Genomic DNA, 57378 nt, shown 5'->3' on the forward strand with positions numbered 1-57378 from the left:
TTTGTTGTACGCTCGATCGAACTTTATATGCGATGTTACTTTTTATTACTTCAGATTTTTTCACTTTCCAGTATGCAAATTAGATCATTGAAAGTAATGGGATAAAACTTTGCCCGAATAGTGCCTTTAAGATTTGCCACCCGATGACGAAATTTTGTGAAAATGGACTACAACTATTCAGGCTTCCTGATACTGAATATGTGGACCCCAGTTTTTATTGCGAGAAAAAATGTAGATTGAAAGAATTATGTATTAGTTCATACTAATAAATGTGCATAAAAACGAAGTCTTAATAAATATTCTAGTTAAAAAATGCCTTCTCCCTTTTGGGCAAATGAGCTTCATAGTCAGTATTATAAGGTGATCTAGATGAGGTCTATATAAACTAGTGTGGGATAATATATTTTCGATCTGCATAATATGACTGCAATACGGAGAAGATTCACTTTTAATGGGGGTCCGCCTTATACCTAGACTTAGAATACAACGAAAAGACATACGTGTAGTTCAGTTTTATCAAATTCCGGAGAGCGACACTTACACTTCTAGAACATGACATCTTCTGTTATACCAGAACGTAAAACGGTGGTCGATTTAGTGTCTAAAATCAAAAATGAAAATTATAGAATTTCGATAATGCTCCGACTGTCAACCCGCCTACAGAGCAAACTTACAAACTTATACTTATTTCATGCTAGCCCAACATTCATACTCCCATACGGAGGCAGCACTTAATGATATTGATCGATGATGTAAGGTTTATACGAGATGGCGTCAAGTATTACATAACTGACAGCGTTTTTATCTCACTCTCTGGGAAAGATCATAATTCTACTAGCTGACAATGCGACTTATGACACTTGGTAATGAGTAATAACGCCATCATCCCATCATATGGTTTTCCTTCGCTTACGACTGACCGATTACCCACATACCTATACTTCATTGTATGTACATTGTACAATATGTGATAAGATTATTTCTTGATTTGCTTTTCACTTTCTACTGTGCGAAAATATGTAGTAACAGGTAATCAATAAAATCAACTTGGAAGCCATAGACATTTCCCGTACATGTGTAAGTGACCCAAAATATGCGCGGCTTAGCGCAAGTTCTCATGGCAATGCAGCATAATATAATTTAGAATTTAGTTGGCGACCACTAAGCGTCGAGGTTGGAACTTTTTCGCAGCAATTTGTGGCCTGCACAGGCTGCGAAATTGTTGAGCGAATTAAATTTTTTCCTGAATCGAGACTACAGTCAACTGTCAGTGATCCGTGGTCAGTGACAAGTGAAGCAAGTACTTTTGGAATGAAGCCTAAGAAAGGCGCATTTGCCAACTCCCCGTCGGGTTATGCCAAATCGCGCAACAGTTTTCGCAATAATGCGGGAAATCAGGAGGAAGCCGACGCCAAGGTGGAGGAGAAGCTCAAGGCAGACAAGGCCAAGGAGTTGCACTCGGAGAATGATCTGAACTCAGGTTTTGGCGATTACCTGCGTTCGCCGGAAGGTATGCTACATATAATACTTTTCATTAAAGATTTAGTGTGACAGAGGTCTAAAATTAAAATAAAAAATACTTTATCTGAAATCGATATAGCATATGATATATAACAGTTCGGACACTTATGACACTTGGACTTGGAAAAAACTTAATTAATTTCGTTGAGATATATCAGTTGTTTGGTCGTATATAAAGCATTATACTTGTTTGACTTTAATTCATATGCTCACTATGAAAATGATCCTTAAAGCTACCTAGACATTTATAAAATAATCTATTATGATTATCTATAATATTCTAAAACTCAATTAAGGTTGGTTTAAATAATCTTATAAAGGGCAGAAAAAATTTGTAAATACTCTTCTCAAGTTGTTTACCAATAAATTTACTTAATAGTTGGAGCAGTAACATACAACTTTTTCCAAATTATTTCAGGAAACATCCTGTCGAATATACTATATAAATACTATACCCTTTCGGTTACGTAGATCATATTTTCTTGAGAATGATATTAATTTTTGAATTCTTAATCTCTCTAAACTGAGCCAACTCTTCAATTTTATAGATTTTATTTCGAATCCATATTATAGAAAAATTCAAAGGAAGCCGTCAATTTTTTGAACCAAAAATTTAAAATGAGCAAAAATTAAAAAAAAAAATAAAAATTATATATCATTGTATAAAGCCATATATCTATAAATACAGATAGCCAGGCGGCTTTGAGATCACTCAAGTCTCTTAGGGTTTCGTCTAAGTTAGTGAAAGAAAGGCCTGATCTCTTAGTGGAAGTCCTATTTAGCGATAAACCTGCAGTGGGTGCCAGGACATAGTGATATTTCTGGGAACTGTGAAGCAGATGAACTAGCCAGAACAGGCACCAGCCTACAATTCGACTGGAAAAGAGAGAATTTGTATGCTTCTGACTACTTCTAGATATCTCATCGACAAATATGTTATAAATTTAGGTGAGTATCGGTGGAATCAATCCCTGACTTGCTCAACAAGCAGGCAACATGGCATGAATTGAATATGATCCACACATGCCGATTATTAAAATGTAAAAGGAATTATATAAGAACTCTGTATGAGTACTACAAGCCACTGTCTAATAGGTAGTCATGCCAAGCAACATTTGGTAGTAATGCCAGTAGATTAGGAATGCCTAATAACGACTAATGTAGATGCTGTCAGGAGGAGGAAATTATCAAACATCTTCTATGCGATTGTAAATCTCTACATAAGTCGAGGGTTTCCTGACAACGTCTCGGAAGTTGCTCAGATAAAACTTTTCAAACTGATGAACTTCATCAGAAGCAGGAGATGGTTCAGAGAGGAAACAATAGAGAGAGGGAATATTAGTCCCGATGGCATCACAATGGGCCTTCTAAATGCCTAAGCCATAAAGTTGGACTATAAGCTTTCCTATGTTCAGTAATCTTTGGAGAAAACCGAATCGAATAAACAACTGGTAGAAGACAAATAGACTAAATCACTTAATGAGAGCTTGATTGAGGTATTAACATACCCTTTTGCGTACAGTTGAGCTGGATAACTATATACTTGTATGTACTTACTTTTATGTATACATTTTTTGGCAAGAGAGCAGAGCACGAATATTGCAAATACAGAATAAGCTAATCGAACATGATTATTACTATTCTTTTTAGATGATCCCTACAGTCTACAGAAAGTAGAAATTATTTTAAACTGATTTTATAGCTAGCATTAATTACTAACTATAATCATTGGAGGAATTACATACATTTGAAAATAATTGCTTTTATTATTTCATTTGCTTTATAGCCGTGGAGATAATGAAGCTCTTTGTTTTCGCCAACACCATCATGCTGATTGTTACAATGGCCTGGCCGAATTTCAAAGAGCAGTACTACATGTTGCGAGAATGGTTGGAGTCCTTCCAAGTGGCGCAGTAATTTGTGTAAGACCACAAAAAATATTCAAGACAATTAAAATACCCAAATTAACTTAAATACTAGAAAACGAGGCGTATTTATATATTATAACCAGAAATGATATAAGAAATCCAAAGTGGATGAAAAAAGAATACTGTAACTGTTTATCAACGTACTATATATTATATAACTATTACATATTGACATAAAATAAGTTTGAAAATGGTCGGACCCTTCATGCAGGGTGTGCTCCTCATGGGCATTATCTATTGGTACACCAAGGGTATGCTCTCGCTGATCAACGACTATTATCGCAACGAAATTCTACGTAAGATACAAACCAACGAACCGTTGAATGAATCGGGCGATTTTATTAATGTCGATCAAATAGTAGAACATCATTTGGCGCAGATCAACGGTGGGGAGCAACAACAAGGTTTTGAGCAAATAACAAAAGAGTTGAGAATTAATAATACTAGTGATGTAGAAATGCAAAAGCAAGAAACAAAATACAAATACGTGGACATTAAAGGCGTCTGCTTACGTGAGCAACGTCTGCAAGAGTTCTTTAGATTAGTGAAAGCAAAAAAAAACATTTGTTGGTTAAATGAGACGATTTGGGCGACGGCAATATGAGCTACCACAATATAAACATGGAAATATATTATATATACTATACACATACATATACTTAAAGACGCCTAAATGTTGGCTTATATAAATGTCTATTAAAGAATGTGTTTAAAAATATTGCAGGAAAATAATCAAACTTAAAAATGCTTATATACAAGCAATTACATATATATATTCAACTATATTATATATTTACTCAAACAAATTTATTCACTCTATCTAACTATGTATAACGGTATTTCGAATGCCATATGTACAATGCGCGTAATGCGAAAAGATCGCAATTAAATGCTTAGGCATCTTCTCCAATACATATGTACGCTTTATACCCTACTCAATATAATCGATAATCTATTCTTATTGCTTATTACACAATATTTGATTTTATTGACATTAAAGCTTACAATTTATCATGAATAATACATGGATATGAATCAACTTTGCTAAGAACTCAAATGATGTTTACGAATATACGTATAAATAAATATATAAAAATACAAAAAATATAAAGAAAATATTAAATAAAAAATGAATTACAGTTACTCATATATGTTATAGTAGTTTAGATCTGTGAGCTTGGTATGCATAACTAAATCACGAGAGCAGCTTGAATAAAATCTCAGTATCCTGTGCATCGTTCTACGCAAAAATTGTGTGTTCACTAATTTGAAGAAGAAGATTTGTACAATTGTAGATTATTTGGAGACTTTATAGTGATGAGTTTACTCCTCTCCTACGCAAAAAGAACTGGTGAGTATGAAGATTAAGCTGAGTACATATGTATATTATTATTTTAGGCAATTATTCTTAAATGGATACATATTAGTGACAATATTTAGAAAAAAGGCTTAAGTCATTTTAAGTTATTGAATGTTTTCTGGTTGTTTCATATTCCCCATCTCTGCTTATCTCGAATATGGGGTTTATCCGGAAAGTAATGGGACAGAGTCGATTTATAAAAATTTATTTAACCAATCCTTACAATTCTTTAAAACCTTTCGAAATAGGCTCCTTTCGATACAGCGCTGCCAGCTCGATTTCCATGCGCCATGGAAGGCATTCTCCGGGTTAACCTTGAGAGCCGAGGTGCATGCTGCTTGGATCCCCTATGCCGTCTCAAAATGCTTGCCTTTCATGGGCCTTTTCAGGCAAGGGAACCAAAAAAGTTCGGGGGGTGGGGCATCACATCTGGGCTGTAGGGCGGCTGCGGAAGCGTTGGGATGCCGGCCTTGGTTGGGTAGCTGTTCACAAGAATGGCAGTATGAGCCGGGGTGTTGTCGTGGTGCAACTTCCAATCGGCTGCGATGTCTTGTCGGACCAGATTGACCCTTCGTTTGAGTCTCTTGAGGACTTCCACGTAAAACTTGGCGTTGACGATTTGTGCAGGAGGAAAAAATTCATGGTGGATGATGCCTTTGATGTTAAAAAAAGACAATGAGCATCGTTTTTACTTTGGATCTGCGACCTCTTCCCGGCCCTCCAAAAAGGCCTGGAGTCTCCGAAACACATCACCTCTTGCTAAAGCAACATCTGGGTAAGCCTGCTTGATCATATCAAACATTTCTGTTCAAGATTTACCGAGAATGTAATTGCGTACCTCTGCTCTAACGTACGCTGCATTTTCGGTTTACACTGCTCACAGAAACACGTCGAGCAAAAATGTTTGTCTTGACTCTCCAGGTGCTCGGAGATAACTGACCAACCGCTCGTTATTAGTTAAAAATCCGCTATACCGAATTCAGTCGATGCGCGCACGCTCTGCAGTATAGTCGCGGTGAAGAAATTACTTCTCGCACAAAACCTGTAAGTTGTTGATAACTTAAGTTAACTTAAGCTGTTTGCTACCTGAGCTAGGAAAATATTTTGGCGAGGAGCTCTTTACAGAACTGATGATAGTGATTCAATTCAACAGTGCTTCGTTAGTTCTACTTTGTCTAGTCTCAATAAATAAGGGAAATGTAAGAATTTAGTGAAGAACTGATGACTTTAGTGATGAACGATAATATATTCGAGTTGTGGTAGAAAGTTATAATTTAGAAGTTCTCGTTTTCTCAATGTCTGGTTAGTAGCCATCTGTCAGGTAAGTTCTAATTAACTTAACCAAGACTGCTTCTTTCAGTAACGAACCATTTTTAACCAGAAATTAGCTGACAGATGAATTCTAACTAGACATTGGGAAAATGGCCCGAAAGCAGTTTTGTTTACCTTGGAATCATACAAGTATTTAAGATAGACTGATTAAGAAAATTAAAAGTAACAACCTTTCTAAGCGGATAGAAGTATCGAAAGGTGATATAGAGAAAGCTATAAACCATTTCAATGTGCCCAACCCTCTGGTGATGGTATTTGATGAAGAGACACTAGAGTATCATACCAAAGAGGGAGACCGAGGAAACGGCTATGTTTTTTTTTAATGAAAAACCCACATATGTGCATAGTCTTATCGTATATGGCGTATTTTCGGCTATGAATTCTTGAAAATAATATTTTATAGAAGTATAAGATATAGTTACTCGGGAAACCCAGCTCAAAAAAATCAAAGTTTTGGAACCTTTCTCATAGTTTCATCTATCGGCAGACAATTTCGGACAGCTGTGATTTAATGATGCTTCTTAAAAGAAAGTTTCAACGAACCTAAGGCGACTTAGAACCTGTGAAACTCTCAAAAAGTATATTAGATGCCACAATCTTGGCGACGAAGGAATAAAGCACTTGTGCAATCACTGTCGAAAAACCAATCTCTGGGTAAACAAATGAAATTACCTGGCAACAATAACGTTTCTTAAATTTCTTTACTCAGTTATTATTCGTTTCCATATCAACACTGTATTGTTTCAAGACGATTTCAAGTCAATTAGTTTATTCAGTAACTCAACGCGAGCAGCACGATTTTCCATATTTCAATCAAGAAAAAAATTTGTGTTCTTAAATACAAAATAATTTTCAATAAAACACAATCCAATGTCCAGTTCGGAAGCGTGGGAATCTTGGTAATTTAACTAACAACTGATAGATTCTATTTTTAGTCAACTAAATCCTTATAACATTTTCTTCCAGCTTATGGGCAACCTATTCTTCGCCATATTCGCTTATCAGCATCGGCATGGAGGCTTTGGCGGCGCTTCACGATCACACAATACATTTCACCGACTTGAAGACACGAAACAAATTGTACTACACCATTGATAATCCAGGTGTGGGATTGGGTGCACGTAATCTCGCTGGACACTTCTCGCTGCCGATGTTCGCCTATTCAGAGACTGTTTTGCGACCAACCATACACATTGTGCGCTATCCGGATATGCACAAGCTGTTGCAATTACGTTGTATGTGTGAAGTATTTAAGGATAATACTACTCTCTCACGATTTCGGGTAGAAAACCGTCTAACCTCGCTAAAACGAAGAGTTTGATTTGAGTTTCCCTGCCGACAATTTCTAAGCTTTATCCGATATGCGTGTTTTGTACTCTAAAACCCATCTGCGACGAGAGTTTGAACGCCTCGTCTTGTTTGCGTTTTTTATCAGGCTCATTCACCTTTCTGGTGCATGAATGTGCCAAAATATTCTTTACGATATTCCGAAAGTAAATGTCGTTTTGCATCTTTTTTTGTAAAGCTGATTCTCGAGTGAAGGAGGGAGATGATATAGGAAACGGTCCAAATATTAATATTTCACAATTAGAGTATAAATAATGGTCGGAAAAGACCATTGTACCCATTTTTCGCTGTACATAAATGCCAGTAATTTTTGATTAAATGGAAGATAGTTGTCAAATAAATTAAAAAAAAAATGTTTAGAAACGTAAGAAGCCTAAGCATCTTTATAATATTCAATGAATCCTCCAGTCATGAATCTATATACCTAGCTCTGACGGATTAAGAAAAGAGAATATCCGCAGCTGAAAACAGTAGGAACTCTGGTATTATATGTGTCTTGCTGAGCTCCGTGGATAGTTTAATTTTTCTTATACACTCTCTTCTGAAATACCTACAAAGATCTCTAAAATATATATATTTTTTAAATATAATATTAGGTAACAACGTCGTCAGCTATGTGGACATGCTTTTCTCCAACTACGATATGCTTATCACTCTAAGTGGTTTCCCGGATTACTCATTCCGTATTTGGAATTGTCGTACCGGTAATTTATTGGTCGAGGTCGCTACTGGTATTAAATGCTCAGTGCACTCATTGCACTGCTCCAGCCGTACTTGGCCCATGATCATGCAATTCTCGAAGTTCGAAAAAGCGATAGTCTTCTGGGAAATGCATTATACTGCCGAGGCGATGGTACTGCATGAGATATCGCGTGTCCAGTTGCCGAAATCGCATTTGTTGAGTACACAATTCGCTATGTGCTCGCAAAACGATGTGATGTATGTGGTGAATGATTTCGGTGTTGTGTTCAGTGTAAGTCGTAAATGCAATTATTTACTAGTTACATACAAGATGTCTCACACGATTATTATTTTTATTTACAGATTGAAGTAGCACAATTCTTCTTGTCACGTCAGTGGGGCACCACATTCTCACACCATGACCAACCACAACCACACTGTTTATTTCCGCACAAGCAGGGTCTTATAGTGTCCAACGCCAACAGTGCGACATTGATAACTCATAAACGTAACAACTGGACTGTAGAATGGGTGTTGAAAGACATTCGTGTGCCGATTGTGAAGATGGTTTCGAACTTCGCCGGCGAAGCTTACGTTACTGACGATGTGGGTTCACTGTATCAACTGCAGGCGAGCGAGTACTATAGCACACTTATCGACTTTTCCGTCTCGAACTATACGGTGGAAGACTTTACCATATTGCGTGGCCTGAAGGAAGAGAACCTACTCATACTCACACGTGGCAATATGCTGTGCGCATTCGAAATAAGCCACAACACTAAATATTCATCATTGCCTATACCGAACGGTTCATGCGTTGCCACGCACAATTCCTCGCCATTTGCTGCCGTCGGCACCTCAGATGGTAAGGTGTACTTCTTGTCGTTCGAGAAAATACGTGCACCCACCATTCTACACATCATGGAGATCGATAAATGTGGCATATCAGAGACATATTTAGCAAACCAAACAGGTCTAATCAAGACCATGAAGAACGAGTATAAAGAAATGGTTGTGGATTTTAAGTCCGAACGTTTTCTCATCGTAGTGCCGTTACTCAGTCGCTCACACAAACGCATGCTACACTTCTTCTTGATCGATCAGGATCATGCCCTGTCATTTTTATCGCAAGACGAAATCAAAGACACTGATATTCCGTATGCGGATGAATTGTGGATCTCTGCTTGGCTCGCGGACAAGCGTGTTGTCAATCGTCGTATGTATAACTTACAGAAGAAATATCGAAGCATCACGTTGTTGGACGTCTCTCATAAGGACCATGTGGAACTAATCGCGTTGCCGGTAGACAGTTTCTCGCTGGATATTTATTTTATACAGCATATGGAAAAAGTGATCTTAATGCGCTCTTTAAATACGTTGCATATGGCATATGTCTCTGGTGTGGCGGGCTCAAATCACATCATAACTTATGATGTTAGTACCCTAATGATACACTTCCGTCACCATAAGCGTAGCTCGAAGCCGTATGTGGTGTGTCGGAAACTGTATTCAAGCTATTCACAGCGTCTCATAAGGCACATAAAAGAAATCTACAATAGCAAGTGAGTATGATTTCTATATTAAAGATGTGAGGTTTAACTTGAAAATTGCTAGTTGATCTCCGAACAAAGTCGCACAGTTTCATAAGCTCCTAATCTTTAATGTTGTGTTAGCACCAACTGTCAGGGGACATATTCCTTCAAAATTATCTACCTTCTTTGATATTGCCTGAGTAACTATTCATGTGTGTATGTTTTGGATTTCCATGAAGTTCAAAGTCACCTAAAGACCTCAATTTCAACTTTTTTAATTTGAGCCATATATTTATATAACTTTTTCAGATATCTGGCAGTTTTACTAGAATCTGGTTGTTTGAAGATTTCTCGCCTACCACCGCTTGCCGATAACCTGCGAGAGAACACTGAGGTACTCGAGGCACCAGTGGAGCTCGAGTTAGAACGTGAGGTTGAAACACCTTCAACGGCATCATTTACTAAGCATGTGATTTCGAAAGAAAATTTTGACCGCCGCACTAATATTGATCAACGGCTGGCTCAATTGGAGGAGGAGGTGCGTGCCCTCATTGACTACGACATCGCAGTAACGGGTAAAACACAAGGTATTTATCGCAAGTTTTGCCTTAACTACGCCTGGTTGAATCAGCTGAATGCGGAGGCGCGTAAAGTCTGCGAAATCGAACACAATTCACTAATGGACAGCATTTTGGATAAGAGTCGCATACGTGATTGGATTATGAATTTGATTGCGCAAAATTCGTTGAAGATCAGCACGAAAGTTCGTGCAATCTTTGCGAACAACGCATTCGAGAACTACTCTTTAAGTAAAGTGCAAAAAGACATGATGGATTTTTTCGACTTGTATCGTTTTCAAGACTTCGAACCGCTCGAAGAGGACGAAGAAACCGAAGAAATTGTGCCGCAAAAAGAAATTGTCGGCACTACTAGTGTTGTGTTTGCTATACCTGCTGATGAAGCTGAGGCGGAAGTTGAAGTGCCTGCTGCTGTCGTGAAGAAGAAACGCAAACTGTATAAAATTGTGGGTAATGTCTTTGAGCATCTAATGTCGGAAGATTTCCAAATGCAGGATATAACTTGGGTTACGGCGAATCAGATGTGCAATCATGACATTAAATTCAAGGTGAGTTGGCTTTCTGTATACGGTCTCTTCTCAACAAATATTATCCTATCTTACTCTTTCCTCAGGTTCTTTTGGATGTGCCGTTACGCGAAGAGTACAATAAATTGTTCGAACAAGAAAAACTATACAAAGAAGAGATCATGAAAAGTATTATAAAAACAAATGCCTCGCTGACCCATATTTATAACGATATGAACATTATGCTCTCACTATTGGGTATGAAAACATTCACGCCGCAGCAGTTATCGGTGCCAGTACTAATGAACGATGAGGTTTTGGAACGTATAATGACGGTAAGAAAAGGAGGATCAACTCTTGATACTACTTTCGGTACTAATTTCTAAGAATATAAGAAAATTTCGTTGTATTTTAAAAAGAGATTTTGTTATTTTTTGCAATCTGCTGCTGGTTTTCAGAGACAGCTAGACTGTTTAATTAGTTATGGGGGACCAAATAGTTAGTGGCTTTCGAGGTGTCAAAACTCAGGTGAATAATTAAATCAGTATTGATAGAGCTGTGCGGCATCTTTACAGAAGTGTCTTTAGAAATCTAATCTCTCGTTCGATGTTTTCTTAACTTTTGAGATATGCGGTTTGATGTCATGCAATAAATGGTGGGACCAATATGCTTTGGGTTTCATTCGAGCAGTTAAAGAGTCTTTTTATATAATATAAACTTAGATATATAATATCTACAAAATTGCTTTTAAACTTTATATATTTACCACATAAGTCTTCAATATCCGATTCTGCCTGGTTAAGGTTTATGTATTAACGACATAAGTTTTCAATATCCGATTCTCCCTGTAGGTTGATGACTCTGAGATTAAAGCGATCAATAGACGCGCCAAAAAAGCGGTGGTTAGCGATCAGAAACGTGGACGCATGCTGCTGTGGTCTATTGATTTTTGGATGCGTGCTCTGAATACCATGATGGATGGCGTGTTGGAGAAATTGTGGGAAGAGGAGATCAAGAAGACGCCCCCGGAGCCAGAGTTCATGTCGAAACGACAACCGCACGAATACACCTTGGAGGACCAGAAACTACTGCGTATATATGAGGAAACATTACGCATATTAACCGAAGATCGCAATAAATATTTACGCATATTGAATGTGAACGAGCGCAAGACGAACGAGTTGAAAATCAACTATATTCATAAATTTAATGAACGCTGCGCTCAAATGGCGATACTTAAGCTGAAATATGATTTTGCTTTGAAACATTTCCGTGTGCGTTTATTGGGTTTGAAGGTGTCTTTCTATCAGCGTGTGACCTTACGTAATTCCATTGCAGATTTGAGGTTAGTAGCTCATTATGTTCAACTCTACAAAAAATGCACCACTTCCAACTAACATTGTAGAGTTGAAACCGAAAAGGCCAATGAATATACCAACCGTTATGTGAAACTGATTGAATTCTCCGAGAAATCCATCGCAGATATCAAACAAGATATGGAGATCTTAAACGCCCGTGACAAAACTATTGAACGACAATTTAAGGGCAACTTTCTCGCGAATGTACCGAGTTTTTCGCATGAATTGAGTAAACTTTTTAGGCGACGCCCGAAAATGCAGCAACGTTCATTTCAAGCGGCTTTGGTGTGTCACGAGGTCGCTGCTCGTTTGGTTCATAAGAGCCGTTTCACGTTCCCCTTACCCGTCGAAGTGCAGGAGTACTTTACTAGTTTGCACCATTTAGACGATATACAAAATGCGCCACATCAACTAGAACCAAGGTATTGGGATCAATTTGTACGCTTGCGACGACAGAAAATCGAGAATGAACTTAAGATTAAGGGTCAAGGCTTCCATTTGACCGATTCACAGGACAAATTAAATAATTCCATAACGGACTTGAATAACTTGAGAAGCCTGAAACAGCAGATGATGTCGGAAACGGATCGCCTATCGGGACAGTATGTGAGTATGAATAATAAGAGAAGTGTGAAAACCGAATCAAGGCAGTGACTATAACTTGATATTCGCTTGGTTGGTTCGAGCATCTAAATTTTCCTCCTCATTCGTTCTCGAATACGAATCGTATCTCTAGTCCTCTGATAATATGTATATTTATTTGCATTATAGTTCAACATCGTACAAAATCAACGCCTGGAATTGGTGTTGCCTTTGGGTCAGGTGGAAACATCCATCGGTGGATCCATGAAAAATTTACAAAACTGCATTCTTATGAGCATTGACGATATAAATGATGTGAATAGTTTAATTAAGGTAAGTATACTACTAGGGTGTTATGTTGAGAATTTTAGTTAAAGTTACAGTTTTATTTTATTTAATGTTTCTATAGAAAGCTGGTGCTAAGAAACTGCGCACAATGCAACGTTTAGCCGTCTTTCGTCGTCAGGTGCTCTACAAAGAGTGGGAGCATAAAATGTATCGTGCAAATATTGATTATCTAAAGTATATGTTGGAAGTCGTCGAGAAGTGTAAGGTAAGTGTTACGATAATAGTAAAGAGACTGGTGGTGCGCATTAGTGTTTTGATATCATTTTCATTAATTGCTTAAGGTCACCGCCGAATTTCTACAATTGTTGCGAAAATGGAAGAAAATCAAGGAAGAGCGTATCAAATTATCCCGGATAGGCAGTATCGATCAGTTAATTGAACAGCGCGTGACGGCATACCGCAAAAATTTAGACCGCATGTAAGTACGACTAACGAAAGTTCAAAGTACGGCTAATAAGATATCTAAAAGTTCTTTAATGAAGTAAGGTGGAGTCGGTCTATGAATTTGAGTTATTAGCTTTAATCCAAGAAATAAAATGTTCTCTTTTGTGTTGAAGGAACGAATTGTTGGAACCTAATTGCGAGTTAATATTCTTGGTCTTGAATTTTAAAAAGGTTTACACTATAAATTGTTTATCTCAGCTACACACTCTTAAAAATAAAAACAGTGAGAAAAAGTTAATTTTCAATAAGTCAATCAAGTAGACCAGACGGGTGTGGATCCGAATTTTTATACTTCGAAAGACCATTTCCTCAACAGTTTAGTGATTTGTTATAAATTCAGTTTATTGCTTCCAATAATTGGTTGAATACATTTTAAAGCCTAAATGTGCTATAGGTTAGGTAGGGTTAGATGGGTGATCCCACATCAGCCGATCATAAACTCATAATCCGAAAGTAATGCAATGCTGTCTATACTCAACTTCTGAGAACATTTCTAACATTAAATAATATGCCAATTAGTTTTCAGAAAATTTTCGTAATGTTTTGAACTGTAGAAATAATTTTCGATACTCCCAAACTTTCAAGCAGAAGATACTGTATACTATATCTTCTTTTTTCTTCCAACCCAGCAATGAGAAGATAGTGGTATGTAAAGATCAAATAGTTGAGGTAAAACGCAAAAATCAGGCATTAAATCGATCTATCGATGAGGTTAAAGTGGATGTAGCCCTATTTACCGCAAATCGGGATACTCTCTTGGAAGAGAAACTGCAAAGAGAGCGCAATGAAAGGTAAGACCCTACTCTCTGCCAACGAATCGTGTTTTCCAATTTATCTGTTTCTCCTGTCTGCAGCATGGAAAAGGTGAAACGGCACAGCTACTTGATTAACGAAGTGCGACAGGACTATGCGCATATATTGGAGCTGAAGACGATTTTAGAATTGCAACGTTTGCGCACATTCCCTACCTTGGGACCACCACCCGATGATTGTGGACAGCCAATGAATTAATACAAGTTCCTCATTTTAACCGAAAATTTATGTTTATTTTATAATAATTGTTATTTGCTTATGCCGGGGAATACAAGATGGTGGCATTTTGTGTGACGTCAGTTTAGCGACGCTCTGAGCGAGTACGAACATTGATGTCGGAAAAATAGCTGATATAGAGCAATTATTGCATTCTCTCATTACTGTTTATGTATCTTTTAAAATTTTGATTTACAATATATTCGTCATAACAAAAAAAAAAACTTTCTATTACTTAGCAGCTTATTCTAAAATAAACAGTAAACCACTAATAGAGTTATAAATATGTGCATAAACGCCCAGGTCCAGTATAAGCTGTGGAAAAAATAGAAAACATCTTCAATAAAGTCTTTCGTTTCTTTCGCCTTAAACTGCTGCTCACCGTGTGACCTTCCATTTACTGGCGTTCTCCTGAAAGCGCTCACGATGCAGATACTTCTGTATGCCGATTACAAACTCTCTTATATAGTTATCATAGTCGAGGGCTTCCAAGTTCCATGTTAAATGTTGTGCGGTTGTACTCTGCAGCAATTCTTGAAAGTAGTAACGACTTTGGTTTTTGAAAATCCACTCATTCAGCGAGAATGTGCGACCTGCCAATGGAAGAAACCTTAAATTGTATATCTTTTATATCTTTATGCTGCATATTAAAGAGCTTACCAGCCAAGCAAGCTTGTCTAAATTTTTTTGCAATCGGCAAAACAAATTTTCGCTTCTGCCGCAACAAGGTCAGCAGATCCATCAATAAAGCGGGCACATAGTGTAATAAAATAACGGCGATTTCGTGTAACATGAAACTTTTTCGGTATTTGAAGTATGGATACATCAATATACGCTTGGTCGGATAGATGCGTGACCACTTCAGCGTCAGACAGCCTAGGCGCGCCCATGTAATGGGATTCGTAACACCCGAAGTGGCGTTGGCAATGTAAACTCTGGCGAAGATAATGTTTGGATATACATTTAATGAGATGGACTCATAAAAGAAATGTTACAAACCTGCCCAGCGTCGCCTTTTGTGCCATCAATATTAATGTGTTGACCACAAAGTCCACCGGTATTATATCGCAAATGATGTCCTTATCACCTAATATGCTGCTGATTGTACCCTTTCCGATTTCCATCATAATGCCGGTGATGCCCTGTATGTTGTCGATCCAGCCGGGATATGGTTCACGATGCGCTGCTGTCACGATCGATGGACGTACGATTACAATTGGTATACACTGTTTGTAATCATTCACTATTTGCTCGGCGATCGATTTGGTGAAGGTGTAAGTGTTCGGATGCGGACCCTTTGGGAAAGTTGGTTAATTTAAAAAGGGAGTATTGTTAAAGTCTTGGAAAATTGTTTCTTAGATTTTAAATAATAAAAATAATTTTTAGTGATAGTAAGTTTGTGGTAAAAGAGCTTCTTCGAAACTGACTAAGACTTTCCAATGCAAGAAACTGGTTCTTACCGCAGTTGTCAATGAAATTCAGCCAGTATTTTCTTCATATCAAAGCCTAAAGTCAATTCAAAATATTATATAACATCAAGTCCTTTAAAATGTGGCTTCGAAGACCTTAAAAATCGTCGAACGATTCGTGCTTACTCCTTGGGCAGTACTTCTGCTTTCACGTGGCTTGATATCGCTTGATAAATGGAGCGTTCTGCACATTTTGAAAAATATTGGAAAGCTGATGGATTGTAAAAAGTACATATGTATCTAATTTTGGTCAGAAGCTGGGACCGAAACCATGTCTTAACCACTACATTACAACCGTCGACACTTATTGAACTGAAAACGGAACACCTTGCCGGCAAATATCTCAAAGTTAGTTACTAACCTTAATATAGTTGGCTAAGCTATTGAAATAAGCATCTGGTATTTTGTTGGTGCAATCAACAAACATTTTCCAGTTGACGGGCGGCAAAGTGGGATATATCAATTCATCGACGAACTTACGTCCCGGATTGCAGTACGCCGTCGAGACGTAGACGAAGCTCTGTAAGAAAAATTACTCATAAGATTTAGTAACTTGACGCTTCATTAAAATATATCACACCTTTAGCTGTGGCATTTCCTTGCATAACTCCAGCAGATGCCAAGTGCCGATGGCGTTCACGCGTGCGGCGACTTTCAAGCGCTCGTTGAAACGCACTGTGGCGGCGCTATGGAAAATGATCTGCACATGCGTGCACAAGCGATGGCGGTCCGAGGGACTTAAACCTGAAAAATAAACGAAAAAAAGCAATAGTAATGTATGAAGCGTCTAATTAACTAGCGCCACTCACCGAAATCGTCACACTCAATGTTACCCTTCAGGTAGACCAGTTTTTCCAGCCGCTCCGGATAATGCGTGCGCAGGCGTTCAAAAATTTTATGTTGCACAAAATCCTGATAACGTTGCGCCACCGTCTGGCCGCTCTTCTCGCGTATTAACATGTAGATGTGAGCGATTTGTGGAAAACTCCAAAGCAACTTCTCCAACAGCGTTTTGCCTACGAAGCCAGTGGCGCCTAAGTGAAAAAAATAATGAAAAATGGAATTGGAAATTTGCGAGCAAAACAACTACGAGGGTAGTTATAAAGGACTGGGCGACTGCTTTAATAACAGCTTAATACATGTATGTGTGTTCAGTACTCTACTCAAAGCTTACGAAAATAGTATGAACTATGGAACAAATAGGTACTTCAATGTACTTGGCTTGCTTTTGATTCAGAAAATGGTTTGTTGAAATTCTTAGAAGAGATCGGCTTCCATGGTGAACCATCGTTCTCTTTGTCGAAAAAAGTAAATTTGTTGTAAGTTCGCCCATAAAGGTCTTCGATTTAAAGTTTTCTTTTCTCTTGAGTATTATAATGGCTCCATGTTTCAACGTTTCAACAAGTATGAGTATGTGTTGCCTCTAAAATTTGTCCACTCAGTTAATTAACCTAAGATACGATACGATATCATTTACGGTCTGAACCATGTGAAAAAATTTCATTTTCTGCTCGTTTTTTGGATTTTACGATCTCATTTTTTGGCTACGCTGACTAGGTCTTGTCGTCGGAATGAACGAAAACACTCCATGTCTGAAAGTATTCGACGCATTACCCGCCGGTGCAAGCAGAGGAAAAGGAAGACCTCCTCTTCGATGGAAAGACCAGGTCGAGAAAGACTTGGCTGTCACATAGCAAAAAGAAGAAACGACGCTCGGCTATAACCGCGTAAGCGCTATCTACGTCAGTAAAGAAGAAGATGATCTGATTTTGCAGTCACTCGTGATCTATTAGCACTTTCGAATCATAGAAAATGCCGGTTTTCAGACTATACAGAGCTCAGCTGTCAAAATTTTTTGAAAATTTTACAGTTTTTGTTAACAAACGACAACAGCAGTGTTGCATTTAGATTTATAAATGTCACACTTCACATTCGAATAGTCACGGCATTATTAAGCTACTCTCGTAAAAAAATCTCTGCAACTGTATAATCTTATGGAAAGCTTTTCGTTTACAGTTGATCAAACAAAATCGTTTTTTTGCCTTCCAACTCACCCGTTACAAAAATCTCTGCGTCCTTGTAGAAGTCCTCGGGTTCGGACATACTGCTTCAGGAATGCGTCTACAAACTGTTATACATATATGCAGGTATTTATTGCATAAACTACTTTGTTGTTGTTGCTTTGTTTTGCAATTTCAATAAAATTTAGATTTTCCGCGTTGCTGCCATGCAAACACTCCACCGAGCCGAATGAAAGTGAAAAGTGTTGCGCGAAAGTAAATGGTTGATAGCGGTGATATTCGAAAACAACATCAACATCAAACAAGTTTTCCAGTGAGCATTCCATTGACGCTCTGCTTCAGCGACTCTATGCGGCTATGTGCAACAATTTGTGGCAGCACACACACACACACGCATGATAAACCATTGTAAAGTGGTGTTTGAGAAATGAATAAATTTCTGCTTTACAGTTATTCACAACATTTGCAAATTTGGCGGGAAACGCTTGTTGCAATAACGCTCTCTTTTCATTTAGTTTATCTCGCTATCTGGGTAAGTATTGTTGCCGCTCCCCTGAATGTTTCAATGATGCAATCTGCCGCTTACCCATACCTGCTTGTCTTCTAATGTTTTTGCGGATTGTTTACTATTAAGTAACAGTGGCGAGAAAAATACATGAAGCTGTCGGGCCGAAAATGGCCTTAGTTAGCCATACGTAAATATACATAAAGGGTGCTTAAAAAAAAGAATTAGTCTGTCTTGACTGATTTATCAGCATGGACCACTGATCTGACGAACTCCAATTGAAGATAGATTAGTTCTCCGTTTCCACGACAGTCGGCGCTAAGTAACCGGAACGGACCCAGTTTATTATTCGTTCAAGGACTGTCAACTCGCACCATTCCTCGAAATTACTTCAGATATGTTTTCTGCTGCTACAACAACCACATAGACTAATCCTTACCTAAAGCAATGATTTGTAAAAAATTACTTGACTAAGATATCCATTTTTTGATATATTTCGGTTTAAAAATTTAACGATGACGACGACTTCTTATACATTCTCTTTCTTGGACCTTCGCTCTATTGGATCTGGATAAGTTCTAAGAAGATCCGACGTTTTCGAGCCAGATTTTGTTCAGCGATGAGGCCCATTTCTGACTCAATGGGTCTGTAAACAAGCAATATTTTCGCATTTGGAAGGAAGAGTAACCTGAAGTGATTCAAGAGCTGTCATTTAATCCAGAAAACACAACGGTTTGGTGTGGGTTGTGTGACGGTGGAATCATTGGTCCATATTTCTTCAAAAAAGATGCCAATGAGAATCAACTACCACTTTCCACACATCGCATCAATAAATGGTTTTATTAAGAGAACATTTCGATGAGCAGATAATTTCAGGTTTTGCGCCGTTCGATTGGTCACTAAGGTAGTGTGATATCACACCGTTAGACTTTGTTGTTGGTATATGTAAAGCTCAAAGGTTGCACCATCTGAAACGTAGCCGCGACCAACATTTGAAAGAGATAATCTTCAGAAAATATATGCCAAAGAATGTTCTTTCGAATGTTAATAAACATTCCCCATTAAATTAGAAGTTTCTGTGGCATTTCACACACATTTCCAGGCAGAATGTAACCCAGTTTCATGTAGACTTATTTAAATATTAAGCTATGTGACAGAAATTTTGTACCAGAATTCTGCGGATTCTGCGATAAACGGGTGTTTATAGATATGTAGTAGGAATATTAAGGTTTTGTCGAATTGAAATGAATACTAATAATCGACTCTGCTGAAATCCGTTCATATATTTTATTCTGCGAACTGTAGGAGACCGAAAATGAACATAAGCTTACTAAATTCATCTTTGGAGAGCACTTTTCTTATATACGAATAACTATGTGTGTCTTACGAAAGCGGTATTAGCGCTAGTGTGCTAGTGCATCCATCGGAATTTGTGCGCATGCGCGGCTTGGTTAATTATACGTCGTGTGCTTACAACCGATACATGCGTTTTTTTGAAAAAGTGCAATATTTATTACAAAGTTTACTGAGTCGATTTAATTTTTGTGCGAATTTTAGATGGAAAAGGCGAACTAGTCGAATTTACATAGTCGTTATTCAACGAAAACTGTTAAAAATTTGAAGTTGTACAAGTTCAGTATTTTGCATAATTTTAATTCAAGTTTACGTCCGACACACGCCCCATAAATTATCAGCATAAATATTTGTATGTATGTAAGCATAGAAAACACTTGAACTCTAAGATTGAAGTGGCTTATTAGAAAATAATTGAAGGTAATCATGCGTAATTGCTGCACAGAGTTATTAGTTGTTTCGTTTTGTGTGACCGTTATTTACATGCAAATAAAAATATAAAATTATGCAAAAAATATAATAAATATGAAATAATATTCAAGTCCAATTAAATGTGAAATACTTTTTTTTAAGAATATATATTTATATAAACTTAAAAGTGGAAACAACACATTCAAAAATCAAAATATAGCTTAATTGGCCAATAGCGCCACCTACCTTAAGCTTTCGGTAAAATAGCACTAAAATAACAGAGCTGTGAATCGAACAATCAACTGACATAAATATAACTTATTTCTGAGCTAGCTACCAGCGCTATCTAGCGTAAGCTTCCAGTAAGATAAAACTAACTAAAACTTGCAGAGCTGCGAATAGAACAATCAACTGGCATACATATTATCCGTTTCTGATCATCTTTTAGTAGATTTAAATTGTCTTTATAAATACAAAGAATTATGAAAAATAAAGCATTAATTGATGTTGACGTCTGCTTCTAATCGCCGACACTTGGATCCAGCACCCAAGAGTTATAACGTTTTATATCAGGTCAGGAGTTGTCAACTCGGTTGCACCTCCATAGTATTGTTTGAAAAAATGTGTCTGCTTCATCAGCACAGCAATACTAACATTTATGGTCATTTATACAACAATAAAACTGTATACGTCCTTAATAAAGTTTGAACTGAGTAACCGAAACAATTTTCTGCAGAGGCTTGTCACTCAGTGGCTCACTCTACTCAGGTTTCATCAAACCTAATTTGATTGAATCCTTTTATCTTATATTGAACTTTGATACTCGAATAAAAATTGTGCTCCTGAGCTTTAAAGCTCTTCGGCTCCAACGAAAACCTTTTATCTTAAATTGAATTTTAATGTTCTAATAAAAAGTTATGCTCCTGAGCTTTAAAGCTCTTCGGCTCCACCGAAAACTTAAGTCTCGAATATTTTTAAAAGTTCGGAATAATTAACAGTCGAATTCGTATTTTAAAGTGCATATATTTATGTACATTCGTATGCGACTGTCTAATAATTGTCTTATATTACTAATATATATGATATAAATCGGTTCTTGAATGCATACATATACTCTTGTATATGAAAACAAAGTGCTCGTGTCGTTAATGTGGTACTAATAAAAGTAATCGTAATTAAAACTTAAGTACAATTAATTAATTTACAATTTTAATTAGCAGATTAGGAAACAAAATTGCCTAGGGACTGCGCTTGTCTAACTTTGCGAGAAATTTCTTTTGTATATAAGTATGTACACATACATTGTTATGGCTTTGTTAATCACAGATTTATTAAACTACATTTTTTTTTAATTTTTAAGGTTAGTTGTTAATTTTAAATGTATGCGAGTAACAATAATATCTTTAACAACAGTAATAGCTGCACTACAAACTAATTATTAATATGGTACATATATATATATGAATAACTATTAAAGGGAAGACTTTGTTTCCGATGGCACACGCTAAATTAACTAAATAATACAATTAATACACATGAATAATAGTGAATGGCGCAACCTACTTATAGGCGCGTATTACTCGTATCGCCCTCGACCGTCCAAACAGTGGCGGTTAACGGGGAACGCTCCTTCTTATTCGCTTCATCGCTACCGATCGCCTCTGACAACGTCAGATTAGCTGTATTTTTCTGCCGAGGCGGCTGCAGCAAGCAGGTGCTAATGCCACCAATTACCGTTAACACGGCAAAAAATGTAAGCGAAAGTGCGACATCGGTCTTTTTGAGTAGATTGATGAATGGCGCGCTCAACAGCCAAATGCGTGCAAAGGTCACGACGGAGAAAGCAAAAGGTTGCTTCTTATGTGCTGGCATTACTTCGGCCATGCAACCCTGCATTAGCGACTGCGCACAGGAGACGCTGACCTTCGGCACCAGGGCGATGAGCATCCAGAGTATGACTTTGAAGTCGGGATTCACTGCACAAACAATGAAAGAAAAGAGAAGATAGTTCAATAAAGGTTCCTAAAACAAGCTTTTGTCAATGTAAAGCGAGACTTACAATTCGCGTGCGTAAAGGTCCAGCCGAGGCAACCGATAAGACCGGCGACAATATTGAAGCAACCAGCATATACAAATTTCTTCTTACCCTGCTTCATGGCAAAGTGTAGAGCAATGAAGCAACCAACGATCTCAGCCACGCCTAAAAGTTGTGAAGCAGAAAAGCTTTAAGCATGCGAGCTTTCATAAATAATGCGCAACGTTTTCACTTACCCATCGCTATCGTATTCGGCACGCGATAGTCGCGTCCGAATGAGCGCAAATTCAACAGCATGCCCATATAATTCACAATGTAGCAAGCGAGTGCAACGTGCGCCGCCAGCATGTAGTGCTTGGCACGTGGCCCGCGCCACAGCTGCAGCCAAGTGGCCGGCGGTTTTTGGGAACGCAGAGTTTCGCGCAGCTTTTCGATTTGTTGGCGAAAATCGTCGGGTATGAGGAATGTACGTTCATTGATGTCCACAGCTTTGCGTATCATACGTTCCACACGGTAGACGTCGTGTTCGTTGCCATTCTTCAACAGCCAACGTGGAGATTCTGGTGTCCATTGCAGCAGAAATAGCAGAATCACGGTAGGAAATGTAATACCCAAATAGAGTTGGCTCCAATTGTTGAAGAACGATGAAATGCCCGGCAGCAGTATGACGCCGAGCGACCAAAATGTGTCGTAGAGTATGATGACACCGGTGCGATAGCGTCCGCCAGTTATGTCAACAACTAATGAGAGCCAAAGTACGCGTTAGACACAGTTATAAACGTTATGAAGTGCGCTTGTTACTTACAGATTGCCTGCGCTGAGGTGAACATCATCGCGCAGCCAATAGCTGCGAGACAGCGAAAGATGCAGTGCATGGTTAGATCGGTCGAATAGCCGGTGACCACACCCAGTATAATCTGCAGCACCGCGCCAATGATGTAGACTGTGCGCGGACTGAGTCTGTAAGAATATATAAAAACAAGATTAACGACTGCTGCTGCCAGCACCTTCTCTCAACTGTGTGCTACTTACTTCAACATCGCTTTGGTGCCGATAACACCGCCCACCAACACGCCGAACAGATGCCAATACTGCGTCCAGGCCACGAATATCTCACGCAGACACACCAAATTGTACTGCATGACAAACGAGTAGAAGTTGTCTTCGTAGACGAATTGCGTGCATGGCTTCTGCGAGAGCATCTCGCCGGTCGAGGTGCCATTCGACGCCACATTTGCGCTCCAATTCACCACGTAACACTGATTCGCCGTTACCGACTGATTCGCAGTCAGCTCACCCGCGTCGCAGTGATACTGCGTGGGCGGCTTAATTTCGGGCGCTGTGTAAATTATGCAGGCCATGAACCAGGAGGCGGGTAATTTGCACAGAAAGAGTATGAGCACCGAACGCAACTGCCAAATGCCGAAATCGCCCAACACGCTGCCAATGATGTCGCCGGCTGTTGTGGGTGGTGTGGGCGTCGCTTTGGGCATTTGTGCCAGCGCTGCCTCGCCGAGTATTCTGCTGCGCACGTGGGCATTGAGCGTCGGTGTGCATGGTGGTGGTGTGGCCGGTGGCGCTGGGCTTGTTGGTGGCGTGTAACCACCTATACTATTGGCATCGTTGCGCGTCATATATAGACTGGCATTGTGCGCTTGTGTGAGTGGTGGTGTGGTGGCGGATGTTAGTGACGCTGACAGCCGGCTGCTATCGTTGTCATTGTTGTAATTTGTTGTTGTGTGCTGATTGCTGTGTATGCTGTTATTGCTGTTGTTGCGTTGAATATGTTGCTTCAAGAATTCGGGAGTCATTACTGCGATGCTGTATGTTTCTACTACTTGTTGTTGTTGTTTGTTGGCAGCGTTTTAATGTCAGAAATGCATAATAAACGCACTTAAGTAAATGAGTTGTTGTAAAAATGCTTGTAATTGGCAAGGACTGTGGAAAATTCTGGAAGAATAAAAAGAGAAAAACGTTTGAATTTGAGGTTATTTTTATTATAAAACCATAATTTGTTATTTAAGTGTAATTAATTGTAAGAGGTTAGCTTATATTTTATACGGTAAATCTAAAAACACTGAAAAAGACCACGTTACCTATATGATAAACCTTAAAGCTTGCAACTGTATTTGAATTGCTTAAATTTAGCAAGCGGCGAAACGATCAAAGCTCGAATATAGAAATATACTAACAAGGAAGAACTATTCACCGAAAGGATATTTAATGAAGTCTTCTTAGCTAATCTTTGTCAAAAGAGTAGAGCAGAAACTACTGAAGAAAAAATGAATCGATGACGGTTTACGATTTCTATGCCGAAAGTGTTATTTTTAATATAGAAAGTAAAGGAATTCCACAGTCTCATCTGCTCACACTCTAAAGAACCACTTGAAGACTTGTTTACTTCTTCAAAACTTCCAAAAAACATAAAAGGAGTTAGTCTATCATCTCTCTTGACTTTAGTCATGCAATTTATAAATAAACTAAGAGAATCCAGATGGTTTAAATTTCTTTTTCCGTGAGATTTTAATGTGGGATTCACAAAAATGAGTCATTGACAAACGAAAACGTCACACTTGTTTACAATACCGCGAACCTGTTGTAATTTTAAAATTCTTCGTGGAAAATGGTGATGAATGGGAATCTTAAACGAAGCGTGGATTTAAATTTAACACGCTTGCGTTTTATTTTAAGGGCTAATGCACCACTAAATGCAATGCTGGCAGTATTTTTTTTGTGACAACTGCGTTTGCTGCATGCACTAAATAATAAAGTGGGCTTAAAAAATGTTATTGGAATACTTTTTTTCAAACATGCCTACAGTACATACTCTTTTTTTCATAAATATACAAATAGTATGTATATATGTATGTTCTTAAAAAATAGTTTTCCAAAATTTATTTACGGTTTTTGAATATACACATGCGTATCTTCATTTTCAGAATTTTCAAAAATCATCAAATTGCGCTTATGAGGTTTTTAGTTTTCACACAAATACATTTACGTTATTTTTGCAATAATTACACTAAGAAATTTAATTTTGCAATCTTTTCAGTTCTTTAAATAACGCCATTCCACAGGCCATGCATTATAATTGCTTAAAATGATGACGTTTGCGAACTGTGGAAATAAACAATTTTTGCGTCATATACTTTACATAGTATATAGTGAATTTGCGCACGCGTTTTGTATATTGCATATGCATATGTAGTACTTACAGCAAGAAAATAATAAAAAGTTAGTTCGAAAACCGTGACTCAAATATTGTAATATCGCGATTGCTTTTGTCTGCTGGTTTTGAGCTAATTTTAATTGAAAAAGAAGTAAATAAGGATGCAAAAGAAACCCTGCTGTGCCACACCCAAAGGAGAAAATTATTGTCTTTGATTACACTGCGCGACAGGTTGCTGGTAACTAAAAGAGGATTATGGTAACATTCCACCGAATGGAGTATTAAAAGGGATTCTAAAAAGTTATGTTGTGCAATTCCGACAAATTTAAAGATTTGAAGAAATAAACCCTTTTTCTAGAAAACGAATATTGGCGATCTTTTCGTGGAAGGAGAAAGAATTTACCTTGATTATTTTAGAGTTCTTTAGAGTGAATTAGATGTATTGCCCCTAATAAAAAAGTGCTCATAATCCGGTTATATAGTCATATGGATAGTCGAAATTGTTTTAGGACATTAATACACTGTGTGTCAGTTATTGTTGGCGAAAGGCAAGTTCATGTTACGTCCCGAAGTCTTTTATGTGAACGCTCGCGAGTAAATTTAGAAAGTTACTTTAGAGCCTGAACAAAGCAAGGCTATCGGTATGCGCGACGATTGGAGCTTAAGTGTGCTCTGCCCAATCCAAAAAAACGGGAGACCCCACAATATGCGCCAACTACCGTGGGATGAGCCTCCTAGGCATCGCATATATGGTTCTATGCAGCGCACTGTGTGAAAGATTAAAGTCCACCGTCAACAAACTGATTATGAGTGTGGCTTTAGGCCTGGAAATTTGCTAACGGCGAGATATTCACCATCTGCCAAATCTTGGAACAGACGCGTGAAAAGAAGATCGACTTACATACGACCTCTTCGTCGATTTCAAAGCTGCCTGTGACAGCACGAAAAGTAGCTGGCTTTATGTCGCTACGTCTGAACTTGGTATTCCCGCAAAACTAATACGGCTGTGTAAGCTGATGTTGAGCAATACCAAAAGCTCCGTTAGGATCGGGAAAAACCTCTCCGAGCCGTTTGATACCAAACGAGGTTTCAGACAAAGACCAGGTGGTGAAGGACCTGGCTACACTTGGAATCTCCAATTGGCACTAAATAGCGAAAAGGAGGAACGATTGGCGTGCTGTTGTAAACTCGGCTATAACCGAGTAAGCGGTGTCTACGAAGAAGAAGAAAGCAAGGCTACCATTAATTTGGATTTTAGCAGGTTTGATGTTGAAAATCCTTCAACCTGAACCAAATTACCCAAAATGTCGTGCTAAAATTCTTAAATCCTAGGCAATTGTCTAACTTGCCGGCCCTACAAATAGTGCGGACTGTGTTCGGTGATCAACATTTCCATTTCCATAAGTCCTCTCCTACGACCAGTACGGTTACTGCCAATGCTAATTTTTTACCTTCTATTCTATACTTTCTTATTAATATTATGTATTTGTTTTGACCAAGATCAACACTGTAAACTAGCAGAACTCCAGATTTCTGCGTTTCACAAATTCAAATGACTTCCCCAAATTTTGACTGATTGCATTACCATTTTGGCAGTTTCCGCAATCGAGTCAGCAAATCGCACTCCCATTGGTCGCCTTTTTATAAGTAGCTTATGTAGGAGGCAACCAATCGTGAGTGACAACACATTTAAGGCTACACTGCGATTTATTTCTTTCAATTTCCCCCTCTTTAATGATAATTAGTTTTTATGTGCAACAACTTTTAAATTCGGTATCGATTACTTACATTGTAAGACAATATATATATTTTTTTAAATATATGAAACTTGTATTTTTTAAAAGAAATTTAGCTGAGGTTTAAGAGGTCACTTTGCACGCTCACACTGCTCCGACAGAGACGACCCTAATCCGTTCAACGCCAATAAGTAACTGAATAACTGTGTGCTCGTGTTAACGGTAAGCTCGGCGTCAATTATCGAGCGCACTTCGAAGGTGACTAATTCCGACTGCCGATCAGAAGAATTATGCGTTTCCAAAGAAGCGCAAGAATGGAGCATTCCATGCGTGCAAACAAGAGCGAGAGGAAAAGTGGAAATAAAAAACAAAAACAATAAACACTTTACTGAAAACAAACAAATGCATTGCGGTGATACGCGAAAAAGATTTTGTCATTTTGACATATTTGACGTAAGCAACAATCATAATATACACATGTCGACACACACAGCAACAACACACCGGCCGCTATGGCGTGTGTGTGTGTGTGTATGTGCTTGATTTCAGTAAGAATTCCGGAATTTCGCACGAGTACTTTACAGCTACCGCTTTCAAATTGCCGGCTGTTCGGCCAAATATAGCAGTAAAACCACAACAAAAAGGGCAATAAAGCAATAAATCGAAAAACACGCATGGAAAATATATAAAAAAAGCCACAAAGGCAAGGAAATAAAATGGGCTTTGTGTGTATGTTTGTAATTGAACTTGTTATTGTAATTAAATTGATAAGCATTTATTGAAATCTTTCACATTGATTGCGATTTACTCAAGCGAGCGCAACAATTATTGCCTTGATTCATGTGACACAGACATACATTTGTACATACATACATACATGCATGATAAAGAATAATTTCAGTTACTGTTTTTTGGGCTCGTCCAAGTGGGTAATACATATGTATTTATGTGCATGCATAAATATGTTAAATAATTACTCAAGTGTATGTCGAAGATGATGCACAAGAGGATATACATATGTATGTGTTTATTTTCGGTTCCGCATAAACAATACTTTTTGGCGCTGAACTTGCACCTTGTACCTTGCGAACTTTCTCATGACGTACATATGTACATATGTATATATGTTGACATATTTCACGCTTATTACATCACGTGATTTCAATGTTATTGTTGTGTGACTTGCACGAGCATTGCTGATGGGAGCTAAAAGTTATTTCAGCTCCCCAAAAAGTCGAAAGCATTGCAGCTAAGTGGCTCTGGGTTATCAAGAAACTTCATGTGCCATTAAGGGAAGTTGCTGCTGGGGTTAAATCCACAAGAAATATTGAAAATTTATATAAACAGCATGAAGAGTCAGAAACATCATTAGAGAGGCTAGCAATTCACCCAAAATCGGTTATGGTTAGGTATAAGAAGGAATTCAGAACTATGACCGCCCAATGTGTACATATCGTCACCTGAAATGCAAAATAACGTATCATCAAAAAATTCGAAATTGAGTGTCTTATTGATTACGCTTCACTACTTCAAATTACAAACATACTATTACATACTATACTTATGTCCAACATTTTCAGGTTCTGCGCTCAGATATAAACCAGTTTTAACCAATATTAAAAATTTTTTTCACTCATGTTCCATTTTATGTCGTGTTTAATTCATGCCACTGTAAATTTCCGATAATCTTGTTACGTTATTTTGCATTTCAAGTGACGATATGTACATGTATGTACATATGTATTTCCATCCATGAACTGTACTTCAAATGTTTTGATAAGTGGTTGGTTGCACTTCAATAACAGCAACACATTTTTATTAACCAACCATTGTTTGTAATAGGTCTTAAGCGCGAGGCAACTCATTGAAGGAGTATACATGCAAGATCAAATTTGAGCCGGACATGTTAATTTCATACAAACATAAGAAAATGTTCTACCAATCCAGAAAATCTTTTCTTAATGATTCCGTTTGCTTGAATAGTTTATATACATACATAGATCTGTTCGGATTAATTTTGATCTTACGTGTACATTCAAATATTACAATAATATATTATTGAAACACATATCGTTGGTAAATTTTTTTGAAATATCAGTCAGAAAACGACTCCGGAAACTCCACTGCTGCGGTGAACCCGCATTCTCCGTAAAAGAAATCTTAAAAAAAATTCTCTCCAGGAGATATTTCGAAAAAATGTTTAATTGAAAAAATTGTGGCGCTCTTTATGAGAAGTTTAATTTTACTCAAAATTTTTCTTTTAATTTTCAACTAGACAAAATTCGATTTTTGATCAGAACAAAAGATTATGCTATTGTTTGTAGTGCTTATACAGCACATGCAGAAAAAATTGATTATGATCGGTTCATTTGTGACCGCGTAATCACAGCTGCAAGCGCGGGAAATTGAAATGATTGAACAAAGCGGCTACAATTTAGAGGCCTGTAACTCGAAAGCTATTTTAGATATCGATTTAAAATTTTAGTCTGGTATTAATAAAGGTATTAACTATCTATATATGCAAAAAATTGGTCAGTGTTTTAATATATCAAACCAGTTGTGACTCTTAAAACTACTTTTCGATTAAACAAAATTTAGCTTTCAGCTTTCTCGATTTAAGAATTTTGCTACACAAGAATTTATTATACTATATTCCATTACTTTTGACACGTTTTTAATTATTTACTTATTATAAATCATTATTTTTTTCATTTTAAATCATAAGCGCTTGTTAATTTAAGATTTTTCAGCCCAGTTTTGAGCTTTTTAATTTTGTTTCGAGAACTTATTATTTTTTGGAAATAAATTTATAAAAAAATAAATATAACTAATAAATTACTGCTAATGTATTACTTTTACGTTTTTGACGACATATTGATATTTTGAAATTATTATAATTTTGCGCTGTTGCCGACCGAATTGCTTATACAGATATAATTTAAGAAAAGTGCGCTAATTTCATCAAAGATTGGCACCTAATCAATGCTTTGCGTATGTTGCTGTGATTATGTGAATTCATACAATGTACATAAATACATACATACATATGTATGTACATATATTTTAAATGAACCAATCTAATTAAAATTTTAACAGATTGTATATAGTATGTAAGTATGTACATACATACATATGTATGTGTGTATATCGACACACTTAAATTTAGTGAAATTTGACAAACATTGTCTTAGCTCAATTTAAGTGCTCACTTCGACTCACACCAGTGTATTTTTGCAAGAATAATTTTTTTAAACAAGTTTACAAATTTATGATTTTATGATTTTACGATTTGACGTTGCTTTATGACAAGTTGTGAGTGCCCTAATATAGTTTTAACGATTTCGATATTTCCACAATTTAAAGAAAATTTTACAATTTCTAAAATAATTTGAAATTTGCCTTTCGCATGTAGTTGCTGAAAAGCAGGTCGATTGCCCCTAACTTTACAGTGCTGTGAAAATTACAGCCACTCAACACACTGACTTACATACATAAAAATAAATGTGTACAGTTATTTTGCCTGCATTATGACGATGGCCGGTTAATTTGTGCGCATCTCGTTCAATATTTAATTGAATTCAATTGGAGCATTGGAACGCAATCGATTTGTGAAGTCAGCGGCGAGTAAAGAGCAATCCACAATTCACTTGTGGCAAACGGAGCGCTCCACGCAAGCTGCCTTGATTGTAAGTATGCATGGCACTATTTCAATATGTTGGAATGTAAAAATATTCATAAATTCACATACATACATGTACATACATACATATATTGTATATAGTATAGTTCGAACGCTGTTGTTTGTAAGGAAAATTTTTGCAGTGGCGCTTCTTGCTTGCCATTTGCGCTCGCACTGCGCTTACATTGATTGGGAGCGTATAAAAATAGCGTTTAGGCGTTTTTGTTTCTTACTTTGGCTTGCTGTCGTCGATCGCAAACTTTGCAATTGAATATTTCATTTGAGTAATTGTTTACACAAACAACTGGCGCACGTATCCAGAAACAGCTAAATTGATGTATTTACGCAGAAGAATAATGAACATATACATACATACATATGGACATGTGTATGCCTGTAAGTGCCTTTAACAAACGATGACAATTGAAGTGATCGAATTAAAGTAAACACCACGTAGAATCATAAATAAATTTTGCTGACAAGCGCACAACTAAACACAAGGCAACACAATGAACGATTGCTCACGAGATTGGCGCTGCGATCGCCGCACTGTCGTTTTGCCAAACATACAAATAATGGACAAGATGACATCTTGGCGATAATGTCACTAACTGCTAGCACCGCATGACGCTCGAGTACCACTCACGTAGGCACAGCAATATAATCGCAATATACCACCCATTTGTGCACACATACACATGCATACACAAAGTCTTTATACAGCCGAGAGAGAAAGTGGCCAAATCAGTGCACGCGGATCAGTAAATAGTAGACTAAAACTATGTGTGCGCGCGGGTGTGTGCGTTGTTGTTGCTGCGAGTTAAAAGTAAACATCCGAGTGCCGAAAATCAGTAACGACGATAAGCGTGTAGCATCCGCTATATGTATACTATATGTGTAGGTATATATGTATGTACATATATAGTTATGTATGCATGTGTATTCATATGTTTGCTTGGTACTATGCGCACGCATGGCAATAACTCGTGTTTGCCCGGCAGAAGGTGTGATTTGCCGATAAGCAACCTGATTGGTTTGATTTCTTTAGTGATTGCAACGAAGAAGCATGCGAACGCATACATAAACGTACATACTATGTACACACATATGTATGAATGTATATAGTTTAACGATGCGCTAATCGTTCGGTAGTTATTATTAGTGTTTATCTGTTATGTTTATTGCATGCACATACATACATATGTACATAAATCAGAGCGTGAGAATTTACAGTTGCGTATAAAGTAATAGCAACTTGTGTGCAATATTTATTGATTTATTAAAGGAAATTTTTTTATTTTAGCATTGAATTTAATTTTTAATTTATATTATAATACTTATTTGTAATTTTTTCATTTATTATTTGTGATGAAATATACGTTTAATTGCTCTTTTAAGAACTTCGTAACCAAAATATTTTTTTTGTGACTCAATGGGTTCTTAATATTATTTACAGACTTTTACTTTCATAATAAATTCATGTTTTCGACTAGTGAAAATGCTACTTCAAATATTCTATTATCAGACCCGGTTGCCGTTATTCTGCTTAATATTTAATTCTATTTAAGTATGCAAACAAAATGAAGTAATGAGGACGAAGATTTTTATAGCAAAACAAATAAAAAAAGAAAAAAACAAGAAAAATCCATAACTTCGGTTGCAACCAAACTATTTCAAGTTCTTAATTTCGATCGATCAGTTTGTACGGCAATTACATATGCAAATACATACATATGTACATATGCACATATATATTGATACACTACTGTGATCAATTGCTCCTGCTGCAATACACTTATGCCAACGAACTTTCTAGTCATCATTGCACTTGGAAAAATCCTCCGTCGTGATGGCCATCAGAGCCTTCTTCGATTCAGTTTTTATATCTTCAATTGAGTCAAAACGGTGTACTCGGTTTGGTCAAGTGAACTTGCTGAATAGCCAGAAGTTACACGAAGGTAAATCAGGCGAATGCGGCGGTTGCGGCACGATATTAGTTGAAAATGTAGCGAGATGATCACGAATAACCAATGCAGTATGAGATAGTACATTATCGCACACCTTTGTTCAATAAATTCAGACATAGTAAAAACCGAAGAATTCACTTTTAGAGCCTCACAAAACGATGCGCATCTCAAATACTAATGAATATTTTGACGTGAAATTTAGCATAGATTCACTAACGGTACTACCAACTTACAGTAGTACAGCTCAGTAGTATGTACATACACATGTATGTATGTATGTTAATTGTCATTCATTCATTCCTGTCCGACCTGGGCTCGCAATTATTAGTTCAATAGAAACATAGTTCTGATTTGCTGCTTCTGACTTGGAGAATACAGTTGAGACACTCATTTTGATAAGCCCTCATATACGGATAGCTCCCTTAGCCAGACAAAATCGCTGCGATGGTGTGTGTCCGGTTATGAGGAATTTTACTGTATATCCTTTAATGGTTTAAAATCGGCGTTTCTCACAAATGAGCAGCTTGTTGTGGAAAAAAGAGTGTGTGCAAAATTTCAGACGAATATCGGAAAAACTAAGAGACAATTTGGTCATTGTCGAAGCATACATACACATATGTATGTATGTACATGCATATGTATATATGTGTAATGATTTGAACGTCGCTACTAATGCATTTATAACGGTATGTTCATTAAATATTTCCTATTAATAAATTAATATCACTGCATACCTGTAAGTACATATTCATAAATATATTTTTATTGCATTTTTCCACTCTTATTTATCTCAAACCACCCAATTTTCAAGTGTTGTGCATATTTGACAACACTTTGTAGCGGTACTTTTTGCGGTATAGAAATTTTTTATTTAGAAATACATAAGTTAATGACAGGTTATTTATCAAAAATAATAAAAATTAAAAACAAACCACATTTAGCCAACATTTGAAAGTTAGTGAGCTCTACAAAATAAGCTCGAAATATGAAAAAAATATATTTTTTATTTTTTTAATTTAATTTCATTTACACTATAATTGAAAATAATGTTTTATTTTATTTTTTTTAATAAAAAACGGAATTTAGTCGCGTTATTACTTTAAAAACAATAACATCAACCGCTTTTGCCTAAGCACAGAAAAGCTTAGGTAAATTAAAAACTATAATTATAATAATATAATATAATTTAGTTTACTTATGCTTACTAAAAACATAAAAAAAAACAAAATTTAAGAAAATCCCGAACGAACAAAAAGTCTGAAAAAAATTTAAGAAAGTATGGTTTCACGCAGTGAAGAAAATATATGTACATATGTATGTATGTACATAATTACATCGACATCGCTTCACTCTATGAGCTCATTTCTGTTTCAATTGGTAAGTATGTAAACAAGCAAAATTGCTGCATTCGGGATGAAGAAAAGATTCAAGAGTTGCCATTGATTTGTTCAGAAAAGACAACGGTTTGGTGCGGTTTGTGCGCCGGTGGAATCATCCGTACATACATATGTATTTCTTTAAAAATGATGCCGATGAGAACGTAACCGTCAATGGCGACTGGCGGGTAATGATAGCCGACTATTTGATGCCTGAAATTGAAGCTCGCGATCTCGGCGACATTTGGTTCCCACACATCGCATCAATCAATGGATTTATTGAGAAAACACTTTGATGAGCAAATAATTTCACATTTTGATCGGTCGATTGGCCACCAAGATCGTGTGATGTAACACCGTTAGATTTTTTTCCAAACCCAAGTGTAGAACTTTACGTTGAGTTTAAAATTTCTACGTACTTCTAGAACTCTAATTTAAGTATATTGCGAACCAGCAAAGGCTATATAAGTATGTATAACTTCCAATACACCTCACAAATATTGATTAAAGATTATTATCCAATAACAGCTGTTTCAATAAATTCTACTTTTTTCTACATTAAAAAGCAAAAACAATACTTTTTTCCTTTAATTATAGACTGATTGCTTGGATTGTTTATAATTATGTCGTTGATACACACTTGCGCTTAGTTGTGGAATTATGTAATTTATAAGTATGAGCTTGTTGTATACGGTTATGCGCTGCAACGAAAACAGACTTTAATTTGGAGTAGGTATTGCATTACAAAATTCTGTCAAAAATATGAATAACATACACATGTATGTACGTTTGTATGCATACGATTCACAACTCCGATATTCTGGCGTAGAACACAAGATGTGGAAAACCTAAGACTTGAATTTAGTGGCTTCTGGCTATTGGAAAAATTCAATATTGAGTAGTCGTAAGACTTGACTTAAGGGTTTAAGCTTTAAGGGTCATGAGTTCAAATACCTTGTAAGGCAAAATCAAATTTATTTATTTATTTGATAAACACTAAAGCTTTTGGCTTCTGAGAAAGTGAAATCTAAAGCTTTTATGCCTTCTTTATCTTTGGTGTTATACTCAAAGCGAACTATAAATTCCATTGACTAACTTTGGAGAGTTCGCAAAACCTCGATCCATATACATATGTACATACTTATATATGCTATATATTTTTAGAAAATTACAGTTAAGTGAATCAATAGTCGTCAGTTTCATCGGGTTATGCAAGAATGCAAATATTCTACTGTAAAAGAAGGGAATTTTATAATATTGTAGTGACCAAGGGATATAGTGATTAATACATACTTATTTGGATTTGTATACGGCCAAGGATTGTCCACTTGGCAGTTTTCGTTACTATTTTAGTGACTACAATATCAACAATAACTTTGTTACACACTTGCACACCTTTGATTTACCGAGGTCTGATATTTTTAATCTGTTTTATGAGTTCAAAGCATGCTTTATGACTTATGATCGATTAAGTGTGCTGAAAAAGAATTTATTTTAGTCCTAACACGATTTTACCGGTTATGACTGGAGGACACTGAAATACATCTACATGCATACTTATGTATGTTATTCAAATGCGCTGTTTGGTTGGTTCCTTGAAAGTGAAGGTTGGTGAATATCTGAGCCCCAATTATTTACCGTTCATCCACTTAAGCAGTCCCTGTTCTTATATAAGTAGGTATGTATGTACATAAGTATGTTTAGTTATACGCCGAAGCTCGGTTAAAGTTATTTGTATATACCATACATATACATATACATATGTATGTATGTATACAAAAACATATACTGTATATACAAAAATAGGAAAAAATCACGTCTGCGGGAATCGTTCTACGGATCATACTGAAAAACGTTGCCTAAGAGGCTATGGGTCTTAAAACGGTTTCGTGCTAGCGATAACACATATTTTCCATACAACCGATTTTTCGGATTTTTTAAATTTTGCATTAAAAATCGCAGTCTCGAAACTGGTTTTAGACTCATAACTCTTAGGTAAAGGTGATCAGAGTGATCCGTAGAACATTTCACGAATTCGCGTTTTTATAGTGAGAAAATCGACCCCCTCTAATGTATACATACTATATATTTGAACACGTTGTATATTTAAACTATCCAGTTATAATTTATTTATAAAAAATGGGGTGAGGTTTATTGCTGCACACATATCCACACACATACAGCAAACAGTTCATACAGTGTGTACTAAAAAAAATGGGTCAATTTTCAAACGCTCATATCACCGATTCCATGACATTCTCTTCTGAAGTTTACACTTAAATTAGCGCGAAAACAAAAGCAAACCGAAAAACAAAAAAAAACAAAACAACAAGTGAGTTGACTTGCATAATTTTAGCGCGCAGTGTTCGCCTCTCGGTGAGTTGCACAATTCAAACAGGTGTTTCAACGCGTTTATTAATAACCGAACTTTCGCGTTCATGTGCACCCGTGTGTGTATGTATGTATGTATATTTATGTGTAAGTGCATGTTTTTTGTTTCGGCGCAGTTTTCAAAAAGCTTGCCCAATGCTTGTTTGCCACAAAGAGTGAATGTGACATTAGAAGAATGAAACTAAACGTAAACAGAGAAGATAAATATTTTTATTGTTGTTTCTATTTACCTGCGCAGGATGCTGCAACACACACTTTTCGTTATTTTTATTATTAAAAAAAAAACAAAAAACACAACGGTTAATTCACCAAACAGTTAGTCACAACAACTCTAACATGCAAATGCGCGCTTTGGTGCCGTTGCACAAGCGTTTTATACTTATCAGCCACTAGACTAGCTACCGCGAACTACAAGCGTTTTGCCGTTTCGTCTTTTTCTTACGCTTCGCGTCTTTTGTCTTATTTACTTATGTTATTCTTGAGCAACTTGAAAACCGTCCGTCCGGTTGAACGCCCGATGCGCAACTGAAAAGCTTGGAATGAACGCCAGCGATCGACAGAACTTAGAACAGTAAGATTTATACAAAAACACAAAACAACAAACAAACACAAAAACAATATGAATTAAGAATATAAGCGGCCAGCTCGCCACATATGTAAGTATGTACGTTTATATAATAAGCATGAATGAAAGTCAGTAAAGCGAGCAAGCGTGTGTATGTATGTATGGGTGTAAGCGTGTAAGTGGGTAGCGTCATTTTAGGCAGCCAGTTCGGTTAATCGGAGCGGTCAAAGCTGTTGCCGGCAGCGGAGTTGGCATACACGCTGGAGAAGCTTTAAAGCAGCACAAATCCAGTCACACATACACATACATATGTATGTATACTCGCTTATACACATGCATACAATCTTCAAGGATGCTGCTGGAAGTTCCAACTATATGACTTGGCAGCTTTAGCACTTCTTTCGATTTTTTTGTTGGTTGACCTCAATCAACTACTGCCCTGCTAAATGTCTTCTAAATGCTTTAGCAAAATTTTACTTAAAAGCCTTATTTCATATGGGGTTTAAATTCTCGAATGAAGCTTTAAAAAGCGGAAGAAGAAGTAACAACTTCCAAAAACGCAAAAAATCATAATCCTAGGATTCGCTGTTGTCACCAGCCTGCTGCCGTAATGGTTTGGCGGGGAGTCTCTTGTGAAGGCTTTACACCTCTTCACTTCTGTGAAAAAGGGGTTAAAACTGGGGAAAAAGAGCACCAGCAGAATATTTTAGAAGGCGTGGTAAAGCAGTTATGAAATACTCTCGTTTTTGGAGAGCAGTGACGTTTTAAGCGAGGTTCTGCACACAAGGCAATCAGTATCCATCAGTTCCTTAAAAGTAATATTCCTAGTTTCATAGAAGCAGATGATTAGCCGTCTGGAAGTCTAGATTTGATTTCTTTGGTCTAAAGTTCGTGGTCACAGTTGGAGAACACCGCTTGCCGAATACGCAATAGAAGTGTCTCCAAAAATTTCTGTTTTGAGCAGCACCGTCAATAGCAATAGAAACTGTGCGTGAACATGTAACAGGACTTATGGCAGAACTAATATTGAAATTTTAACTTTAGCTGTGATATTAATTTAGAAGTATACACCAGGAAGTGCACAATTGACCACGCAATCGGTATTGGAGACTTTTTAAAATAAATATATAGCTATATATGGTCACTTAAAATGTATAATAACGTAACATCACGATATAATAAGGCACTCATATTGATAAAAAAAGAGTTTTGGTTAGAAAATGGTTAGATATTGGTTATATAGTGGTTATAACATATTATATGATAATATAATATTTTTATTATACGAATGATACCTTGTTTTGCATTTTAGGTGACGATATATACTTTTGTATATAAAAGTAAATATTCACATATGTACTTAAAGTCAAGAAGTATCAGAATTGGACTTTTGTTAGTTGAGTCAGTTGTCAATAAAAGCAAGTAAAAATTAAATAGAATGAAATATATACGTATGAATATTTGTTATAAATGTGGTTATACATTTACTCAAGCCTTTATTTATTTATTTCTATTAAATAGTTGACGCAAGTTTGTCAGCGCGTGCCAATATACAAGCTGCGTTCCAAAGTTAACGGGACTTTTTATGGCTGGTGGCGCCATCTATATGTCGGCTGATGCGTTAGAATCTGCAATTTTTATCGATTGTTCAGTGAGAATTTCATGACATTTCATTGATTGGAAGTGAAGTTATTGCATTTTAAGTGTCAGTATGTTTGAGTTATCGTTGCGAAAATGCGCTTCGAACAAAGAGCCAACATTAAATTTCGTTTTAAAATTGGTAGAACTTTTACCGAAACATTTCATTTGGTAAAACAAGTTTATGACGATGATTGCCTATACCGTAGCAGAGTGCACTAGTGGTTTCAAGGTTTCCAAAGTGGTCGTGAGGACAGAAATGACGATCAACATGTGGGCCAATCAAAATCCGTGATCACCGGAAATTCCATCGAAACTGTGCGTGAATTCATAAAAAATCAGCCGAAATCATCATGGAAATTCATGGAAATGGTAGTGAACATCTCCAAAACATCGATTTTTCACATTTTGGACGAAATTTTGGGCTTACGAAAGGTGTGCGCACGGTTTGTTCCGCACAAATTGACTGACGACTAAAAATTGCTCTCATCGATCGACGCTTGTGACCGATTATTTGGCCCAAAAATCACATTTTAACCATTAACCACTCCTCATATTCACCTGATATGGCACCGTGCGATTTCTTCCTTTTCGGAAAAATGCATTTGCCTATGAAAGGAAAGCGTTATGCAGACGTAGAGGGCATTCAAAAGGCCTGCACCGGCATACAGGCGGCCATAAAAAGCTAAAACACTCGTTCGACATGCTTTTGGACCGTGCAAAAAGCTGTATTGAAGCAGAAGGAGACTATTTTGAATAAAATAAATTGATTTTGCCGTAAAAACCATTTGTTCTGTTTTTTTTAAGCCCTGTTTACTTTGGAACGTTACTTGTATAGCAGATCAGCCTAGTTATGATGGCTTGTTGGAAAATTACGACTTATCGATGAGGGTTGGCTTTATTTTCTAAGCTAAAAACATAGTAAAATATTAATTTTAATTTCAAAAGTCATTAGAATATGCGGTATCGGAGCATCCGACTAAATATGGACCGGCGCATATATGTACATACATATATCGCTATAGGTCAATATAGGATATGGTTGTGTTTCAACGTAAATTATAATTTTTTATACTTTTATACCATATTTTTCCTGCTTCAGAAATCTATTTTTTAATCAATAGCCTATTTTTGTTATGAAACATTTTTGCACTTATTGAATAATATTATACGTTTTCCATGTTTAAAGAATTCCTAATACATTTCGAAAACATCTTTACAATATTTATACGAAACCCAAAGTGGGTCCAGAATGTAAAAAAAAAATATTTTTTCCCCTTAAAATATTAAATTTCAGTTTTCCTTTGCAAAGCTGCTCTAACCAACCCAGAAATATGTTTCTTGGAAGGCTTCAAAAAAGGCTTGCGCAGCAAGTCATGACAATATAATTACACAAATTCAAATTTAACACCATTTGTGGCACTTGTGACGCTTCAATAAATTTACGTAAAAGCCAAAATATACATACTCGTATGTTTGTACACACGTTTAGTGTTTGCTGCTAATTAGAAATATGAATTAATAACTGAAAAATGCCTTATATGCGAAAGCTACGACATAAGCATTTGAAAAAACTTATAAAAATATTAAAGTATATATAAACAGTTGGTCTATAAACGACCGTGACTGCAAAACTGTCTATGACTTATAATGATTAACGAAAATATACATTAATACCGCTGAATTTTATGGCAATTTAAAATGGGAGCGTTATTGTGGCGGCGTGTGTATGGTGTCTTCATGAAGTGTGACTGTCACGCGTCGCCACAAATAATTGTTTGCAATAAGAAGAAAAGAAAATGCAAATAAATTTGGAGCACGGCAGGCCTTACGCATTTGAATGACAGCATAGAGTGATATTAATTGATGACCGCCCAATAAAGTATAATAAAATAAATTTGAAAAATTCTTCATTTTAGTTTTAATACTTATTATTTGCATGCTTAAATACCTTTTTCCTTTGAATAGTTACGTTACACATAGAAATGCAAATGCATTAATACATTTCATTCATGCCAAATGCGCTGCAATTGCACAAATGTTGCTCATACGCCCCGCTCACCCATTTCGCTTGATACTCGGCTGTGTTGTAGCATCTTAATTAATCATGCAATGACTGTTTCATTAATTCATTTATTTATTCATGCTTCGTTTATTTATTTTCTTAATTATTCGCATTTCTGGTGTTTTTTGTTTGTCTTTGTTTTATGCGAAGTGGCGGCACTTTTGCACTTATTAACACTTTAACAAGCGATCGACCACCTCCACACGCCCGTACAGAAGTAAACATGTGTATAAAATGGTGTGTGTGTGTGTGTGCAAGTAGCGTATAATTTGTTTCGCTTAGCTTTTTTTATTGCTAATTTCGTTGCGTGTGTTCATTGTCAAGTGCAAATTAAAAATTTCTTCACACATACTAACTGAATTTCGCATATAGTTACATACTTCCCATATGTGTGAGCGTGAACAAATATTTTTAATGCGTGTATGCATTAGGGGTGTTCTTAAACTATCAAATAAATCAAAGCGTTAAGCTTAATTATGTCGTAAAGGGTTTTCAGGTATTCCCACTAAAAACAAAAAAAAGTTAATTTAGTTTAAATGGCCGCTATAGTGCTCCGATTTGATTCGTATATCCGGAGATTGTAGCGCTTGCTTAGACAATAATATCTGCCTACTTTTGTGAAGATATTTTGTCAAATAAAAAGCTTTTCCATACGCGGACTAGATTTTGGCTAATCAGTTTGTATGGCAGCTGGGTGTTATAGTAGTTTGACCCAAACGATTTCGTCAGGGATTACAACGTTGCCTTAAATAATACACCTTGCCAAATTTCGTGAAGATATCTTCTCAAATAAAAAAGTTTGCCTTTCAAAAACTTGATTTTGATTGTTCCATTTGTATGGCAGCTATATGCTATAGTTGTCCGATATCTGCCATTTCGACAAATGAGCAACTTCTTAAAGAAAAAAGGACGTGCGCAAAATTTCAGACTGATATCTCAATGAATAGCTAAAATCCTCAGTACCGTCTTCCATATACATACATATTATATCTAATATTGACAAAAAACGATAGTCTTAATATAATTTTTGTAATTACAATTTACGAAAAATAGCAACCCTCACTCATATTATTATAGAAGCTAAACTTTATATATTTTTAAAATTTTGTACCTTCATCTGTAACTTTTGTGGATAAATTAGAAAATTGCGCCAATAATAAAAATAAGTAAAACGAAGAGAGCATCACTAATATAATTTATTATTACTAAAAAGTAGAAAAATGTAAAATGGAACAACCCTATTAAAAATAAAATGCACACTTTTTTTTATCTTTTTGTTAATACATACATAATTCAATACTTTATATACAATAAATTGCAAGAATTCTGCCACTTTCTGTAGAAATTTGTTTACTATGTCTAGTTAATGACAGTATCGCATAAATGTCAACGCCATAATACACACATGAGACATCTTAATTGTTACATATTACAATACAACTTTATAGCATGCGATAATTGTTTCAATTAAGTGTGGTAAGTACCCACCAATCATACGCCATTTGACAGCAGCTGACAGGTACCCGTTAAAACTGGAAAAAGAAAATATTTTAATATTTCACGATGGCAATTGGGTGAGAAAGGTGATTGCGGTTGATCCCAATGGCCTATTTGTTTTATTTTTTGTAAATTATATTTTTGAATGGTAGTAAATGTCATATATTAAATGCGCTTAATTAACTAAATTGAGAGATATTAGCTTCGTTTCGTGCAATTCTTCCAGCAGAGGTCATTGTTTATTTCAAAGAAATGGTTTATCAATCAAATATTAAACGTTTAATAATTCGTGAGTTTGGAAAATAGATTTCATATTTAATTGAATGACAAATATTTGTCTACTCAGCTGCCACTTGTCATTAAAATTAAAGTTATTCGACAGCTTTACGCTTAAGTTTGAAGTTTAATGCGTATACTTGTCAAGAAATTAAATATTCTTCATTATTTGATTTAGTAAATAAACATATGTACATATATCAATATAAGTTGCTCATATTCCTACATATAATATATAAAAAGAAATTTTCATAACTATTTTTGGCGGGCATAAAATATTTGATATTTGCTGGTTAAGAGGCAGGTGTGCTTTGACGAATCGAAATGGCTGTACATCGTCACCTAAAATGCAAACTAACGTAACATCACTTTTCATAAGTTTACAGGCGAAGGAAAGCGATGTAATAGAAACCGCTGATATTCAAATAAAATTTGAGTTTTGGTTATAAAATGGTTATGTATTGGTTATAAAATTGTTATATATTGGTTATATCTGTCAGCGTAAACTGAAATTTTTTTGCATGGATCTTCAGCAATTAAAAAAAACTAAATTTCGATTTTTTGATATGCGTTGTTTTGCATTTTAGGTGACGATATGTTAAATGTGAGGAGGTGCTCCAGAAATTAAAAAAGAAATCCTTCTTTGAAGCAAGAATTTGAAGATTGTTGTACATTGTTGTAGGTAAAGCGGTATGGTATAGCGAATTTTAAAGCGTTTTCTGATTTCAATAAATTTATTATGAGTTGAGGAGTTATAAACTTACCTACGAAGCTTGATAAAATTGCAATGACATAGCAAAAAGTGCGGAATAATTTAGTTTTATAAAACTATAATTTTTTGTAAAGAAAGCAGAAGTATACAGCCGCACTTGGCTACATTTCTACAGTTGGCAACCGTTAATCAATTCCCGATTAGACTTCTCTAATATTTTTATATCTCCACACAACGCGCATTTGTGTTTTGACGTCATTTGCCCACTTGTGGCCCCATCTAATTATTAATTTGTCACATTTACAGCGCGCACTGACTTTGGGTAACTGTAATCAAGTGTTATTGCCGTGAAATCAGCGCTACTGCTCAAAATTTAGCGCCAATAAAGCTTAAATTTAATTATAATTTAAAATTAATGAAAAAGTGCCAACTTATCGCTAATCTTTTTTGAATTGTAAATTGATTGAAGTGGTGCGCGATATGGCCACACCGTAAATATCTCATATCACACTGTTTATTTATAGTGACACTGACAGTGACACTTGAAAGCTGAGAAGCATCGTGGCTAAGTCTGAATAGCTGGCTAATATTTTACACAAGCGGCGATATAAATAAAGGTTCTAATCTCCATTATATTTTGTTTGTTATGCTAAATTTATTTAAAAAATGCTTAAGAGACGTTTATTTTAAAGTTATTAACACACATTAATAATGTAGTATGGAATTTTTTTGTTAAATATAGTAATAAATTGTAACTATTTTGTAGTGGAATATTAGATAAGCGATTTTTAACAAATTTATAATTTGATTTTATCAAATTTAAGGTATGTCGTCCAATATTGTTTGAACATCTGAAACGGTTAGCGACGGTTTTGGACCGAATGTTTGCTTTCAACATTCAGTTAAGTTAACTTCGCCTATACCGACGCTATAATACTCTTCACAATTAGAAAAATTCGGTCAATATGTTCGGAGAGGGTAGCGCTGCCTTGGATAACAACCCATGCCTACTTCGTAATCAAAGTATCTTGTCAAATAAAAAAAGCTTACGAGGACTTGTATTTGATCAGTCTGCTTGTATGACAGCTATGTATATGCTGTAGTAGTCTGATCTGTACAATTTCTTTGGAAAATGTAGCGATGTCTTGGACACTAATCCATGACTGATTTTGTAAAGATACTTCGCCAAATAAAAAAGCTTTCCATATAAGGACTTGAATTTGATTGGTCACTTTGTATGACCGCAATATGTTATAAAAATTCGATTCCGACAAAGTTTTTTGGAATCGATATCATGGCACTTATGTATATACAAACGGACATGGCACAATCGCCTCAGCTCATGACGCTGATTATTATATACATACTTATTCGTATATACTTAGTACGAAGATCTTCGCAGTTTCCTTTTACAGACATCGTGGCAGACATAATATACCCAGTTCAGGATATAATAATGGATTCTAAAAAATGCATTGCACAAATATGAGTGGCAATACATCTACACGAATTAGCTGTCTCAGCCTTCAATTTGGAACGATCTTCGCTCTAAGCACTTGATAGACAGTAGTCACTTCGCCTTGAAATAATAAAATGTCTGTAGCATTTAAGGTCATTATTTTGAATTTAATTATTGAAGTATGTGCTATTTGTAGCAATTTAGATGATCAAGCTATGTCAGAAATATTTATAGCGCAGTATGCATAAGTAATGCTCATTCATTCTCGTCTACTCATTATCTTATCTTTATTTATTTTATTTTTTTAATTAAACACTTTCAATTTATCTCAAACGGAATCATTTATTTATCATAAGAAAGTTATACTATAAAATGACTTCATTGTCAAAGAACATGCTATTTTTCCTGCTCGACGCCTAGTTAATTCGATAACGTTGTCATTGATAGGTTTTAAATAAAGTGTTGCGAAATATTATTCTTAAAGTTTTGTAGAGGAGAAATTATGCGGGCATCCTTGTATTGTCATCGGAAAGCTGTGATCTTCTGAAGCTCAAACGATATCCCTTTGATCCCAACTATTTCACATGTTTCTTTTCGGAACGAGCGGGACGTTGCATCGATATTTGAGAGATGTTCTACAGTAAATATGAAGTTCGATGATTCTTTCTTCAATATTGACTATGATTTTAATCTTAAAATTATTATGAAAACACTTTGGAACCTCTTCAACTTAAGTTTCTTTGAAGTATCTAGTTTGTGATTTATGTAAATTCATATAAACATAACCTGATTCTGCAACCCTCGTAGCTTCAGAGTGATCAACACATGATCCACTATAAAGCGCCGATTACTTCTTGCACCAAAAAAAAAAAAATGATACAAATCAGTAAGAAAGTGTTATGTTCGGGTGTAACCGAATATTTTATATTATTGCAACTTGCCAAGAGAATCGTATGGAGTAAAGTCAACCGGGTATTCGAAAATCCTGATATTGGCTATATGGGGACTTGGTCAAGTTTTCGCCAAACTTAGCCCATTTTAAGCAAAAAGATAGTAAAACACGATCTCTTAATTATAAAGTCACCCGGAAATGCGAAAATCTTTATATTAGGGGTGTGGTGGTAAAAGAAATTATTTATCCGGTAGGGATTCTTATAGGATTTATCTTCCGCAAACTTTGGTTTTTGACTTAAATGGTTTGAGAGATATGTATGTATGTACATTACACCTATTAGAGTGTGGGGCCACGCTTTAGGTCATACATACAACCGTTAGGCGAACAAAATTATTACAAAAGTACTCTGTAGCAACATGTTGCAAGAGTTTAAAAGGAGGAAAAAACTAAAATTATTAATCTTAGTTTAAAATAAACGTTGAACTTAAGTTCTTTTTCAATACACGAAATAAAATAGAAAAAGCGTTCAATTATTTTTTAGAAACACCTGAAATTAATTAACAACTTTTTTTCGATCCACCAAAAGTCCTACAAGATTTCAACATACACACTTAAAATAAATATTTACAACAACTAATTCCTCTTGTATTTACCAAACATTTATTAATAATGCCTTCGCTTGCGTCCGGCTGGGTCCGTCTGGACTCGTCTGCTTGATTGCTGTTTCTATCCACAAAATACAAGTTTAATTCGCAGGCGATAATTAAGTTACGCTTTCATGCCACTTGAGACAATGCTAATAGTCTGGAGAATTTAAATTTTACCACTTGAGACATATGAATTTGCTGTTTAGAATAAATTTTAAATGCCAAAGTCCTAATTAATGCTAATTACCGACGTCCACACATTTGGAATACACTTGTCAGTGGCTTGAGTTTATATTAATTGTGCAATTACATTTTCAGACCTTGAAAAAACTGCTTGCTGTTTCAGGAAAGTAAACAAAAAAGCAGGCTTTTGTAAAAAGATCTAGCTACTCATGGTATATGTATAACCCTATAATCTGATAACTGATACTTTTGATAAGAACTTGAACGAGATTCTCTTACAGTTACTAGTTAGTATATATGGAAGTTAATTTGCTCATTAACTGATAAACTGACTTTATGACAAACTTTATTATGTCAGAAATATGCTGCACAGTTTGGCGTGCTTTGACGAGGAGCGGCAGCTCTTATAACCACCATATTGTCTGTTCAATACAATGGGCACGATATTTCCATTACATTCAATGGAGTTTACTTTACTCACGATGGCGCGGAACTATTTTTCATTGTACTTATACTATTTCTATGATATTTCCAGTTACTTCTAATATCAAAGGGTTTTTCTGCTGCTCCAAGATGCAGGAACATTATTAGCGCTAATTACTGCTTTTACAAACACCAAGTGTAGCTGAAGTATTCACCAGAGAACCTTGGTACAACTTAGAACGATCACTTTTGCCAACGGGAATATTATGCCGGGCTTGAACTGTTAACAGTTTGAAAATCCATCGTTATTTATGAAATTTTATTTATTTATTTAAATTATGATAGGAGTAGGGTTAAGAATTTCGTTGTTGGGACGCAACGCACCCACCTACAAGATGGAGTTCACTATCCTTTTCTATGGATCCTGGTTGTTAACGACCTGCTTAAAAAACTTGAGGATCGTGGCTGCCGGGTGATTGCCTATACAGACGATGTACAACTTATGGTGAATTGAAGGTTCCTGGATATCGTGCACGAGTTGACGTAGGAGTATCTCAGCGTTGTAACAAACTGGGCGGTCGGAAGTGGTTTGCCATCAATCCAACTAAAACCGAGATGATTTATTTACTAGAAGATATAAGATGCCAGTGGCCACGCCGCCGCAAATGGGAGACATCAGTCTGCAGCCGTCGGATATAGTGAAATATCTAAGGCTCATCCTGGATAGGAATTTCATGGAATATCTAAGATAGAGCAAAAAAGGCATCTATTGCCTTATACTGTTGTAGAGCAGCCATTGGCAAAAGGTAGGGTCTCTCCCCGAAAATGGTCCTCTGGCTCTACAATACCATTGAAAAGTCCATTTTGTGGTATGGAGTCCTTATGAGGGCTCAAGAAAAGACCACACTTGGAATCAAACTCGGGAGCGTTCAACGCGCGGCGCTCATCAGCATGTCCACACTAACCATGGCATTTAACGCTTTCTCAGCGCCCGTAGATATCGTCTGAAGGTGTATGGCTGCAAAAGTTGCTATTAGGCTCAGAGAATCTGGGTTCTTAAAAGAACACGTATCTGAGCATTCGAATATCCTCACACACTTTGACTTCATATCGGATCACTTGGATTATGGAGATGCCTAACAGAACTCTGGACCTCATTAAGGCTAGTCTCTTCCTGGTTGTGGGGCTATTAACAGGCCATTGCACTATTGGCGTCCATGCTGTAAGGTTGGAAATCTTACCAGACGCCATTTGCAGAAGTTGTATGGAAGAAGATGTGATGCGAACAACTCAACGTTTCCTTCTTGACGGTCCCGCGCTTGGGAGGTAAAGACTTAAGCACTTGGGAGCACATACCTTCAGACATCCGAGCGAGCTGGCGGGAGTGGAAATTAAACGCTTGTGCAAATTTGTGTTGCCTACTAAGCGTTTTGCTAGTATATAAGTTCGAACAGAGGAGTTCTTCTTTTCTATTGCTTCACAAAGGACTATATCGCAGTCTCTGAGCGATCGTTGAACCGCCATCTAACCTAACCTAACTCCTATGATAGCCGGTAACAAGTGGACTGAGGACCTTAATCAATCCGATAAAATTCTTGAGTCAAATCGCATGAGAGATTAAGTTTGTATAAAATTGTGAACGCTTTTTACTTAAGATCTTGTTTCTATTTTGTAATTTCAAACTTCTAAATGTATTGCTGCTGTGAAAATACTTTTCATGAAAGCTTCTGCTGCAAACTCGCAGCAGTTTGGCTTTTAATTAGTAGGAATGATGCTTTAATTGTCGCATAATGTTGAGCCGCAACCTCAAATCGCAGAAGAACTTTCATCGAATGTCTAGTAGAGCTGCAAGCGTCTTAATATAAGTGACTACATATGTGTTCTCATGTATACATAATATGTACATATATTGAAGAAATCAATTATTAGCGATTTTATTCATTATAAATCTATCAATGTGAAATGCTAATTGACATTACAAGTGACAAATAAATATTGATAAAAATCAGTAAATGACATTCAGCCATTGAAATGAAAGTTTCCAGCACTTAATTATCGCCCAGATGCAAACATATCAATTGATGGCTAAATAAATAAGATACAAATATATGTATATACATATATAAGCGCCGCTGACATTTAAACGCTTGTCTAGGCCATGTCTGATCACTGGAGAGTAAATATATACTAATTTACACAAGTGCTTGACTTGAATGGACTTCGCGCGTTTAATTTGACAAGTACTTACAACATATCGATATCTATTCGTATATACATACATACTTGCATTATAATGATACAATGTATTGTATTTACATAAAATTGCACATACATACAGATGTAAATATGTTAGCTCATTTAGCATTTTATTGACGCTCATTCTTGAAGTGTGATGCAACGGCCTGACAACGGAATTGAGATCAATGCTAAGTGAAGGCTCTAATTGCATTTATTTAGTCGCAATCATCGAATCGAGCGCCACGCACCTCCGCAACACCGCAATGCCGCACTGCACTGGTATTTCACTTCCTCAGGCACATGCCTTTATGTATGCGCATATGTGTTGGGTTCAGCGCTTATCTATAACTTTTAATTAAATTCGCACTCGATTATATTTTTTCGTGGGAAACTCTCCACCGTTTCAACAAATTTTTTTAAAAGTTCCAATAAAATATTTACAAAATTTTTTTTGTATAATTAGAGTGTTGTCAGTTCTGGTATGATACCATATATGATTTAGTGGATAATCACAACAATAGACAACACTCTAACTTTAAAGAAAAATATTTTGGTATATATGTACATATGTATATTTTATTTCATTACAACAACAACACTTACAAAATGTCTGCAGTCAACTGTCGGTTAAATCCTGCCTTAAGCGCTATCAGAATTCACAAAGCCACCCAAAACTACACAAACTTCTGTGTACCTGTGATCGCATATCGCTTTGTTATGCACAGGGCATATGAGTTTCATGCTAACTCCTTCAACAGATATTCTCTTCCCGCTTTAATTTAAATAAGTACAGCCGTTAATAACCAACTGGGCTTAGCGCTATCTGTTGGCGAATACTTTAGGCAAACTGTGTTCGCTTTTTCCGGCATTCAGCTGCTGCCTAATTGTGCATTGCAATTCAAAGTATTGTCTGAAGCCTACTTTTAGGCAGCCATGTAATTTTGCATCGAAATCGAACAATTTGCTGTAACATACAAGAAAATTGTATTTATGAAAGAAGTAAGGAAATGCTAAGTTCGGGTATAACCGTACATTCTCTTGAAACTTGATCAAAACCAAGGAAAGAGCCTTCAGGTGTACAAAGTTTGTTAGTTATATGGGATGTAGGGCAAGTTTTCACCCGATTTTATACAATTTAGGTACAAAGATACACTCTTAGTAAAAAATACGCTCTCTCCCACATTAGCCGATATATGAGAAATAAACTCACCCGGAAGTTAAAAAATCTTTATATTAGGCATATAGGGGCTTAGAGAAGTACTGACTCGATATAAGCCATTTTTGACATATCATCCAGAGTGTAAAGTCTCTGGCGCCTTTAGTTATTGATTTATCGCAGGTAAAATCGGATTTCTCGGCTGCCGCTAACGGTACATGTAGTACTCGTATTTCGCAAATATATTTAAATATCGATTATGTTTGAAATTAATTATTTAATATATTGTTATTGGAATATATAATAATCTACATATTTTAATAATTATTCAAATTACAGTTAGTATACACATGTAGGCTTCTAATCTACATACATATAATACAAGTGCATTAAGGTGTTCCTTAAAAAATATATAAACCAGGTTTTCAGTCTCATTCCTTCAATTGACCACGAGTTAGGTCGGAGAACTCACATATAAACTATGATTGCTTTGGATGGGTCTTCAGTCGCCACCTAAACTTTTTGTTAAATCGACAAAAGAAGTGTCTACACCACATTAGTCACGGGTAAGCAGCTACAGACGTAGGGCAACATCCAATTTCTACTCTTACGTCCTCGTCGCGTCGCTGGAAACGTGAACAGCCATTGTGTAATATGCGGTAGCCAACCCGTGAGCAGACTTAGATTACAAATAAGAGAGAGGAAGCTTCAGCCACTCCGACATATACGGTTTAAGGGATCGCTGAAGTCTAACAGCGGCGTCTGTGCACCAAAGGTGCTGCTGCGAGCAGGCGTCGGTCTTGAATCAAGTGGCGAGAAGCTATAATCACAACTGACAGCTAAATGGTTTTTACTCGACTTGCACTTTTGCTATCTAAGGGCACTCATCGGCAACTCGGTATAAGGGAACTGTGGGACGAAAAGGTCGAAGGAAGAGCAGGTACGATGGAGATTGAAGTATCACAGTAGAAAGAAAGGGGACAGCCTACCTCGCAATGTTGCGATCGAACGACAGTGAAAGTGTAATATCTGGAGATGGCGAAACCGATTCCCCGATCTATGGCGCTGGAATCATCTAACCATTGCCTGACTATGATGAGGTTCAAAAGACTGAAGTCCACTGTTAGCAAACAAATGGAAAATCTACTACCGACCAGATTTTAAAGCTGTCTTCGACAGCACGAAAGGAAATGCCTCCATACATATATTTGAACTTGGTATCCCCGCAAAGCTATTACCAGCTGTATAAGCTGACATTGAGCAATACCAAAAGCTCCGACAGATCCGGGAAGGACCTCTGTGATCCGTTCGATACCAAGCGAGGTTTCAGACATCGAAACTCCCTAAATGTGTGACTTCTTCAATCTAGTTTTAGAGAAAATAATCCCCGCAAAGCTAATACGGCTGTGCAAGCTGAAGTCGTCAATAATTTCGTCAATATTAGAACCGGAAAGACACCATTCATGTCCTGTAACAATGTGATCAGCTAATGAGTCGGCCCTAGGAGTGTTCCAGAGAAAGGTTTTGTGGAAGATTTATGATCCGAAAGAATGAAAACACTCCAACAAGAGGAAGGTCTCCACTTCGTTGGAGAGATCAGGTGGAGAAGAACCTGTCTGCATTTGGTATCTTGAATTGGCGCCAAGGAGCAAAAAGAAGAAACGCCTGGCGCGCTGTTGTTAACTCGGCTATACGCGTAAAAGCGGTGTTTACGCCAGAAAATAAGAAGAAGACAGTAGTAGCATGGATTTGATATTAGGAAATTCGATTGAAAAATTGTTTAGCTATGTAAAGGGAACACCCGAACACACGTACAAATGTGTGCATGGAAATTTGCTTACAAATGCTCTTCGGATATTCGCTTCTCATTTTCCCTTTCTCTCTCATACTTCTCCCTCGGCGCAGCTGCAACTTCGTGTTCCGTTATGGCTTTGAATTGCGAATTTACCAACCATAGATCAGATATGCTTATCGTTAAAGAATTGTCGTAAAATTCAGATTTCGCACCAAGTGAACTACGTCGCAAAAGCTCAGCCGAAGAATTGCGTCGATATGTCTTCGGCGTGAGCACTTTAGCCACGCGCGGTTTTTCCATATTCCAGAAGGCACGATTGAGCAAGCAAAGCAGTACCCCCGTAACGACTGCCAAAGAGGCTAACACTGTGATGGGGATTAAGTTGTGAAATTGAATTGTAACCGCTATAGATGGACCAAAGATTAGCCAAAAGCGACTGTGCGTCACCACAGAGTACATCAAAGTGGGACGTTTTTCGGACGAAACGATTTCACCGGTACACGTAGCAAGCACGGCGAAAGTAACGGCAGTTGCGAACTTCAAAAACATCCAGAAGATCATTTCGAAACCGACACGTCGACTTGGTTTTACTGGAAATATAGAAGAGCATTATTGAAATGACTTCGTACCTTATTTTTACAACTCACACGTATTCGGCACGGTCCATATTAGAAATGTAACGGCGCCCGCTAAGGTCAACAGCTGACCGCACCAAAGCCAACGACGTCTGGTGTAGAGTATCAAATAGAGACCAATAAAGATGCCGAGCACCTCAGAAAGACCTACATATTTGGTTGTAAATATAATTTCAAAGTACTAAATTTCCTACAACTTACCCAAGCACACGGTGTTGACATGTATATACTCCGTGCCCATGGTTCGAATCATCAGCAGCGTGACGTTATGCAGTATAATAACCCCAACCCACGCGACATGCACGCAGCAGATATACTGACGTTCGGTGGTCTTATCCCATATGGACCAATAGCGTGGCGCACTCGTTGCTTCTTGTTGTAAGTGCTTCGCTTGATGCGCCAACTTTTCCTCTAGATCTAGTGGTATGGATCGATGGTTAAGTGTGGCCGAATTTAGTAACTGTTCGAGCGCTTGATCTAATTTGTCGCAACCTAGCAGCCAGCGTGGCGAATCGGCTATCCATCTGATAAAAGTAAGAAAGTAAGGGGGAAATAATGAAAGGGGAGAAATTTTAATCTGGCTGTGTCTTCCAAAGTAATGACAGTTAGAAACGGTGGTAAGAGAAGGGTACTGAAAATAAGAAGACGTAAAGCATGCGATGCTCTAAACGTCTTCTGATTGCAGACATGTTCTCTATGTGCTTACCTATGCACAAAAATCAAAATAAGCACCGAAGCCGATATGGCCACATACAAATAACTCCAGCTATCGAAAAATATTGATATGCCCGGCAGCAGTATAAGTCCAATGCCCCAGAATAACTCAGAAAGCGTGGTGACGATGGTTTTCGCACGCCCGTCTGTAATGTCCATTACTAAAGCAGAGCGTAAGTGGCACAGTAAATAGCAGATAGCGTTTAATGGGTGCGATTAACTTACATATAACCTGGCCAGCAGACATGATAACGGTACAGGCGATGGAGGTTAAGCAGCGGAAATAAATGTGTAGTTGGAAATTTGTCACCAAGCCAGTAATGCAGCCACAGAAGACTTGGAAAAACATGCCGACAAGCATTAGGCGCCGAGGACTCACACTGTGTGTTGGATTGGAAAGAAATATAAATAAAGTTTAGTTAAGATTGTCCACATTTTGCAATATAAAAGACGGTTAAAAAGTGATTTCGAAATATTGGGTAGTCGAAAAAGTCTTTTCGTATTTTGTCAACAGATGTCGTTGCAGTCGTATATCTCCAGTGCTACCTATCACATTGTGTCATACCACACAGTGTTGGAAAGGTGAGATTTTAAGCATCATTTAACCAAAAAAAATAAATTCGGGGTAATTGAAAAAAAGTTACAGCTGTTCAAAAATGATTGAAATTAATGAAGAAATTCGCTATATTTAGAACTTTTTTGTATAAAAAAGGGAAGAATGCCAATCAAGCCACCAATGAAATTTGTGCAGTTTACGGAGAAGATGCTGTATCAGTTCGTGTGGCACAACAATGCTTCACTCTCTTCCGTTTTGGAAATTTTGATGTGAAAGATACACTTTGCTCTGGTCGACCTATCTTTGAAAAAGTCGATGAAATTATGGAATAGATTTACTAGGACCGCCACATCAGCAGCCGTGACATCACTAAGGAATTTAAAATTCTTCATCGAACGATTCTGAACCATTTAAAAAATGCTGGCTACAAAAAGAAGCTCGATGTTCGGGTACCACATGAATTGTCTGTGAAAAATTGAATGGACCGAATTAACATCTGCGATTCTTTGCTGAAACGAAATGAAATCGAACTATTTCTGAAGGCAATGGTAACAGGAGACGAAAAGTGGATCAAATACGACAATAATGTGCGAAAAAGATCATGGTCCAAGCGCGGATAAGCTCAACAAATGGTCGCAAAGTCATGATTGATGCCTCAAAGGTTATGCTGAGTGTTTGGTGGGATTGAAAAGAAATCATCCACTATGAGTTGCTCCAGCATGGTCGAACCATTGATTCTACATTTTAATGTCAACAACTGATGAGATTGAAGCAAGTAAAAAATAATAAAAAAAACGGCCAGAACTGATCAACAGAAAGGGCTACGTCTTCCATCAGGACAACGCTAGACCACACACACTTTTGATGACCCGGCAAAAACTGGGAAAGCTTAGCTGGAAAGTTTTGATGCACCCACCATATAGCCCTGAACGTGCACCATCGGACTACCATTTGTTTCGGTCAATGTAGAACTTCCTTAATGGAGTAAAGTTGGCTTCAAGAGAAGCTTGTGAAAATTACTTGTCCGAGAAACCAGAAAAGTCTTACGCTGATGGAATAATGTCTCTAGCGGAAAAATGGCAAAAAATGGTCGACCAAAAATATATATTTGGTTCATTAAAGCTCATTATAAATATTAAAAAAATAAGTTGAAGTTTAATTAGAAATACGAAAAGACTTTTTCGACTACCCAATAGATGCGCTATAGGCATTTAAATGTATTTGTGTCAACAGCAAATTCCTTTCTTTGTTGCAAATAATCATTACATTCGCAGATTTATGCCTTAACAGTTACACATTTATTTAATGAAGTTAATTGTTGGTATTATCAACGAACAAATAAGTGCTAACAAGCGAATATTAGAGTGTCATGAAAAGGGAAAATTTTTGATAACCGTCCGTCAACAAATTATACTGGGTGTAAACTGATCATAACTAAATAATAAGGACTGCAAGATGGACTAGTTAGAGTAATGTCATTTTTCCATATAAAAAACTGCTATTTTCGACAGTTCGATGCCTGCGAAATGCCAATTGTCAATAATGCCAGTTCAAAATGTAACTAGTTCGGTTAATGAACTCAGGAGCAAATACAATTTGATGGAAGCCCGGAACAAATCCATCGCGTTTTTATTGAAAAAAAACTCCAATTTGCCAACCGAGTTACAATCTATTTCTTTTCTCATTAGTTCGTTTGCAAACAGAAATTTCTAGTTTTTAACCGTAATTTTTCCACGACAGTTCAATGTTTCAGTACAGAGTGCTTACACAAGGCTTTCGTATTGACTTTTATCACATTTGCATAGCTGGATACTTATGTACTTAGCGCTTGGAATTGCAAGCAGCTAAGTATGTACATATGTTATTACATATATATTTATACATATTTGTATATATGCTGTTTGTATATATTTTTACAATTCACACACGCAAAGTCGCAGCGCTAATTAACTGTGAAAATAGAAAATTCTTAAAATAAATCGATTAAAAACCGCACTTAACTGTTTTAGCGCGTGACGTGCCACCAGCCCACCGATGAAGGCGCCCAAACCATGAAATGACTGCGTCATCGATATCAACAACTGACGCGAACACACCAAATCAAACTGCGACACCAACGATTTGTAATCGGAGTTATGCTCGAAATGCTCGCAAGGCAACACATTCACCTTGAACTTCAACGAACCATTCGCCTGGCGCACCACATCGGGCTGCTCGAACGGATTCGTATAGTTGGCATGATTGGCAATGAAATCCCGTTGCAATTGCTCCTCGTAAATATTGCACGCATCCAAATAGAAGCGGCGATCGGTGTCGCGTTCGTCCGACACCGGATGTGACATGCGCACCCAGGCGGGCGTGTCGGCCGTCAATGAGCCTCGGCTGAGATTCATAAGCGCCGGCGGACGACAATAGTAGTCGCCCTTCTTCGGTGTGGGCGCGGTGTAGATAATGCAAGCCATGAACCAGGCGGAGGGTATTTTGCAAAGAAAGATCAGCAGTATGGTGCGCAGCTGCCAGTGACCGAAGTTGCCGCACACTTGTTGCACGATGTCGGGAGACGCCGGTTGTGGCGCAACCGAGCTGCCTGTGGTTGGCGCTGAGGTGTTGTGCTGTTTTTCTGTTGTTTTTGTTGTATCACATTTGTTGTTGTTGCTTGTGTCGCTTAGCGCAAAGATCATAGGCGCAACGGTACATGCGTTTACTGTTTTAGTCTTCACTTTTTCTTGCAACTCAAACACAGACATTTTCAGCAAACTGTTCCGTTCCTATATGTTATGTTTTTAATTTACCGTTTGACCGAAACGTACGAGTAACTTTCGCTAACTGGACCACACAACTGTTTTCTGATTCAGTTGGTTGGCAAACTTCTACCAACTGCTACGATTCGCCGCAATTTGTGCGCTGAGCTTCTGCGTTCTCTGCGCCGCGGTGACAATTGATTGTGTCCACTAAGTGTTGATACCGATAATTAGTAGTGTCGCCCACCCCAAAAAAAAAAATTGTGCGAATTGAATCTGTGATGATTATGTGGAATATAAAATGCGTTGAGTGTAAATTATTGAAAGATTGCCACAATGACAATCGAGTCTGTTATTATTATATCTATTCAAGTTAGACCTCAATTTAATATATTATTAATTCAAATATATAAATATTAGGGTGGTTAAAAAAAAAGATATGTATATACATGTAGGTATGTGTATGTATGTGTGATATGCATTGATGTTTGACGATAAATATCCCGTTAACGCTTAACTGTGAAA

General features: G+C 36.9%; 6 protein-coding genes across 7 annotated transcripts; 3 read left to right on the forward strand and 3 right to left on the reverse strand.

Moving 5' to 3' along the window:
• Window positions 1-1145: 1145 nt before the first annotated feature.
• LOC120766163 lies at window positions 1146-3456 on the forward strand. The gene is made up of 2 exons (XM_040091509.1): window positions 1146-1510; window positions 3308-3456. The coding sequence occupies exons 1-2, from the start codon at window positions 1312-1314 to the stop codon at window positions 3436-3438; spliced, it is 330 nt and encodes a 109-aa protein (XP_039947443.1). The 5' UTR covers window positions 1146-1311; the 3' UTR covers window positions 3439-3456.
• A 157-nt stretch (window positions 3457-3613) lies between these two features.
• Window positions 3614-4700, forward strand: LOC120766162. The gene has a single exon (XM_040091508.1). It carries the CDS (start codon window positions 3640-3642, stop codon window positions 4051-4053), a length of 414 nt encoding a protein of 137 aa, XP_039947442.1. The 5' UTR covers window positions 3614-3639; the 3' UTR covers window positions 4054-4700.
• A 2229-nt stretch (window positions 4701-6929) lies between these two features.
• LOC120782781 (cilia- and flagella-associated protein 43) lies at window positions 6930-14615 on the forward strand. Its single transcript, XM_040115249.1, has 13 exons — window positions 6930-7040; window positions 7108-7376; window positions 8085-8461; window positions 8533-9731; window positions 10011-10827; window positions 10893-11120; window positions 11637-12130; window positions 12191-12749; window positions 12915-13058; window positions 13135-13278; window positions 13355-13491; window positions 14147-14308; window positions 14372-14615. The coding sequence occupies exons 1-13, from the start codon at window positions 7012-7014 to the stop codon at window positions 14526-14528; spliced, it is 4716 nt and encodes a 1571-aa protein (XP_039971183.1). The 5' UTR covers window positions 6930-7011; the 3' UTR covers window positions 14529-14615.
• Window positions 14539-18144, reverse strand: LOC120782782 (putative fatty acyl-CoA reductase CG5065). Its single transcript, XM_040115250.1, has 8 exons — window positions 18070-18144; window positions 16825-17049; window positions 16596-16759; window positions 16377-16535; window positions 15546-15841; window positions 15207-15481; window positions 14929-15139; window positions 14539-14861 (listed from the first exon to the last, which is right to left on the reverse strand). Exons 1-8 carry the CDS (start codon window positions 18116-18118, stop codon window positions 14795-14797), a joined length of 1446 nt encoding a protein of 481 aa, XP_039971184.1. The 5' UTR covers window positions 18119-18144; the 3' UTR covers window positions 14539-14794.
• Window positions 18145-21308: 3164 nt separating this feature from the next.
• Window positions 21309-37169, reverse strand: LOC120782466 (solute carrier family 22 member 13). Of its 2 annotated transcripts, XM_040114757.1 has the most exons (6): window positions 36889-37169; window positions 23373-24290; window positions 23146-23300; window positions 22577-23080; window positions 22365-22505; window positions 21869-22281 (listed from the first exon to the last, which is right to left on the reverse strand). In XM_040114757.1, exons 2-6 carry the CDS (start codon window positions 24149-24151, stop codon window positions 21869-21871), a joined length of 1992 nt encoding a protein of 663 aa, XP_039970691.1. In that variant the 5' UTR covers window positions 24152-24290; window positions 36889-37169. The 2 variants fall into 2 exon arrangements, with proteins under 2 accessions (XP_039970692.1, XP_039970691.1); XM_040114758.1 differs by lacking the exon at window positions 36889-37169 and having other exon boundaries at window positions 21309-22281; window positions 23373-24151.
• A 14939-nt stretch (window positions 37170-52108) lies between these two features.
• LOC120782258 (solute carrier family 22 member 3) lies at window positions 52109-56904 on the reverse strand. The gene is made up of 6 exons (XM_040114423.1): window positions 56114-56904; window positions 53782-53936; window positions 53549-53717; window positions 53044-53366; window positions 52855-52989; window positions 52109-52797 (listed from the first exon to the last, which is right to left on the reverse strand). Exons 1-6 carry the CDS (start codon window positions 56857-56859, stop codon window positions 52250-52252), a joined length of 2076 nt encoding a protein of 691 aa, XP_039970357.1. The 5' UTR covers window positions 56860-56904; the 3' UTR covers window positions 52109-52249.
• Between the last annotated feature and the right edge of the window lie 474 nt (window positions 56905-57378).

This window comes from Bactrocera tryoni, chromosome 1 (assembly GCF_016617805.1).
Source record: "Bactrocera tryoni isolate S06 chromosome 1, CSIRO_BtryS06_freeze2, whole genome shotgun sequence".
Taxonomy (NCBI): domain Eukaryota; kingdom Metazoa; phylum Arthropoda; class Insecta; order Diptera; family Tephritidae; genus Bactrocera; species Bactrocera tryoni.

Excerpts from the sequence above, each read along its gene's own strand:
- LOC120782782 (XM_040115250.1), bottom strand. The coding sequence starts at position 18,118 with ATGTCCGAACCCGAGGACTTCTACAAGGACGCAGAGATTTTTGTAACG. Across the intron at positions 16,536-16,595 it reads AGGAAATGCCACAGCTAAAG|AGCTTCGTCTACGTCTCGAC; the intron begins GTGTGATATATT and ends TTTTTCTTACAG. Across the intron at positions 15,482-15,545 it reads CAAAAGGCGACGCTGGGCAG|AGTTTACATTGCCAACGCCA; the intron begins GTTTGTAACATT and ends TATCTTCGCCAG.
- LOC120782781 (XM_040115249.1), top strand. The coding sequence starts at position 7,012 with ATGTCCAGTTCGGAAGCGTGGGAATCTTG. Across the intron at positions 8,462-8,532 it reads ATTTCGGTGTTGTGTTCAGT|ATTGAAGTAGCACAATTCTT; the intron begins GTAAGTCGTAAA and ends TTTTATTTACAG. Across the intron at positions 9,732-10,010 it reads AAAGAAATCTACAATAGCAA|ATATCTGGCAGTTTTACTAG; the intron begins GTGAGTATGATT and ends TAACTTTTTCAG.
- LOC120766162 (XM_040091508.1), top strand. The coding sequence starts at position 3,640 with ATGGTCGGACCCTTCATGCAGGGTGTGCTCCTCATGGGCATTATCTAT.
- LOC120782258 (XM_040114423.1), bottom strand. The coding sequence starts at position 56,859 with ATGTCTGTGTTTGAGTTGCAAGAAAAAGTGAAGACTAAAACAGTAAAC. Across the intron at positions 53,718-53,781 it reads GTCTGCTGGCCAGGTTATAT|TAATGGACATTACAGACGGG; the intron begins GTAAGTTAATCG and ends GCTCTGCTTTAG. Across the intron at positions 53,367-53,548 it reads ATTTTGATTTTTGTGCATAG|ATGGATAGCCGATTCGCCAC; the intron begins GTAAGCACATAG and ends TACTTTTATCAG.
- LOC120766163 (XM_040091509.1), top strand. The coding sequence starts at position 1,312 with ATGAAGCCTAAGAAAGGCGCATTTGCCAACTCCCCGTCGGGTTATGCC. Across the intron at positions 1,511-3,307 it reads TTACCTGCGTTCGCCGGAAG|CCGTGGAGATAATGAAGCTC; the intron begins GTATGCTACATA and ends TTTGCTTTATAG.
- LOC120782466 (XM_040114758.1), bottom strand. The coding sequence starts at position 24,151 with ATGACTCCCGAATTCTTGAAGCAACATATTCAACGCAACAACAGCAAT. Across the intron at positions 23,081-23,145 it reads CACCTCAGCGCAGGCAATCT|TTGTTGACATAACTGGCGGA; the intron begins GTAAGTAACAAG and ends GGCTCTCATTAG. Across the intron at positions 22,506-22,576 it reads GCCGAATACGATAGCGATGG|GCGTGGCTGAGATCGTTGGT; the intron begins GTAAGTGAAAAC and ends CACAACTTTTAG.